General features: G+C 42.4%; 1 long non-coding RNA gene across 6 annotated transcripts; it reads right to left on the minus strand.

The window, feature by feature from the left end:
• Window positions 1–24220: 24220 nt before the first annotated feature.
• On the minus strand, window positions 24221–48087 carry LOC123640167. 6 transcript variants are annotated; one of them, XR_006735892.1, is made up of 5 exons: window positions 48002–48087; window positions 42176–42302; window positions 41139–41233; window positions 30235–30397; window positions 27242–27260 (listed from the first exon to the last, which is right to left on the minus strand). It is a non-coding gene; the product is annotated as an uncharacterized LOC123640167 (long non-coding RNA). The 6 variants fall into 6 exon arrangements; XR_006735890.1 differs by lacking the exons at window positions 27242–27260; window positions 30235–30397 and adding an exon at window positions 24221–24745; XR_006735887.1 differs by lacking the exon at window positions 30235–30397 and having other exon boundaries at window positions 27223–27260.
• Window positions 48088–72089: the final 24002 nt, after the last annotated feature.

The following is a 72089-nucleotide window of genomic DNA, read 5'->3' on the forward strand; positions in this document are numbered from 1 at the left end:
TTGAAATCACCTGGTTCTCTCTGAAGCACTGCACAGACAAAACAAGATCTTGAAAGAAACACACAGATCCATACTATATTTTTCCTTTAAAGTTCTGTGCTGCTTATTTAAAAGGAATTTTCATTCCTAATTAGAGGCCTAAGTAATATTCTCTGTAGAACTTTTGGAAATTAAAGAAGTACAAAGAAACCAAAGAAACACATTTTTCACATAATCCCTATAAGCAACACCCCATTCTTAATGTTTCGCATATTTCCTCCAAGTCCCTTTTTATGGACTTTAAAGTTTGAGCTCATACTGTATAACATTGGCTATAATTTTAAGTTATGAATATAATTGCTATTTTAATAGTATATCATCTCACATAAGCATTTCCTCATGTTTTTTTTAATCCTATTTTAAATAAATGCCTAAGTTTCCAATGAAGGGGCGTACATCATTTACTCAACTAATCCTCTATTATTGGACCATTCTCTTTTAAGAACAGAAATTGTAAAGAAGTGTTGCTCACAGAGATGTTGCTCCTTAGGAATATTGATTTACGGAAATGCTCCCTATAATATTAAAGACAGAAATGATTTCAGAAGTTTTGCAGGGCTTTGCCCTGAAGGAATATGTGCACGTGTTAGTTCGCGTATCAAAAGCTGCCTCCCCTCAGGAGGGCATCTCAAAGGTCAGTGGTAGCTGCTTTCCAAGGTGACCCTGCAGTCTCAAACCTGTGGCTTTCGCCTTCTTTGTACGACAAAGCAGGTTTGCAAGGAGCCACCATATGGGAGCTGATCAAAGAAGTGCCCGCCCAAGAGACAGACACCTGTGGCTAAAAGCAATTAGCCCAAGGGACAGCTTCTGCTGGACTCCTGAATACCTGTCTGAATTCACAATAACTAGATAAAGAAATATGGAGCTACTATGTCTCTGTTTAACTTTTCTGGTAAAGTGATGGTTTTATCTTAGAACTTAGAAGTTTGTCTTAGAAAGATTTTGTAACCGTTTGCTCAGGTAGATAGAGTTAAGGGATTGCTAGAAGCCTATTGTAATACTCTGAACCTAAAACAAACTACCTGTTGTTATGTAAATCTGTTACCCCTGGCAACCAATCACTGTACCCATAAATACTGATGTGAAACTTCACTCGTGGCCTCACAATTTACGGGGATATTGTGGGGTCTCCCGAGCTCCTCCCTTTTTAAATAAATCTATTCTTTATAAACTGTACCTTTGTCTCTGTGTATTCTTTTATTTCTGTATTCTATTATTTTCTATTTTCTCTTATTTCCTTATGCTTTGCGACGACCAAAGGGACCCAAGGGACCCGATTCTTTGCTGGGAGCATAGCTAACTCCCCGCAAAGAAGATTGAATTAGTTTTAGCTGGAAAAAGAAAAAATATATAAGTAACCAAGGGAAAAGATAAAAAACACAATAGAAATAGAAAATGGAATCATTTACAGTCACTGATATCTCTGTCCTGTCCCAGGAGGCCTTGCTGGCTTGGAACTTGTACATCAAATTGTGTCCTCCCTTCCTCCCTCCTTTCTTTCATAGATCACCTGGGTAGTCCACCTTCCATGTTCAGAGACGGGTGGGACGCCATAGACAGGAAAAATGCCTTTACCTCTTTTTCCTGCCCCTTAGTATCATCTATAATATTTACCTCCTCATTATTTACCTTGAAAATGCCTTTGAGTGGAACCTCATTTTTCTCCTTTGCTTACCTCAAGCCAGTGCCCACAACCCCATAGCCCGCAGATCAAAGAAAAACAGGAATCAACTTAAAAGGTAATATTTATTGAGAAGATTAATCCCTTCTGAAACTATGAGAAGGGAACCATAGTTAACACATTTTGCAGTTGAAAAAACTGAAGCTCAAAAATGTGGCCCAGATCTCTGAGACAGAAAGTGGTGAGATCCAGGATATAAATCTAGGCCCCATAATTCCAGAATCTTGAACAAACCTCTGTTTATACTGGCCTTGATAGTAACCAGAAAAAAATCTTGGATCCAATTTATCAGATACGTGTTTTGAAGCATAGCATGTATACCTAAATGCATGGGAATGGTAAGGACAGACTGAGCATCCCTAAACCAAATATTTGAAACTTGAAATGTTCCAAAAGCCAAAACTTTTCAGAGCCAACATGACACAAGTGGAAAGTTTCAAATCTGACCTAATGTGGTAGGTCACAGTCATAATACACTTGCACAAGACACAGCTTATTCCATGTCCCCAAGGGGAAAAAAGACCCTCTCAGTCCCCTTCAGCTGCAATAGCTCTTTTCTGTGCACACCCATATTTCCCCATGCAAGCAGGCCCACAAAGGGCAATGTTTAATAAAATGGCATTTGTGTGCAGGCCGGAGGCAGCAATGGCACATTCCCCATGGTGCCCCACATAGTTTCAAGACCTACATGTATTGCTTACTGTGTTTTTTGCTTATTCTCTTCTTTGTGGCATAAAGGTATGTTAAAATTGTCAAAAGCCTTGCAGATACTCCTGTGTATAACAATGATAAGAAAAGCAGAAAGCATTTACATTTATCTACAGCACAAAAAGTCAATCTACTGGAGAAACCAGACAGTAGCATAAGTGTAAAACATGTTACAAAACAGTTTAGTGTTAGAATTATCAACATATATGACCTGGAGGAATGGATAAAAAGTTAAAATTCTATGCTGAAAGTGGTGGACAGAAGTAATGAACACTACATATAGCTAAAAATGAAGATCTTGATTGTGTATTGCAAAAGTAAATTGAGAGTCACAGTGAACACATGCCACTTAATTGTATGTTGATCATAAAACAAGAAAGGATCACAATAAACTAAACATTGAAGAGAACTGTAAGTATTGCAAAGGCTGTTAGCAAGAATTTAAGAAAAGACACCACATTACATTTTTAAAGATCTATAGTGATAAAACACGCTAATCATGAAGCAGTGGAGAAATTTATTGATGCGTTTACCAAAATCACTGCTGGTAAAAATTTGATGCCAGAATGAGTCTACAATGCTGCTAAAACATCACTGTTTTTGATGTTATTGCCCCAGAAAGAAACTGACTACAGCTGACAAGACAGCCTCTGCAGGAATTAATGATGCCAAAGACAGAATACTGTGCTGGAATGTGTAATGTAGCAGGCAGGCATAAGTGTAAACTTGCTGTGATAGGCAAATGTGTGTTTCCTTGGTGTTTTCAAGGAGTGAACATTTTACCAGTCAAATGTTATGCTTTAAAAACGCATGGATTTCTAAGGATGTCTTTTCTGATTGGTTGGACATACATTTTGTAACAGCGGCTTATGCTCACTACAGGGAAACTGGACCAGAAAATAACTGCAAGATTTTTATTTCTTTTTTATTTCTCAAAATATGATTTTGATACAGATGATTTTTTTATTTCTTTACAACAATTTTGCTTGTCTTCCAGCTAAAATTTTCATTAAAAGTAATGTTTATGCCATGTACTTTCCCCCAACGTAACTTCATTAATTTAATCATGTAACCAGGATATTCCTATATCAATAAATAGTAAATATAAAAACACTTTCTTGAAGAGCATGCTAGCAGCAGTGAACAGAGTTGTGAGTGTGGAAAGTTTTATAAAGGAGTTTAGCATGAAGGATGCCATATATGCTGTTGCCAACACTTGGAACACAGTGACTAGAGATGCAATTATATGCCTTGAACAACAGCCTGAGACTGTTTTCAGTGGTAATGATGAACAAGTTGATGACATTGAACGTTAGGCATATCAAAAGGAAAAAAAAAGTCTGAGCTCCTTACACATGCAAAGCATTTACCTTGGGAGACCATCAGTAAACTGGACAAAGTGGGTATTAAAGAAGTTGATAACATTGATAATGAAGCTCCAGTTGTTTATTCATTGATATATGGTGAAGTAGCCAAAATGGTTCTGAATAAAAGTAATCACGATAATAGTGAAGATGAAGATGATGTTAACACTGCAAAAAAGTGCCTATAGATGACATAGTGAAATGTGTGACTGGCGTACTGAAGGACTCAGAGTATTTTGCATTCTTAACAAAACAAGAAATAATGATGGTTTATAAAATCAAAGAGAGACTACTGAGATGACAATCATTGTTAATGAAGCAAATGACTCTGGAGGAAACATGTTAGGTGTTCAGCAGAATGCCCTCTCATTTCTAGAGGACCCACTTACTAGTGGTCCCTCGATTGCTATGATGTTTCTTCTCAAATAAAAAAGAAAAGAAAATACAGTGTGCAGTAATCTTTTAATCAAATCACAGCTCATATGTAGAAACTGAAAGCCTGTCATTGTTGTTGCTATTGTTTAAAAGCTGAAACAGGTATTCTAGTGATGCTACTGTGCTGCTTAGCTACCCTGAATATATAATTTTTTTTTACTTCATTAATGGTATGTAATTTTCTTTAACTACAAATGTATAAGAAAATTACTGCTTATTAGTGGACAGTTAGGAATGATGGTGATTCCATACAACCACAGACTGTCCACATGGATGGTTGAGATACTGACATTTTTGCTTTCTTATGATTTAATGTACAAAAACTTTGCTTCATGAACAAAATTACTTAAACATATTCTATAAAATTATATTCAGGCCATGTGTATAAGGTATACATAAAAGATAAATAAATTTTATGTTTAGATTTGTGTCCCAACCCCAAGATATCTTATTATGTCTTTGCAAATATTCTAAAATTTAAAAAATCTAAAATGTGAAACACCTCTGGTCCCAAGCATTTTTGATAAGACATACTCAACCTGAATATACTAATGAAGTATCTGACAGGAGCATACCCAGTTACCAGTGGCCACAAGAAAAAAAATATTATAATCCCTCCATGAGACCCCTCATATTATAATCCCAAATCCATACTTTCTTCCTCAATGGTAAAAAAAATCAAATTTCTGAATTTGTTTTGCTTATTAGCCTTTAATCAAATAAAATAATACAGAATGTACTGTTTTATGCTAGTCTAACTTCATGATATTTGCAAGTTTCATACATCTTTTTAAAGTGGCTGTAAATAATTTTTATATATGCATGTCACTTTTGAAAAGATATAAAATCCATTTTATTAATTATTTCTCTTATTAAGGCAGATTTGGGTTGTTTTGTGCTTGGATAACTACCAAAGACCTGAAACTCTAAAAGCTACTACAAGAAAACACAGGGTGAAAGCTCCACAAACTGGTCTGAGTAATAATTTTTTGGATTTAACCTAAAATCCAGACAACAGAAATAAAAAATGAAATAGACAAATGATATTTCTTCAACTAAAAAGCTTCTGCACAGCACCAATTAAAATCAACAGAATGATAAAGCAACTTATGAATGGTGGAAAATATTTGCAAACTGTACAGCTAACAAGAGGTTAATATCCAAAATATATAAGAAACTCAAACAAGTATAAAAACAAAAACAAATAACTATTAAAATGGGCAAAAGACTTAAATATACATTTCTCTAAAAAAGACATACAATGTTCAACAGATATGTGAAATAAATAATGCTCAATATCAATTATCCATCAGGAAAGACAAATCAAAGCCATTATGAGATATCAATTCACTCTTGTTAGAATGACTATTATTAAAAAGACAAAAAGTAACAAGTGTTGGTAAAGACGTGGAAAAAGAAATACATGCACACTGTTGGTGTAAATGTAAATTAGTATAGTCATTATGGAAAACACTATGGTGATTTCTCAAAAAATTAAAAAATATAACTAACATACAACTCAGCAATAACACTAGTGGGTATATTTTAAAATTAAAGTCAGCATGCTAACAAAAAAGGGAACTTCCATGTTTATTGCAGCATTATTCAGAGTCACCAAGATATAAAATCAACCTAAGTGTTCATCATCAAGTTGATGGCTACAGAAAATGTGGTGTATATGAACAATGGAATACTATTCTCCATATAAAAAAATTCTGTCATTTCTGACCACATTGATAAACCTAGAGAATATTGTGTTAATTGAAATAAACCAGGCACAGGAATATACCTCATGATGTCACCCTAAAAAGAGAAATATAACCCATAGAACAATATTCTCCAAATTATTTGAAATTACAAGAAATGCTGAAAGGAACTCTTCAACATGAAATGATGGAATACTAACTAAAAATATGAAAACATACAAAAGTATAAATCTCACTAGAAACAATAAATACAAACAAACATTCGGCATACTTTTATACTGTAATGGTGGTGCATAAAAAAGCCACAAAATATTATAAAACTATTTAAAAAGAAGGTAACTAAAATAATTTGTTAATGGATAGACAATACAAAAAGGTATGAAGTGTAACAAATTGTATAAATATGTGGAGTGGAGAAAATATGTTGGGTTTTTTCTATGCATAGAAGTTAAATTGTTATCATCTTAAGCTAAACTGTTATACAATGTATGTAAGTCTTATAAACACTAGGAAAATAACTGTAATACATACAGAAAAGAGAGAAAATAATCAAGGTATGTGCTGACAACAAAAACAGATCAAAAAATTTCCAAAAAAACAAGAAAGACAGTATAAAGAAACAAACTAAAATGGACAGAAAAAACAAAATTACAATAGAAAGTCCTTATCTAGCCACAATTATTTTACATATAAAGAGACTAAATTATTCAATGAAAAGACACGGCTGGCCGGGCGCGGTGGCTCACGTCTGTAATCCTAGCACTCTGGGAGGCCAAGGCGGGTGGATCGCTCGAGGTCAGGAGTTCGAGACCAGCCTGAGCAAGAGTGAGACCCCGTCTCTACTAAAAATAGAAAGAAATTATCTGGACAGCTAAAAATCTGTATAGAAAAAATTAGCCGGGCTTGGTGGCGCATGCCTGTAGTCCCAGCTACTCGGGAGGCTGAGGCAGTAGGATTGCTTAAGCCCAGGAGTTTGAGGTTGCTGTGAGCTAGGCTGACACCACGGCACTCACTCTAGCCCGGGCAACAAAGGGACACACTGTCTCAAAAAAAAAAAAAAAAAAGACACGGCTATAGACTGATTGTTGCCTCTAAAATTTATAATAAAATTTAATTGTCATATAATGGAATTAAGAGGTGGTACCTTTAAGATGAGATGATGCCATGAGGGCAAAATGAGTGGATCAGGTTTTTTTTTTTTTTAATCATAGGAGTGCGTTAGTGACCATGAGCATAGATATGTTATAAAGCCTCTGACGCACACCCTCTCTCTCCCTCAGTTCTTATGCCTTCCTTGATGTTATGTTGCATCAGAAAGGCCTTTACAAAACAGGCTTCTAGGAAAAATCTGTCACAAAAGTAAATATTGTTCACTATATATTAAAAAAGAGGTTAATTTGTCAAGAGGGTATACAAGTGAACATACACAGACATCCAACACTGGAGCTCCTAAATATACAAAGTGAACATTAACAGCACCACAGGGAGAAGTAGACAGAAGTATAATAATAAAAGGTGATTTCACTGCCCTACTTAAAACAATGGATAGATCATTCAGAAGAAAACTAATGAGTGCACTTGTAAAACACTACAGACAAAACAGACCTAACAGATGTACATATAACATTCCATCCAACATTATGAGAATACATATTCTTCTCAAGAACACATAAAATATTCTCCAAATAGAGCATAACTTGAACCAAAAAAGTGTTTTCAAATTTAAGATTAAAACCATATTAAGTTTTTCTATCTGATCACAATGGTATAAAACTGGCAATCAATAGCATAAGGAAAATTGGGAAACACAAATAATCTGGGTAGTAAAAAACATGCCCCTAAATAACCAATGAGTCAAAGAAGGAATCCAAAGAGAACTCAAAAAGTATTTTGAGGCAAATTAAATTGAAAACACCACCAATGAATACTTCTGGGATGCAACAAAGGTATTACTAAGATAAGTTAATAATGATAACTTCTGACATTAAGAGAAAAAGAAAGTTGTTAAATAAACAACCTAATTTTAATCCCCAAGGAGTTTAAACAGGAAGAATGCAATAATCCTGATGTTAGCATAATGAAGGAAATAAGAAAGATTAGAGCAAGAAAATTAAATAAGGGCTAGAAAAAAATAGAAAAGATCAAAGTAACTAATAGTTGAGTTTTTTAAAGGAAACAGAATTGGAAAATTTTTGGCTAGATTAACCAAGGGAAAAATAATGAAAGGACTGAAGAAAATTATACTTAAAGAGAAGACATAAAAACTGATATCACAGAAATATAAAGTATAATAAGACAATATTGTGAACAATTGTATGACAACATATTGGATAAATTAGAAGAAATAAATAAATTCCTCAAAAGAAAAAAACCAAGATTTTTTTTTTTTTTTTTGAGACAGAGTCTCACTTTGTTGCCCAGGCTAGAGTGAGTGCCGTGGCATCAGCCTAGCTCACAGCAACCTCACACTCCTGGGCTTAAGCGATCCTACTGCCTCAGCCTCCCGAGTAGCTGGGACTACAGGCATGTGCCATCATGCCCGGCTAATTTTTTTTTGCTATATATATTTTTAGTTGGCCAGATAATTTCTTTCTATTTTTAGTAGAGACGGGGGTCTCACTCAGGCTGGTCTCGAACTCCTGACCTCGAGCGATCCACCCGCCTCGGCCTCCCAGAGTGCTAGGATTACAGGCGTGAGCCACCGCGCCCGGCCGAAAAAACCAAGATTAAATCATGAAGAAATAGAAATACCAAACAGACCAATACTAAGGAAGGACATTGAAGCAGTAATAAAAAATCTCCCAACAAAGCAAAGCCCAAGACTGAATGACTTTTTCACAGATGAATTCTATCAAGCATTTAAAGAAGAGTTAATGTCAATCCTTCCCAAACTCTTTCAAAAAACTAAAGGGAGGAGACACTTCCAAAGTCATGTTATGAGGCCAGCACTACTATCACACTGAAGTCAGATAAGGACACTACAAGGAAAAAAAATCAAACCATTATTTCTGCTGAAGATACAAGGAGAAATTCTTGACATAATACTAGAAACCAAATTATCAACACATTAAAAAGATCACACACCATGAACAAGTAGAATTTATACTTGGGATGCAAAAATGTTTCAACATCTACAAATCAATGAAAATGACATACTACAAAAACAGAAAAGATGCAAATCATACAATCATCTCAAAAGATTTATTGAAAGCATTTGACAAAATTCAATACACTTTCATAATAAAAACCTGAAACACTATACATACAAAGACATGTATCACAACACAATAAAGGTCATATACGACAAGCCCTCAGGTACCATTATCCTCAACAGTGAAATGCTAAAGATGTTTTCTCTAGTATCAGAAACAAGAGAAACATACTCAATCTTACCACTTTTAATCAACATGGTACTGGAAGATCAAGCTAGTATATTTTTCATTGGCTCCCTAATGAAGTAGAGTTTTTGTTATTGTTGTTCTGGCATACAAATTCTCTTTTTATAACCCTTATGTGTATTATATTTCTACTAATCCAATTAGTAATGCTATGTGTCTCTCATTGTTTTACTTCTCCCAATAAAAATAAAGTTATGGTATTCTGAAGACTGGAGATGATAAAACAAGTGACAGCAACTAAATACATCAATGACTTGACTGAATTCTCATTTTTGCAACTCTGTGATGTCATTCCAATTTGGTTAGGGCATTCATAAAATTGCTCACTGAGACATACCCTCTTTCCTCACCACCTGACATGAGGCAGAACTATCTAGAAATGAGCCCTCTCATTCAAACTATGTTTTTCCTCTGCTCTCATACCACAACAATCAACCCAGATGATTTCTGTGACCAAAGGTGAGAGGACTTTTCCCTATCAACAAGCAAGCAGTCAATTTTGCAGGAGACACCAGCTGGGTGTCCTCAGACTCAGTTATAACACTATCTACCTGGAGATGACGGATGAGGTCCAGAGCATTTGTGTCCCTGCCAGACTCACCACCTTCCAGGAATCTCCATGTGTTCAGCTATCTGGAAGCTCCCTAAACCCCATCCTTGGGCTTTTACGGCAGTTTCATTTCATTCACATAATTAAACCATAGGTCATTGGTAATCAAATTAACTTTAAGCTCCTCTCTTCTCCCCAGAGGTTGTAGGTGGGACTGAAAATTCCATTCCTCTGGGCCTGCGCTGGTTCCATAGTCAGCCAGCCTCCCATCCAGTGGTTTCTAAGGGCTTTCGGAAAATCCCTGTATTAACATAGCTCAAATGTTTTAAAGAGCTTGTTGTAAATAACAAAAGACTGTCTTTCACCTTTACTGGTCAAAAGTTAACTCGGAAACCAAGGACAAAAGAGCAAATAATCTAACAAAGGATATTTTTATTACTCTACTCACTTAGGAAAAAACAAAGCATACAGGAGCCAAGAGCCAGGAATCATTGGAAGAAAACCAAAATATATCTATCATAATATCACAGAAATTGTAAGGCACTAAAATGTCATTCCCAACAGGAAAATGAAAAGTATATATCCCTTTTAGACAACAAGTAGGCCATTTAATTATTATTTCCATGATAAAAAAATCATTTAGTAAACACATTTAGGAGTTGCCAAAATCCTGTCTCATAAGATTTACCATTAAACTCCAGCATCCAGACAAGATACAAAGCAGAGTTGTCCACTGTCACAAACTCCCCACCCTGAAAAAAAAAAAAAAAAAGAGGATGTTCTGGTGAATCTTTGTCATCACTAATTTTCCTACCCTACTATCGATAGGTGGAAATGTATTCATTTTTCTGCAACCAAAATGGAAGAGCGATTTTTCCTATTTCCTTTCTCAGGTAACATTGCCAAAGCTAAGCCCTGGGATTCCAAAATCACCTCCAAGTAAAGAACATACCTGAGAAACTTACCACACTCACTCTGGGAAGAAAAATGGTAAATAAGAATTTTTAACAGGCGGAATATATGACCAGATTTTTTTTCCTGAGATCTAAGTTTTTGATGCCTTTATGAAAATATTTTCTTATCCTTCAAGCTCTACTGCTAAAATTCATCTTACAGTTAAAAAAAAAAACCTGAAGCTGAAATAAGTGAACAAATATTTTCTAGGTGGCAACCCCAGGGAGGGGCAGTGCTGACAGAAACACAGACCTGTGTGACTGAGGTGTGAAGTCAGGCCACCCTATCACTTGGCACATTCACCCAGCCCATTCTGCTCGTTGAAGTGCTGGATGACTCTTCTCTCAGGAGACACTACTCTGTCTCCCCCTGTGTGCCTGAAGCACATTTTTGCTTTGCAGGTCTTTGCACCACCTCAGTGGGGTCTGTTTCCTTTACCCTTTGGGATAGTTTTCTCCTTTCACAAGTGAGAAAAATTCAGAAAGCAACAATCATTTGTATCTTTTTCCCTCAGTAATGGCATCCAATTGGCATGTCTCAAAAAAATGAAAAAAACTAGGGTTGGAGGAAGAAAATCTTAATGTCTCAAGAAGTTAGCTTTTTAGATGAAGGATATACCAGGAGATTCCTCTCAGCACCAAGGCATCCTGATGCTCTCCTGACAGGCTCCAGCCCCATTCCTCAGGCTGTCCTCTGGGAGAAGGCCCAGTGGCTGATACTTACTAGACATTCCACGAGACATGGACACTGTGGGCATTCTGGGCCATCCCCAGACAATTGTGAAATCCAGGATCAAGAATAGGAAGGTGGGTGAGGACACATCGCCCTATAAAGTATCTAAAGAGACACCTCAACCCAAAGACATTCCGGAAAAATGTCTGTGCTTAGGGAAAATAAAAGGAGGAGAGGCACAAAGAATTGTTCAAGCAGAGTGTCAAGTGAATGTTCTTTGATTTCCTCATGTGAAATGTTCAGAAACACAAATATTTTAAAAAGAGTCACCCACTGCTCTGTGAGAAATAATAAACAATTAAAATACTCTGTCTTTTTGAAAAGTGCAATAAAGGAAAAATAGTGGATGTTGTGAATTGGTGAATGGAAGTTGATATTTGAGAATGTGGGGGAAAAACTAGAAATTTAGGATTTTACTGCAAACCTTAGGAGAGTTAATCTGGGGGAAAAGGTAGTGGATTTGAGATTCTGCTTGCCACACATTTGGAAAATGCAAGGAGAAAGAAGTCCTCCTGTGGAGTGTTAAAATAACTAAATAGTTGGCAATTAGACTGCACTGACTCTTGTGCCCTGACAATACCTAAGGATACTGAAATCTAACTCAAATGCATTTTTGTAAATTCCTAACTTTGAGAGCAAAAAAAATTTATGCTTAACCAACTACAAATTACGAATTAACCTCTGACTACATAACCAGAAGATGGCCACAATCGTAGTCCAAAAAAGGCAATTACAAAACTATAACGAATCAATTATTGAAACTGGTTTGCTTCTTCATGCACTTTATATTAATAAAACCCTCTCCTTCAAGCCCCTCCCGTGGAACCGCAAACACAAAACATGGCTGGGGTCTCCCTGGGTCATATATCACTGTTTCCTCTAATAAACACTTTAATGTTTTAACGGTACCTTAGCTTAATTTTTAAATCTTCAGCCTAGCACTCTCCCAACTGAGCTATTTCGGCAGCCTTGCTTAGCTTAATTTTTAACAGGAGGGCAGACTGGAGACACCACCTATCCCGCCAATGAGCCGCGATTCTCCCCTGAAGACTCTCCTGTCGTTACTGCACAATCTGGGGGAGACCCAGGGCGGCAGCTGCAGAACTGCCCAGAAACAGCCATGCGAAGGCACGTGTGGATAGGACAGGAGGACTGGGTCCTGACGGTGGTTCTAGGCCCCACCATGTGGCCAGAGGGGTCCAAGGGCAGAGCTGCACCAGTGGGGACTCGGGTCTGCAGATTTGGGAGCTGACCTGGGAAGGCCTGGGACCCGCCAAAGCCAATTCCGGCTGGTTCCAACCCTTCAGGACAACCAGCCCCATACACTTCCCATTTGCCAGCTTCTGTACTGTCCCCTCCTTACAGATCTTTAAGTACCTGCAGGTCACAGGGTGACAGAGGCTGTGGCAGAGACACCTGGACCTTCCAAAGTGAAGGAGAAGAAGCAGTGAACACGGACTGAGCTAGGCGAGCTGAAGCAACAGACAAAGTCCACGCCAGATTGTTGAAGCCGCCTCTTCCGCTGTGAGCTTGATCGGACAGTTCTCACCCTAGAGCTCCTGACTGGATAGGGTGCAAGATTTCTCCCCTTAATACCCTGAGTGACAGGTGATGGGATCTCACAGATTCATAACTGCAACCAGAGTTTTCTCTCCTTACAGGAACCTGGTACTGCCTGGAGGACATTCGCATTTAACCTTGTATACAATGTTATATCCATTATGAACAATATATATAATATGCAAAATTGGAAATAATAATGATAAATGTTTTAAAATTTCAGATTTTGGGCCAGGCATGGTAGCTCATGCCTGAAATCCTAGCACTTAGGGAGGACAAGGCAAGAGGATCACTTGAGGCCAGGAGTTTGGCACCAGCCTGGATAACATAGCAAGGCTCCATCTCTACAAAAATTTCAGACTAGCCAGGTGTGGTCTTCTATGCCTGTAGTCTCAGCTATTCAGGAGGCTGAGGAAAAAGGATTGTGGGAGCCTAGGGTTTAGAGGCTGCAGTGAACTCAGACCAGTGCACTCCAGTCTGGGCCAGAAAGCAAGATCCTGTCTCAATGAACAATCAAATTTTATAACCTTCATGGCATCTGGTTTTTTGAGGAAGCAGCCTGAGTTTTGAAAAGGGAGGCAATCCTTCAGGAAGCAGTGCCTACTGGTAACTAAAGTAGGAGCCATATATGTCATTTTAAATTTTCTAGTAGCAACATAAAAAAAAAAAAGAAACGTGAAATTGGTTGTAATAATTCATTTAGCTCAATATATCCAAAATTATTGTTTTAATATGTCATCAATATATTATTAACACATTGGCTGCCACACTAGAAAAAAAATTCCCGTGGTGCCATGGTGTTTTATTAAAACAAAATAATCCTTTCTAATTTTTTATTGTTGTCTATACATGAGTTATATGCAACTCAATCCGTGTTTTTAGAACTAAATTGTCAATATAAATTGTAGCAACAAGCATATCAACAAGTAAGATTTTCATGAACCAACTTCTGGGTTTTGCTTCATGAGGTCCTGGGTTCAAATGAGCCAGAGTTAAATACAAATCACATGGCAGCCAATGTGTTAATGAAGTATTTTGGGTACTAAATCTTTCAAAACCACTCTGTTTTAATCTTCTAGAACATCGCAATTAAGAAAGCACATTTGGATGCACATGTCTGATTTTATCACTGTTATTTATATTAAGGTTGATCAATGGGTCCAGAGAATGTCTGCCTGTTCCTTTAACAAAATTGCTTATTATTTATTGATTAGTATTTGCCTAATTTGAATTATTTCACTAAGGGTTGCAAAATAGCAGTTTTCTAATTCTATTATATCGTCTTCATGTAGTAGTTCTTGCTCTTCTATTAAGAATTGCATTTTCTCATGAGCTCTTCAATACATTCAAAACTAACCTATCAAGAAAGAAACGATAAAAGCTTCTCACTGTCATAACAATGATGATGTGGCCCCAGCAAACAAAGAAAACATATAAATGATATTTTCCCTAACATTTTTTGTATATTTGACAGTATTCCATACATGACAGTCTATATTTTTCAGTTCACATTGTCCCATCTTAGGCCAGTGTGGAATCCCTCACATTGCCTCCTGTGTCCTTGTGCCATGAGACCATATGTTTTGAGAGCTTTCTTATTTTCTGGAACAAACACACATGCATGCTTCCCTTTCTCTGTTATATAATTTGCAGATAGCTATCCCATTAGGCCTATTTCTTTTTACTTGACTTATGCTGTTTCCCACCATGCACCATATCTTGGTTTTATACTGTGTACTCTATCAATCTTTTATTAACATTTCTTGATTTAAGTCACGGCCAGACTTAGCCTCACAGCTTGTAGAAATATTTACCATATTCTCTGTAATTTATTTGTATGTATTAATATTACTTTTATTGTAATGTTGTTAAATTGAGTTAAAAGCATTGATTTATGTGATATTTAAAATGACTGCATAATTCCCCTGTTAACTACTTTATCCTGGATCTATACTTGTGGGAGCCTCTTTTATAAACTTTTCTACTCTTATGAATATTATATTGTTTAGACTTTCTTTCTTTCTTTCTTTTTTTTTTTTTTTTTTGAGACAGAATCTCACTCTGTTGCTCAGGCTAGAGTGCCGTGGCATCAGCCTAGCTCACAGCAACCTCAAACTCTTGAGCTCAAGCGATCCTACTGCCTCAGCCTCCCGAGTAGCTGGGACTGCAGGCGTGCGCCACCATGCCTGGCTAATTTTTTCTCTATATTTTTAGTTGTCCGGTTAATTTCTTTCTATTTTTTAGTAGAGACGGGGGTCTCACTCTTGCTCAGGCTGGTCTCGAACTCCTGACCTTGAACGATCCACCCGCTTCGGCCTCCCAGAGTGCTAGGATTACAGGCGTGAGCCACCTCACCCGGCCTAGACTTCCTTTCCAAACAGAGGTCTATACTGGTAAAGAATAGTTTTCTAGAAAATTTCCATACCCTTTTGTTTTCCAAATCAATCTGCACTGAGTTCTGCCAATTATTCCTTAGTGATTTTACTATAAACTAATGTTCAATCTTCTACATTTAACCCATTGAAGAATCCTTTTCAGTTTCTTTATGTCACCTCGTTATTCTTCCCATAACTTAAATAAAGGGGCATCTCAGAAATCCATGAATTAACTAAATGTTAAATGTTGAGTAAAAGGCCTTCTCAGGGAAGCACATAGTCCAGTGCACAACACGGGCTTCACTGCCAGGCCCTCTTGTGTCGGACCTCAGCATTTCCTGCTCTCTTCCATATGACATCTTGTCTGCCTCCAAAGATCATGGAAAAGGAAGAGCCTCTTCGAAACCCTCCAGTGGTGTCCTTGGAGATGCTGATTGAGAACGTGCAATTATTTGGGGGATTCATTACAAAGTTTTTTCAGAAATAGTCTCAGCTGCACTAGTGTTCACTGTCATTGCCAGTATAGATGAAATGGTAATTGCAGTTTTGTGGGTAAGTGAGGTCACAGAATGGCAAAAGTCTATCTCAGGGTTTTCCTGGCTCTCTTCCACACAGACACTGACTGCCAAAACTGTCACACTGAGACCATAGTCCTAAAATCTGAAAGGAGTCAGGTGAGTATTTTAGGTTTCAGCCCGAGAAGCAGAGTCAGTAAGTGAAGGAGGCTTATCAGGAGTCGGGTAAATGCTCCTATCTACAAAGGGGATTATTCTGGATTTAAATCTGGTCCACTGCCAAATACACTCATGATAAATCATTTCTGAGGCAAGTGCTGCCCTCTTGGAAATAGGCTGGAGGCCTAGACCATACACTGAACCCTTTCTTCTCCTAGTGTAATGTTCCTAACTGTCTAATCCATAGTGATGGCAGTTAATGTTTTATCTTAGTAAATTTAAGCTGATACTTAAATCCTCTATGATTGTAATTCTGAAATTAATCTTCTCAACTTAACTCACAGATACCATTTTAAGGAAAATAAAAATGTTAGTATGAAATCTCCATGCAAGTGATGATAATTACATGGAACTAGAATACAATAATCAACTGCTATACAGAAACCATGTGTGTGACAGGCAGTGACTAGAATGTATCTTTTCTCTAATACTGGATATATTATGTGCTTCATAATGACAGTAAGTGTTTTTACAAAAAAAAAAATACCTCTGCTATTTGTTGATTATCCTGAGATTATTTTCCTGCTGACATAATAGAAGGCACATTTAAGGAAAAGGTTACATCATGATTTGGGTTTCAGATAGCAGAGAAGTCAAGGCCTTTGGCAGTTTTGGCTTTTGGTGTGTCTGGTCATTCTTCAGCCAAGAGCATACCAAGAACTGAGAACAGACTGCCACCTGACAGTCTCTTCCCCACTTCTCAGCCCCCATACAATCCCACAGCAACTCCTGTTGGCTCTGTCGGCAGCATGAATCCCGACTGCAGCCTCTTCTTTCTGTCTCCACTTTTACAACCAGTTTCAGCCATCTTCCTCTCCCACTGATCTTCTGCCAAAGACAGCCTCTTAGCCCTCTCCCTGCTTCCTCTCTTGCCCTCCTGCCATCTGTTCTCCACTCAGCATCCAGAGTAATCTCTTGAAAATTTGAAAAACATAATGTATGCTGTCCACTATCCCATTTAAACACTGCCACTGGCTTCTCATTGCAATAGAATAAAAGCTTAGACAGCCTGGTGCCTGCTTGCCTCTTTGGTTGTTCCTACTGTTGCTTGTTCAAACTATTGTGTGTTAGATTGATATTATACCATAAAATCTAGAGTATTAGGTATGTAAGAAAAAAAGTCTAAAACAAAATGAAGGGTCAGATATGGTTAAAGGAAAAAAATAAGGTTTTAATTGTTCCAAGAAAATAATGAAAACCTAACTGATCTGCATGTATAGAACACATGTCACTGCTAACTGGGCACTGAGGTGAGGATCCTATGACTATGATGGATTAGTGGTGTCTGCAAAGAGGCAGAGTGGGGAGTCACAGCAAATGACTGTCTCAGGTATGCTCATTGGAGCCCAAACCAAGGCAGACCCTCTGCCCATGTGGACTGTGGGATTTCTCTGCCGACATGGGGCCCCTCCCCATAGTGTCGCAGTGCAGACAGGAGCAGGGACTGACTGGCTTCCCGAGGAACTGCTGGGCTACTTTGGGGAACAAAGAAAGACACAACTACCATGCCTACCCATTTTGGTCACTATATTTATAGGTAACTTCGGCAGATCGGAACTCTGAAGATTTCTATCAGCCTTCAAACTTTCCGTTCTTGAAGCTTAAGATGGTCTCTCTGCAGATAGTGAGTTATCTCAATTGATTTTTCACAGTTATAGGTCAAACTCCTTGTTCTACTCTTTCCCTTTCTCACAACTGCACTTGACTATACTTTTTTTTTTTTTTTTTTTTGAGACAAAGTCTCACTCTGTTGCCCGGGCTAGAGTGCCTTGGTGTCAGCTTAGCTCACAGCAACCTCAAACTCCTGGGCTCAAGCGATCCTCCTGCCTCAGCCTCCCGAGTAGCTGGGACTGTAGGCATGCGCCACCATGCCTGGCTAATTTTTTCTATATATATTTTTTTAGCTGTCCATATTATTTCTTTCTATCTTTAGTAGAGACGGGGTCTCGCTCTTGCTCAGGCTGGTCTCGAACTCCTGAGCTCAAACAATCCACCCGCCTCGGCCTCTCAGAGTGCTAGGATTATAGGAGTGAGCCACTGCGCCCGGCCCACTTGACTATACTGTAAATAGATAAATAAGAAAAAATAATACCAGGATTATTGGAGTTAGTAGTTGAAAAATCAAAAACAAAATAGAGAAAATTGCAGAAGACTTTTGATAGTTACTTATGTTGGATTTTATTATATAACTGTCAGAATCATTGTTAATATTTTAATAATTTCTTTTCTTTTATTTTTTATTTCAGTTTATTATGGGGGTACAAAAGTTCAGTTTATATATATTGCCCATGTCTTGCCCATCCCCCTGAGTCAGAGTTTCAAGCGTGTCCATTCCCCAGACAGTGCGCCTGCTCACCATGTAGTCATACCTCCATCCCCTCCCCCCACCCCCCACCTCCCCGAGTCAGCACCTTCAAGCATGACCATTCCCCAGATGGTGTGCAATGCACTCATCATGTAGGCATACACCCATCTCCTCCCCCCACCCCCCGCCTCAGTCTGATATCCAGTTGGTATCATTCCCCAATGTGCATTTAGGTGATGATCAGGGAAACCAATTTTCTGGTGAGTGCATGTGATACTTGTTTTTCCATTCTTGGGATACTTCACTTAATATAATGGGTTCCAACTCTCTCCAGGAGAACCAAAGAGATGTCATATCATTGTTAATTCTTATAGCTGAGTAATACTCCATGGTATACATATACCACAATTTACTAATCCATTTGTAAATTGATGGGCATTTGGGTTGTTTCCACATCTTTGCAATTGTGAATTGTGCTGCTATAAACATTCGGGTACAGGTGTCTTTGTCATAGAATGACTTTTGTTCCTTTGGGTAGATGCCCAATAATGGGATTGCTGGATCGAATAGTAGGTCTACTTGAATCTGTTTAAGGTATCTCCATAATGCTTTCCACAGGGGTTGCACTAGTTTGCAGTCCCACCAGCAGTGTATGAGTGTTCCTGTCTGTCCGCATCCACGCCAACATGTGCTGTTTTGGGACTTTTTGATAAAGGCCATTCTCACTGGAGTTAAGTGATATCTCATTGTGGTTTTGATTTGCATTTCCCTGAGGATTAGGGATGTTGAGCATTTCTTCATATGTGTGTTAGCCATTCTTATATCTTCTTTTCAAAAATTTCTATTCATGTCTGTTGACTTTTTGATAGGGTTGTTTGATTTTTTCTTGCTGATTTTCCTGAGTTCTAAATAGATTCTTGTTATCAGTCCTTTATCTGATGTGTAGTATGTGAAAATTTTTTCCCATTCTGTAGGTTGTCTGTTTATTCTCATGACTGTTTCTGTTAATATTTTAATATTTTTCTGTTAATATTTCTGTTAACATTTTAAATTCTTGTAAGTCCTACATGAAGAATTTAATAATTTTTGTATAAACCTTCATGTACCGCACATTTGTCACATGAAATAATGGGAAAAAAGCAAATTTCTTCTCACATTGTAGTATGAATGTGGGGGTTTGTTATTGGATTTGGGTGTTATAATTTGCTGTGAGTTAGTGACAACCATACAGCTTTAGAATCAACAACAGACTACTCTAAAAGTCCCTGCTACTATGGAGAGAGTGCCATGAATAAACTTTATGACAGATTGATTTAGGAGTTATATTTCATAAGGGATATTCTTAATCCTATAATGACACATTTACATGTTCCTAACTATCTATATGTCAGAGTGGTCTTCTAAAGTGTGGCCTCTCCTGAGAGAGCTTTCCTGAGTCCTGTCATACAATCTTTGTCCTGTGTCCCAGAGCCTTCCCTACTTTTGGGGGGATTTGGTTATTTATATAGTATCATGGCCACAAGTTCCGTGACAGTGGGATTCCCATATCCGTGCCTGGCCCTAGGCAGTCAGTGAAAAGTTACTAGAGGGGTGAGAAAACAATCTGCAAAACAGATGTCATTATCAATCCATTTCAGGGGAAGTTCTTGAGATTTAACTCCTCCCTGGATCTCAACTTGTTTGAGCTCGTCTTGTGTTTTTAAAGACGCACATACCCCAGTGTGTGGGGGTTTGGACTGGACTGCAGCACCCACCTGGAGAGAACAGGGTTTGGGTAGATTGTGCACCCAGTTCTGCTGCTGATGACACATTATTTCTCCTTTAGAAATCTTTACCTTCTTCATCAAGGGCATCCTGTCATTCTTCAAGGTCACAAAATGCTCCTCCACAGCCCTTCCTTGTGGCCACCAGAAAGTAGGCCAGTTGAACCTGAATTCATGGAAGATGTGAGATGAGGTCACAGCTGCAGACTCCCCAGCACCCTGAGACCAAATGTGCTGATCTTGGAAGAACACGTGGAGACCGGCTACCAGGAAGGCACTTTGCAAGGAGACATCAAACCGGGGCACATCAGGGAGATGCCTGATGCCTCCCCTTCAACAGGCATTCAGCCACTTCCAGGAAGGCATCTTGTAAGAAATTCAAATGAGGACCAAGATGTTCATTTCAACATTTTTTTAATCACAAGGATTTGGGAAAACAGAACTGTCCAATAATAAGCGATTGGTTGAGTAAACAAGGTATTCCCCTTCGGTGGAACTTTAGGCACTTATTAAAAGTAGGATTTACAAAACTTTAGACATGGGGAAATGCTTATGAGAGATGATATACTATTAAAAGTATCAATTCAATGTATAACTTAATAATATAGTCAATATTATACAGTATGAGCTGAAAATGGAAAGTGCATAACCAATGACTGGAAAGAAATATGCCAAAGATTAAGAATAGGGTTTTACTTATGGGAGAAAGATTCTGAGAAATTTGGGTCTTTGTCCTTCTATAATTTCCAAAAATCCTACAGAGAGTGTTACTTAGGGCTCCAATTAGGAATGAAAATCCCTTTTAAATAACCAGTGCAGAACTTCAAAGAAATAATACAGTATCGGTCTGTGTGTTTCCTTCGAGGTCTTGCTTTATCTATGCAACGCTTCAGAAAAGGCCAGGTGATTTGAACAACCTACCTGATCATCAACAAGGCATTACTTTAATACATTGTGGGGGTCCTAGATCAACCATCAGACAGCCACTGCACATTAAGAAGTCCACAAATGGCACTGACCTGGGAGAGGGTCTGCGAAGTCTTGTGAAAAGAAAAAAGCAGCTTTCTAAACACTAGGACAGAGCCAAAAGCATTTAAAAAAAAATTTTTTTTTTGAGACAGAGTCTCACTCTGTTGCCCGGGCTAGAGTGCCGTGGCATCAGCCTAGCTCACAGCAACCTCAAACTCCTGGGCTCAAGCAATCCTCCTGCCTCAGCCTCCCGAGTAGCTGGGACTACAGGCATGTGCCACCATGCCCGGCTAATTTTTTTCTATATATATTTTTAGTTGGCCAGATAATTTATTTCCATTTTTAGTAGAGACGGGGTCTCGCTCAGGCTGGTCTCGAACTCCTGACCTCGAGCAATCCACCCGCCTCGGCCTCCCAGAGGGCTAGGATTACAGGCGTGAGCCACCGCACCCGGCCCCAAAAGCATTTTTTAAATAGAAAAATTATAAATGTTATTATGCATGAGAAAAAGACCCAGGCCACACAGTGGTTAATTCATGTACTTTCTGAGTAATTTAAACTTAAATTTTGAAAATTAATTTCAATTCTAATTATGAAATTCATTTGTTAATGTAAAAATTGTAAGTTTGTATCAGTACATTGTAAGAATTAATGAAAACATTTTTAAAATCAAAGCAATTTTTAAATATTTATTTCTTTAGACTCCCTGGGAAGGAAGTCCTGGGAGGAGTGGACATTTGGCAGAGCAGAAGGAGGTTAGAAGGGAGTACAGGAAAGTTGAGGGAGTAAAGTTAGGGGAGCAGCAGGGGCCTCAGGGCAGCCCTACTTCAGCCTCCACTGCTGGGGACTTCCCCATTCTGAGCATGGATCACCTTCCCCACTGACCACATCTTGCCTGCTGGCCAGATGGTCCTGTCAGAAAACCAATGTCTAAAAAGACTTGTGTACATATACAAAAATTAACTCAACATAAACATAGATTAAATGTAAATGCAAAACCTAAAACTATAAAATTTCTATAAGAAAACTTATGAAAAACTCTCTGGACAGTGCCCTGGGCAAAGCATTTATTACTAAGACCCCAAAGCAAACACAACAAAAACAAAAATACATAAATAGGACTCAATTAAACTAAAGAGTTTCTGCACAGAAAAACAAATCATCAACAAAGTAAATAGAAAACCTACATAATGTGAGAATACTTGCAAACTATGCATCCAAAAATGGACTAATATCAAAAATTTACAAAAAAACTAAAATCAGCAAGAAAAAAACAAGCCCATTAAAGACTGGGCAAAAGACGTAAACAGATATTTTTCAAAAGAAGATATACAGATGGCCAAGAATCATATGGAAACAAATGCTCAACATCACTAATCATCAGGGAAATGCAAATTAAAATGACAATGAGATATCACCTTACTCATGTCAAAATGGACATTTTTTTTTTGAGACAGAGTCTCACTCTGTTGCCCAGGCTAGAGTGCTGTGGTGTCAGCCTAGCTCACAGCAACCTCAAACTCCTGGGCTCAAGCAATCCTTCTGCCTCAGCCTCCCAAGTAGCTGGGACTACAGGCATGTGCCCGGGTAATTTTTTCTATATATATTTTTAGTTGTCCAGATAATTTCTTTCTATTTTTAGTAGAGACGGAGGTCTCACTCTTGCTCAGGCTGGTCTTGAACTCCTGACCTTGAGTGATCCTCTTGCCTTGGCCTCCCAGAGTGCTAGGATTACAGATGTGAGCCACCACGCCTGGCCAAAATGGCTATTTTTAAAATGTATAAAAAGCAATAAATGTTGGCAAACATGCAATGAAAAAAGAATACTTATTTGTTGTTGGTGGGAATGTAAATTAGTCCAACCTCTAGAGAAAACAGTATGGAGATTTCTCCAAGAACTAAAATTAGAACTGTACTCTCACTACTGGTTATAAGTCATTATATCAAAACGACATCGGTACTTGTATGTTTATCACAGCACAATATGCAATTGCAAAGATATGGAATCAACATAAGTGCCCATCAAATAACAAGTGGATAAACAAAATGTGGCGTACACACACACACACACATACACACAAATGTATGTACACATGTGCCATGGAATAGTAATCAGACATAAAAAAGAAAGACCTTTTACATCAACTTGGATAGAACTGGAGAACATAATCCTAAGTGAAGTATCTCAGGAATGAAAAAACAAATACCACATATTCTCATGTATAAGTGATAGTTAAATGGTGTGTATACATGGTCATACAGAGTGGTATAATTGACACTGGAGACTTAGAAGGGGGGATATAGGGAGAAGGGAGGGACAAAAAATTACCTGTTGGCTACAGTGTATACAATTTGGGTGACAGGTACACTGAGAACCCTGATTTCCCCACTATACAATTATTTATGTAAAAATAAAACACTTATATCCCCCCAAATCTTGAAATTTTAAAGAAAGCATTTTTACTTCTGGCTTTTATTGTAGGATTTATCTATAAGGCCACTTCAGCTACAGTGGAGGAGGAAACATGTTCTAATAATTTATACCAAATGCTGGCATACAAATGTATTTCTGTGTGGAAAGCATTTATTCACTGAAAGAAAGCAGCTTATAATATTCTTTGAGAAAGTATTCTTATAGTTTTCTTTTATAGCTGCATATGTAAATATGAATAATATGAACCAATTAACAGAGAAATAAATTTTAAAAAGTCTCAATATTAGCTTACAAATGTGATTCTTTGTCAAATTGTTCCATTCAGTGAAAGAAAACAGTTTTTGATGTATGTATGTTAAAGAAAGTATTTTTACACTTGGGATTTATGCAGGATTGCACTATTATGCATATTCAGGTAAAATGGAGGAAAAAATCTAATTCTAGTACCTTATGCTAAATATCAGCACACAGATGTCTTTCTCTGTCAAACTCTCCAAACACTGAAATACAACAGGTTATGTTTAAACCTTAAGAAAGCATGCTAACATTTGCCTCATACCTGCATCATATGAACCAATGGAAGGAGAAACATTAAAATAACATATTCTCAAAAAAAAAAAAAAAAGAAGGAAAATGAGTGTCCAAAAAACTTGTGTGAATGCTGTTTTTAATTCTGACCTAGAGCTTTGAAAACCTACTTGAGCCCACAGTGCCAGTCCTAGGGAGTTGGTGGGACCCTTTTCTTGGGAGTCTCCACTTCACCTGTTCTTTTATTATTATTATTTTAAATGAAACAAAGACAGGAGGGGCAACCAAGCAAAAGTAAACAAATCTGGGGCAAGGATTGAACTCTTGGGGAGTTTGGCTCTCTCTGCCACACAGGATACAAATTCAGGAGAGACTTTAGGGCTGACGAATAATAAAGTATTATTGTTTATGCTTCACTCTTCCAAGCTCTCCTTTATGAAGTTAACATGCACAAAGTGTCATCTGGGATTTGAACCACAGCTTTGAACCCAGTTCCAGGACTCTCAATACCTGCAAAATGACAAAGGGTGAAAGAAGTGAAGGGAGGAACAGCTTTACTATGGCCTTGATAATTGGGTGACTACTGTGGGCTGGGAAGGCCCACTTAGATCTTTCCAAGGTCCAGGTTCAACTGCAGCAGGACACCCATGGTCTCTAAGGTCATGCCCAGGGGAGACAGCCTTAAGAGGAGCACTCCACTTGAGGTATAGTAACATATTCAATCCTTTCCATCAATGTCAATTTGTTATCTGCACAAGAAAATAGTTTGGGGGTGTTTGGAGCATCCAGAACAACACACTAAATGTTCTAAAAACTAGTAGAAAATATGAGGTAAAACATTGTGCCATGGTGAGCAAGAAAATTTACCCTATTTTATTTGCTCTGGTTCAAACCAACTTGTGCTGGGAGATAGCACATGGTAGTGTTGCCTGCAAGTAAGCAGTTGAAAGCATCTCTGAAGGAGACCATCCCTCTCTAAGTTTAACAGAGGAGGAAGGTCTCAAGGCTTGAATGGAATTGTTACCAAAAGTCTGATTTATGTGACATACTGAGTTCTATTCACTCTAATCACAACTGTCCCATAATCCTCCTAAAATACTGCTTTTACCTACCCACCTTCTGGTTCAAAAGTGCCCCACTAACTCTGCAGCCCCCACCAGATCTACCACAGTCCCTAGATGATCACAGAGAACCCACTCTCTGCTTCCCACCTTGAGTCTCGTTGGTCCAACAAACTCACTGCTCATCCTGAATAAGCCCCCCATGTGCCTACCCTCCCTCATGCTGCTGCCTCTGCTGGGATACTTCTGTCCCCACATGTCCCAACCTCACCCAAACTTCCAGTGCATGACCAGGGGCAAATGTCTCATCCACTCATGTTGACACCTCATTTCACCTTCGTCCCCCAGAACACATTCCCACTCTTTGGACAAGCTTGCAGTTGGTTGTTGTCATTTGTCAATTCCAGGAGTTTAGAGCATCTGATTAGGCTAAGTTGCCTATTAATATCTATTTAACTTTGCCCTTAGCTTAGTGTCTGTCAAATAATTTAACACAAAAACTAATCAGAAAAAAGTTCTGGATCCAACCAATTACATTTGTGTGTTGAAGCCTAGCATGCGTACTTAAAAATATGGCAATGATAAGGACAGGTGGAGCTTCCTAAACCAAAACTTTGAAATGTTTGAAAAGCTAAAGTTTTTGAGTGCTGACATGACACCATGAGTGGAGTTTCACACAGGACTCAAGCAATCCTTCTGCCTCAGCCTCCCGAGTAGCTGGGACTACAGGCATGCGCGCCACCATGCCCGGCTAATTTTTTCTACATATTTTTAGTTGTCCAGATCATTTCTTTCTATTTTTAGTAGAGACGGGGGTCTCGCTCTTGCTCAGGCTGGTCTTGAACTCCTGACCTTGAGCGATCCTCCCGCCTCGGCCTCCCAGAGTGCTAGGATTACAGGCGTGAGCCACCGCGCTCAGCCTGCCATTATTTGTTGATGCTGTTGTTCAACATGTGATACGGGTATTCTGGTGATGCTATTGTGCTGATTAGTTACCTTGAACACATTATTTTTTCATTGTATTAATGGTATGTCCACTGTTTTACTGTTAACTACTTATGTGTGAATAAGCATAAGAAAATGATTGCTTATCAGTAGCATATAAATTCAGTTAGGCATGATGCCACAAAAGCACAGATTGTCTATATGGGTGGTAGAGATACTGACACCTTTGCTTTCTGATGGTTCAGTATATGTAAATGTTTCATGCAAATAAAAAATAAAAATTATTTACAAAATTATTTTCAGGTTATGTGTATAAAGTGTGTGTGTATATAAATTTTATATTTAGACATGGGTCCCATCTCCACAATATCTCATTTTATATACACATACATGTTCCAAAATTCAAAAAATCATGTCCCAATCATTTTGGATAAGACATACTCAACCTGTATATAATAATGAATTATTTGATAGGAATACACAGAGTAACCAATTCTTACTAGAAATAGAACGTTAGAAACCTTTCATGAGCCCCCTTATATTCTCATCCCAAATCACGGTCCTTTCTTCCCCAGTGGCAACAATATTCTAACTGCTAAATTCATTTTGCTTCTCTTAAACTGTTTTAGTGAAATTATACATAATACATTCTTTTATGTCAGTATAATTTAATTAGGTTTGCAAGTTTTTATACCATATAATTAATGTGGCTGTATTTAATTGTTATATAGGTATAACATCCTTTATGAAAAGATATATAGCCTATTTTATTTTTTATTTCTATTACTAATGTAGATTTGGGTTGTTTCCAGTTTGGAAAAGTACCCAAGACCTGAAACTCTGAAACTACTATAAGAAAACATAGGGTGAAAACTCCCTGGCATTGGGCTGGGCAATGATTTTTTTGGATTTAACCTAACATCCAAGGCAATAAAAGTAAAAATAGACAAACGTACTTACTTTAAAACTAAAAAACTTTTCCACAGCATGAGATAAAATCAACAAAATGGTGAAACAACCTATGAATGGTAGAAAATATTTGCAAATTATACATCCGACAAGGGCTTACTATCTAACATATATAAGAAACTCAAAAACTATACAAAAAACCATTAAAAACAGGCGAAATACCTAAATACAGATTTCTCAAAAAAGACAAATTGCCAAAAGATATCTAAAAAAAATTCAACATCAACTATTGTCAGGGAAAGGTAAGTCAAAACCACTATGATATCAATTCATTCCTGTTAGCATAAATATTGTTAAAAAGGCAAATGATAGCAAGAGCTGGAAAAGATGTGGAAAAAGAGAATGCTTGCACACTGTTGGTGTCAGCATAAATTACCACAGGCATTATGGAAGACACTATGGAAACTTCCCAAGACTAAAAAATATAACTAGCATATAATCCAGTAATCATACTGTTAGGGTGGAAAACCTAATAGGTGCTCACGACATAGGTGGAGAAAGATTCTCACACAGAGATTGAGGTATATAAAAGTAAAATTTATTTTATCCTTTAGAAGGACAGAGAGAATGAGAGAGAGAGAGAGAGAGAGAGAGAGAGAGAGAGAGAGAGAGAGAGAGAGAGAGACAGAGAGAGATAGAGAGAGACAGAGAGAAAGAGAAAGGGGGTTGGGGGTGGGAGCAGGGAGACAGCGTGGCATCCCAAAGAAAGAGAAGGGAGATGCTAGCAGCCAGGCCAAGTGGCTTTCTGCTTTTATGGGGACAAAGAGAAAAACAGTTAGTTGTTGTGAATTCTTCCATTTGCTCCTTCTCATCTTAACTGCAAGCAGATAACGGAATCTACTGTGTGTGAAACTCCTGCATCCCTTCCCTTTATTTTAAGGATAAAGTGACCTTGCCCTCAAGATATGATTTTGGGCTGGGTTTGGGTTTGGTGTCTGGAGATTGTCCCCCATGCTGTCATCCAGGAACTTCTCAGGTACTACTCCAGGCTACAGAAACAGATGCTAAATGACAGTTTCAGTCAATAGGTCTAGCAAGTGTAAAAACCTTTACAGTTCCTTTTTGTCTCCTGGACTCCTTTCAGATGTTTGTGATACAGAGTCCCTGTAGGTAGCCTGTCAGCAAGGTGGAGAGGGAGGGCGAGACCAGGGAGATAGTAGAGAGCCAGCAGAGAGCTGATTTATTTTGCTCACAAGACCCACTGTCCTTTCACACACTATTAGATGTATTTTTAAAATGAAATAAGTAAGGTGAAAAGACATCTGCACTTCCATTTTTGCTGCAGCACTATTCACAATAACCAAAGTATGGATTTAACCTAAGTGTCCATTATCAAAAGAATGGCTGAGGAGGCCGGGCGCAGTGGCTCACGCCTGTAATCCTAGCACTCTGGGAGGCCGAGGCGGGAGGATCACTCAAGGTCAGGAGTTCAAGACCAGCCTGAGCAAGAGCGAGACCCCGTCTCTACTAAAAAATAGAAAGAAATGATCTGGACAGCTAAAAATATATAGAAAAAATTAGCCAGGCACGGTGGCGCATGCCTGTAGTCCCAGCTACTCGAGAGGCTGAGGCAGAAGGATTGCTTGAGCCCAGGAGTTTGAGGTTGCTGTGAGTTAGGCTGATGCCATGGCAGTCTAGCCTGAGCAACAGAGCAAGACTCTATTTAAAAAAAAAAAAAAAAAAAAGAATGGCTGAGGAAAATGTGGCATATGTACACAATGGAAAACTATTTATTCAGCCATAAAACACAAGAAAATTTTCTGACTTTTGATCACATAGATGAACCTGGAGAACATTATGTTAATTGAAATAACCCAGGCACAGAAAGACAAATACTTCATAATCTCACTCTAAAAAGAAGAAAAACATAGCTGATAGGAAAAATATTCTCCAAATTATTTGAAGTTTAAAGCTACTGGGAAATAAAAATCACTAGCAATGTCATGTCACCATTTTATTCAATCTTATATTGTGACCATTTGTTACCTTTCACCTTAAGTAAGTTGAGATAGATTAACATTGCTGATAGGATAACATTTCATTCAATGCACAAAACTTTTCATACATTAAAAACTGTTTTATTTATTAAAACAAATTAAATTCACACATACTTTAAAACAAAGCATTGTAAAACCGACTCTATTTTATCACCTTCCTGTGCCATTGGTGAAATAATTTATTTCTAAAATTCAAAATGTTGCTTTCTTACTATAATACAGAAGAGATTATTACTCTGAATAGTTAGTTAACTCATGTACCACTTACAATACTGTTATAAGTCAACCAAGAAGAGCCTCTCCAATTAAATTTTCTTCAGGATTTTACATTTCAGTTTCTTTCCCTTCCATAAAAAGTATATAAATTATGCCCACAAAACAGAGAGGGACCTCTCATAGCACTGAGCAAAAAGTGATCATACTCCTTTACATAATGATGGAATGTGGATGCAATGATGGAATATCATCAAATAAGTTGAGAGTTAAATGAGATCAATATGGTATGAAACACTGATATGTAAAATAAACAATTAGGAATAAATTACACTATCATTCAGATAAAGGTTGACTAAAGGGAATAAAAAACTAATGATTTTGCATGCAGTAAACTTAAACATACAAACCAAACTGTTTAATAAATGTGGGGTACATACTAATTATTTAATTCACTTTTTATATAACATAAATATGTAAACATGTTATTTTAGACCTTGTGAAGATGAAAGTACAGACAAATTTGGCATATGACAAGAAGGTGAAAACACATAAGATACTATCCCAGTAAAGAAGTAGTAAACAAGACAATTGTAAAATAATGGTTATTAGGAAATAAGGTAAAAATTGGGAATTCACTATATGCTGGTCAATGTTCTAAGTTTCCCAGTGGTGTTAGTTTCATTGAGAATTCTATGTGACTACAGCATGTAAAGTGTTCTACAGTAGAGTTATTTGGCATATAGTTTAAATTTCTAATTTTTCCTACTAATAATACAATTAAAGTGATGCAGACAATGAAATTTTTGCATACTTAATGTTATGCTTTGTGCTCTGATGAAATTTCTCAGTCACATTTTCTGTAGGATCATCTTTGAAGCCCCCATAGGACTAGCAGTCATGAAGCAGGAAAACATCAACATCTGTCCCTGGTATTCCTGGAATTTCTAAACCAAATCTCAATGTCTCACACAGTTCTGAAATGAATGAGGCACAAACAGAGCTTGAAAATGGCTTAACATAAAGGTCCCCAAATGTGCACAGATTTCCCCAGACTGTCAAAAGCAATAGAAGAGCAGTCAGATCATGCAGACCCTCTTGCAGAATAAGAGAAAAACTTTTAATGTCACCTGGAACTTACTGAAAGATCATTTGAGAGACAAGAGAATCCTTAGAGGATTTAAGAGCCTAATAAATGCAGGTAAGGAAGTTCCCTCTGTAATAATAAGAGAAATAAACCTAGGCTTTTGAAATAGCAATTCCATTGGCACAGAGAGCTTCCCAAACCACAATTTAAACTCTGGCTTCCACCTTGATCTTCGGCCTCTCACATGTGTTATCTGCTCATTTAGTCCCTCCTATCAGGGTATATGACTCTTCTCTCATCTCTTTTCATGTTCCAAAGATCTTTTATTTGCTCAGACAGTAACCATGTCTGGCTTAGGAACTGTCCACAACAGCTCCTCATCTTCCTTCCCAGAACAGCAATAGGGCTCAGGAAAAATGCCTGCCTCCCATCATCTCCTTCAGGAGAGAACTAGGACAGCGGAATATATGTTAAAAGTTTTGGCTTTTGGGGGGGCTGCCTGATGACTACATTCTGTCTCCTCAAACATGGGCTGCTGGAGGAAATTAAGGAGTAATGTGAATGAGGGTTTGTGACTGATGAGGAAAAAAGTGAATGCTTGTAACAGCACTAGAGAAACTGCTTTACTGTGGATAGTCAACTGTGGAAGAAAAACATTACAGAATCTAAAAGAAAAGTAGACGGACATCTCTTTACACGGAAAATACACACCCATTATAAGACGAGATCTCCAAGAACATGTTTGTGAAGCGCCTAGAATGTTTAGCCTGCTGACTGCTGTCCATATGCCCCTGTCATAGGTTAGTCTGTAAACACTAGATTAGATAGGTCTTATATACTCCCAATCATGTCAAAAGATTACAGAACATACAGAGAGGGTAGGAAACATGCCCTAATTGAAGGAAAAAACAAATCTTCAGAAACTGAGCCTCAAGAAATGGAGATTTTTGTTATCTGGCAAAGAATTCAAAATAGTCATCTAAAACATGATCTGTGAGAAAAATAGAATAGAGATGGACAACAAAATAAGAATAATGATGCCTGAAGAAAATAATACCAACAAAGAAATAAAAATTATAAAAAATGAACTTAACAGAAATTGTGGAGCTGAAGAATACAATAACGAAGTTGAAAAATTCACTAGAAAGACACAACAGCAGACTTAATAAAACAGAAGAAATAATCAGAAAGTTGAAGACATATCATTTATAAATATTGAGGCATGGAAAAAAAACTTTAAAAAAAAGGAGAAAAGTGAAGATGGAGTATGGAACTTATTATACGTCATCAAGTAGACCAGCATATTTATGAAAGGAGTCTTAGAAGACTATAGGGAGAAAGTAGAAAAGAGATTATTGGAAGAAAAAAATGGCTGAGAAATTTCCAAATGATGAAATAAAAAAATACTACAAGCCAAGAATGCTTGATCTGGGAAAATTTTACTTCAAAAATAAGGGAAAAATAAAGACTTTGCAAGATAATCAAAATCTAAGGGTGTTCATCACCACTACAATAGCCTGACAAGAAATTCTAAAGGAAGTCTATTATGTTAAAAAACGAAGTGATGACGGACAGCATCATACAACCAGATGGAAACATAAAGCTCTGTGTTAAAAGTAAATATATACACACAATTAAAATTCTCTACTATCAAAATGATGGTGCCAAACCCTCCAAAATTCTGCTATAGAATCTAGAAAGAAAACATAAGTTTGCATAAATCTGTTAATAGATATACAATATAAAAATTTATTATTTGCGACATTAATAATAAAGTGGGAATGTAAAGAGGCAATTCTCATATTCCACTGAAGTTGATGTTATTAAAAGTTATATGATTAAAATATATTGTTATACTTTAAGGTGTTTTATATACTCTCCATTTCTCAAAGTGATTACAAAGATAATTCATATAGAAGCTATGCAAAAGGAAAGGTGAAAGGAATCAAGGCATGTCACTAGAAAGTCAATAAAACAAAAATGAAGGTATAAAGATGAAATGTGGAACACCACAAGAAACAGAAAAAAATAAACAGAATAGTAATAATAACTTTAGTTCATTCAGGAAGTATTTTAAATATAAATAGATTAAACTCTTTAATGAAAAGAAATAAAATAGCTCAATGGATTAAGAACAAACAAGATCTTGCAATATGCTGTCTATAACAAAGTCTCTTTAGCCCTAAGGATTAAAACAGGCTGAAAGTAACAAGATGAAAATCATATACCCCATGCAAACAATAACTACATTTAGGTAGGGTATACACTTTAAATAAAAACCTGTCACAAAAATTGATGTTATATAATGGTAACATGGGTCCATTTCCCAGAAATCTATAACACTTATAAATATACATAAATAAATATATGTATACATGCATAAGTATATATAACTATAACACCAGGGCTCCTAAGTATAGCAAGCAAATATCAACAGAAAAAAAGCAAGAAATATATAGCAACACAATAACTGTAGAATGTAACACTCCACTTTCATTAATAAATAAAAAAATCAGGTAGAAGATCGATAAGAAAACAGAAAACTTATACAATATTATATACTAGGTTGAATAGACATATACAGAACTCTTCAGTAAAAAGCAGCAGAAACATAATATTCTCAATTACACATGGTACATTCTGTTAAGACACATAACAAGTCTTATCAAATTTAAGACTAAAATCATACAATGTATCTTTTCTACCCAAATTGGAATGAAACTAGAAATCAAAAGCAGAAGGAAAATTAGGAAATGCAAAAGTATGTGAAAATTAAATACACTTTTGAACATATTCTTGCACAAGCATAAGGTGATTTAATATTGTTAAGATGTGAATACTATCCACAGTGAGGTATAATTTCAATGTAATCTCTGTCAAAATCCCAAGGGTGCCCTTTTTAGAAATATAAAAAAATTTAGGCTGGGCATGGTGGCTCACGCCTGTAATCCTAGCACTCTGAGAGGCCGAGGTGGGAGGATGGTTTGAGGGCAGGAGTTTGAGACCAATCTGGCCAAGACTCAGACCCTATCCCTACTAAAAATAGAAAATATTAGCTGGCCAACTAAAAATAAAAACAAAAATTATCCAGGCATGGTGGCATGCACCTGTAGTCCCAGCTACTTGGAAGGCTGGGGCAGGAGGATCACTTGAGCCCAGGAGTTTGAGGTTGCTGTGAGCTAGGCTGAAGCCTCGGCACTTTAGCCTGGGCAACAGAGCGAGATTCTGTCTCAAAAAAAAAAAAAAAAAAAAAAAAAATCTAAAATCTGTTTAGAAATTATGACCAGCCAAATACCCCTGGAAAGAGAATAACAAAGAGGCATTGCACTTTATGACTTCAGGACACATTATAAAGTTACAAAAATGAAAACAATGTCATACTGGCACAAATAGATAATGGAAAAGAATAGAAAGCCCAGGAATAAACCCTTGTATATATGATAAAATGATCTTTCACAAGGCTGTCATGACTACACAGTGAAAAAAAAGAGTCTCTTAAATAAATCATGTTAAAAAGTTAAATATCTATATAGACAAAATAAAGTTGGAGGCTTCCTCTGTATTATATACAATAAATTTTGTAAATGGATTAAATAATTAAACACAAGAAATATAACTAACAAAATTCAGAATAAATACACAAGAAAGATCATGGCATTGGTCTTAGCACTGCTATTTTGGATATGACATCAAATGTATAAGCAACATAAATGCCTGAAATGTTTGTGCCCAAATTATCCTGATTTGATTAATGCAAATTGTATGTCTGTATCAAAATATCACATGTACCCTATAAAGATATACAATGACTCTGTATCCATAATAACTGAAAATTAAAAAGTAGTGAAAAGATATATAAGTAACAAAGAAAAGAACAGAAAAATGGGACTACATACAATTTCAATTTTTCTGCATATCAAAGGAAACATTTAGTAGAGTGAAATGCCACCCTTAAAATGGGAGAAAATATTTCCATATTATATATTTGATAGTAGTATCAAAAATTCATAAATTCCTGAAACTCAACAACAAAAAGTAAGTTGATTAAAAATGGACAAAGGATTGAACTGACATTTCTCTAAAGATACATAGTCAACAAGCAATTGAAAAAATGCTCAAAATTAATTTTTAGATAAATGGAATTCTCCTATGATACAGCAATTCCACTTCTGGATATATATCTGAAGTATGCAAGGTAAGAACTAGAAGAGATATTCTTCACACATTCATATTTTTGCAGCATTAATCACAAAGTTAAAAGAAAAAGGGAATCCAGATGTCCATTTTTTTTTTTTTAGAGACAGAGTCTCATTCTGTTGCCCAGGCTAGAGTGCCGTGGCATGAGCCTAGCTCACAGCAACCTCAAACTCACGGGCTCAAGTGATCCTACTGCCTCAGCTTCCTGAGTAGCTGGGATTACAGGCGTGTGCCACCATGTCCAGCTAATTTTTTCTATATATATTTTTAGATGTCCATATAATTTCTTTCTATTTTTAGTAGAAATGGGGTCTGGCTCTTGCTCAGGCTGGTCTCAAACTCCTGAGCTCAAATGATCCACCCATCTCGGCCTCCCAGAGTGCTAGGATTATAGGCGTGAGCGACGATGCCCAGCCCGGATGTTCATTGAGTGAGGAACAGTTAAAGAAAATTTGGCATATACATACAATGAAATATGATTTTGCCTTAAAAAGGCAAATCTTGTCACATTGTATGATGAGGATAAGCCTCGAGAATGTTATGTTAACTGAAATAAGCTGGTAACAAAGTAATTGATAGTGTAGAATTCCACTTACATAAAATAGCTTAAGTAGTCAACTCACAGAAAAAGAAATTAGGTCTATGGCCACACCACCCTGAATGCACCTGATCTTGCCTGATCTTGGAAGCTAGGCAGGGTTAGGCCAAGTTACTACTTGGATGCAAGAAAAAGAAAGTAGAATGGTGTTTGTCCTGGGCTGGAGAAAGGGTAAAATGGGGAGTTTTTACTTAATGGGTACTGAGTTTTAGTATTGAATGATATAAAAGTTCTAGAGATCTTTTGTATAACAATAGTAGTGAATATACTTAACACTACTAAAATGTACACTTAAAAAGATTTAAGATAATAAATTTTATCTATTGTTTTAATAATAAAAATGTTTTAAAAAAGAATAACTAAAGGAGATACAGATTATAAACTTTCCAAAATTTACTTTCAAATTACAAGTGTTTCTCTCACACACACACAAAAATAGATTCATCATTAAACACATGGTGAAATTAAAACGATTTTCATGACTATTCAACTAGATAGGATAAAAAAACCATTGAAAACTAGCCAAGAAAAGAAATATACAAGATGAACCATAAATGAACTTTGGGTAATATTTATAGAGACAAAGACACATATATGATTTAACTGTGATATTCATATGCCTCATTAATATTTTGATTAAACCCCACATTGACTTCAAGTGTATATAGAATTGCAAATTGTAATCCAACATTATAATACATAGGTAAAACCAAACACACAATAAACTGATGTTAAGAAACCTAACCTAAAAAGAAACACAGTAATATAGAATTACAAAATGAGAATAGAAATACTTACCCATAAAATCCTGTATGCAACATTAAAGTAAAATTTAAAAAAAATTTTTTTTAGATAACTACAAGGTTCAACTATGACTATTTATCCATTTAGAGCAGGTATTTTGAATTATTGGCACGCGGTGTATGGCAATACAATTTCACATAAAATGCACTACACTCATTAATAAAAGGTTCTAATGAGAATATTTTAATGCATAAGCACTTAAATGGCACCAAAGATAACATTTTATTATGTTAATATATTGATACTATGACTACACAAAATGAAAAAGCTGTAATCGAGCCTTAAGAAGGAGAGAAAAACCTTACATTTCTGAATAAAGAAAAAATACAATTTTTTCAAAATATGAAGAGTCACTGACATGGAAAATAAACATTTAGGAATAAATTATATTATCATAGTAGGTTGAGGAAAATAAATGGAAATACTAATGATTCCTTTTTGCCTGCTATAAACATAAATTTACAAGTGAACATTATAATAAATATGGGGTACCTATTAATTAATTTATCCTTGTATGTTGTATAAATTCTAGCATATCGTTTTGAATGTTTGAATCTAAAATTACGAACAAATTTGAAACAGAACAAAATAGAAAGGGAACATGCATAGGGAGAATGACATCAGCAAGATGGTCGGAGTTCTGCTTATATATCCTTCCACAGAAATAATTAATTTGGTAGCCATCCATGAACAAAAGTGCCTTTATAAGACAGTCAGCCACCATAGCTCATGTCTGTAATCCCAGCTATTCAGGAAGCTTAGTCAGGAAGATCGCTTCAACCCAGAAGTTTGAGACCAGCCTGGGTGATAAAATGAGATGACCCTGTCTCAAAGGAAGTCCTTTATGAGAGCTTTGGGATTCAGGAAAGAGGTTACGAAACCCTACTAGACACAAGACCAAGAAGGATTATTTTGAGAAAACAAGCACTCATATAGGTGACAATCTTGAGGACCCTGGTCTTGCCTACAGCTGTGAATATAGCCCACCCAACTTGGTCTCATAGAGAATTATGAAGTGACACCGTAACTGTCTCCAACATATCCCAGCACATCCAGAGTGGTCCTGCAAATCCAGAGATCTGAAGGGAGATGCCCATTTAAGGGCATGGAGGCAGGCCTGCAGACCTTGGACTTTACTGTGGTCTCTGAAGCAGTTCTGTGACTCAGTTCCAGCCCTCTTAGCCACAGTTCATGGCCAGTTCTGCCCACCTAGAGGCCTACCAGTGACCTGGAGTAACTCTCCCAGGTACTCCATGGGAACCACACTCGCCAACACCCTTGATATCAGGCTCACTGTATGTGGACCCAAATGCAGAACCCTTCCCTAGTGTCTGCCCAACAGAGGAAAGTCCTGAAGGCAATTCAGTCTGCCCAGGAATAAGATAGGATTCACAACCACCGGAGACCCTGGTCATAGGCCTACTAAAGGCATACCCCTCAGCAAATCCAGTAGCAGCACTGTGACCCAAACACAATCCCTCCCCACAGCAAACCCAGCAGGGATCCCATTAGCCTTGGTCCCCCAAAAGACAAGATCTTTACCTGCTGAAACCAGTTTATATAAACTAGAAGAGGTGTCTGCTCCTTTAAATTTACAGATACCCATGCAAAGTTATTGTGCCTATTTTCAGCACTTCCATTTTCACATAACACTAAAAGGCCTAAAAAGAACAATGTGGCAAAAAAAAAAAAAAAAAAAGAAAGAAAGAAAGAAAAAAGAGAAAAAAACCATCTAAATTGAAAAGAAAGAAGTTCCTGTTCGTAGATGGAATGATCTTATATATAGAAATCCATAAACAGTATACCAAAACAGCTTAAACTAATAAATGTACTCAGTAATTTTGTAAAATATTAAATTAGCAAACAAATATCACTTGTGTTTCCATACACTCACATGAAACTAATAAAAAACAATCTCATTTACAATAGCATCAAAATAATATTAATAAATTGCTTAGCAATAAATTTAGCCAAGGAAATGAAAGATCTTTACAATGAAAAATATTAAGATACTGATGAAAAAATTGAAGATACAAGTAAATATAAAAATTTCCTGTGTTTTTGGATTGGAAGCATAAATATTGCTAAAGTTTCATATTATCCAAAGCAATCTGTAAATTAAACTGGATTCCTATCAAAATTCTAAGGGCATATTTTACAGTAACAGAAAATACAATTCTAAAATTTATATGAAACTGCAAGAGACTTTGAATAGCCCAAGGATTCTTGAGGAATAGAACAAAGCTGTGGTATCATACTTTCTGGTTTCAAATTATGTTTCTAAACTCTAGTAATAAAGACAGGATGCATAAAACTAACACAAAGACCACTGGAACAGAATAGAGAACCGAGAAATAAACCTATGCATATAAGGGCAACTAATCTTTGACTAGGGCACCAAGAATGCACAATGCAGAAAGTATAGTTTCTTCAATACTTGGAAAAACTGGATACCCACAAGCAAAATAATAAAATTAGACCATTTTTCTACACCATACTCAAAAATTAATTAAAAATAAAACAAAGGCTAAAATGGAAGACATGAATCCTTAAAAATTTTAAAAGAAAACATGTAAAACATTTCCTTGATATTGGTATTGGCAATGATTTTTTTGGATACAACAGCAAAAGTATGGCAACAAAGGCAAATATAGTTGGACTGCATCAAACTATAATAAAAAGCTCTGCATAGCAAATGAAACAAAATAAGAAAACCTACAGGATGAAGAAAATATTTGCAAACCATAGATCTGTTAAGAAGTTAATATTCAAAATATCTAAGAAATGCATACAAGTTAAAGGCAGAAAACAATAAAAATCCAACTGGAAAATAAGGAAAAGACTGAATAGATATTTTTTCCAATGAAGACATAGAAATGGTCAACAGGTATATGAAAAGGTGCAAAACATGATCAATCACCAGGCAACTACAAATCAAAACCATAATGAGATATCACTTCATACCTGTTAGTATAGTTAATACAAAAAAAAAAAAAACTTAAAAAAAAAGAGAGAGAGTGTTTTTAAGGGTGTGGAGAAAACTAAAATCTGTGCACTATTGCTGAGTTGTAAACTGTCAGAATCGTTAAAAAAAAACTGTGTGGTAGTTCCCCCCACCCCAAAAAAAAACCTAATGTACGTAATATCTGGCAATGCTACTTCTGTCTATAACCATAGGAAATAAGTATCTTGAAGAAATAGCTGCACCCCTGTGTTCACTGCAGTATTATTCACAATTGCCAAGATAGGAAAACAAACTAAACATTTGTAAATACTGAATGGATAAAAAAATATGGTATATATTAACAATACAGTATTATTCAAACATGAAATAATAAAATCCTGTCATTCAACGTCATAGATAAACCTGGAGGACATAATGCTAAATTAAATAAGCCAGGCACAGAAAGAAAAATACTGCATGATCTCACTTATCTTGTAAATCTAAAAACATTGAACTCATAGAAGTAGCAATACAAAAGTGGTTGCCAGGGCCTGGAGGCTGGGAAAGTGGGGTAATGTTCTTCAAAGGGTATAAACTTTCAGTTATAAGATGAAAAGTTTTGGGGATCTAATGTATATCTTGATGACTATAGTTAATAATGTTTTTGCATGTTTAAAATTTGCAAAGACAGTAGACTTTAAGATTCTAACTATTAAAAAAGGTTAACAATGTAAGGTGATAGGTATGTTCATTAATTTGATTGTATTAATCATTTCACAACGTGTACATATCAAATTATTATATTCTACACAACAAAGATGTAGTTATACAGGCCAGGCATGGTGGCTCATGCCTGTAATCCTAGCACTCTGAGAGGCTGAGGTGGGAAGGATCCCTTGAGGTCAGGAGTTTGAGACCAGCCTCAGCAAGAGCGAGACCCCATCTCTACTAAAAATAGAAAGAAATTAGCTGGGCAACTAAAAATAGAAAAAAAATTAGCCAGGCGTGGTGGCGCACACCTGTAGTCCCAGCTACTCGGGAGGCTGAGGCAGGAGGATGGCTTGAGCCTGGGAGTTTGAGATTGCTGTGAGCTAGGCTGATGCCATGGCACTCTAGCCTGGGCAGCAGAGCCAGACTGTCTCAAAAAAAATATATATACATATATATATTAATAGTTATACAATTTTTATTTTTAAAAAATTGATGATAGACACAGATACATATATATATTTACACACATGTCATAAATATAAGAATGGCACAGTCTCAGTAAACTTTATATTAAACAAAAGAAAATTATAAAATAGTAATAGCTATTAAAAATAAGGTAAGAAGTTTAATATATGCTCAAATATTCTAAGCTGCCCAATGACATTAAGAAAAGTAGGGAGTAGACACATTACACTATATTACAGTTGAGGAATTTGGGCATATAAAGTATAAATTACCAACTCAGTTAATATTAAAATCATTAAATTTTGAAATAAAATAACATTGGTTTTTTTTTTTTTTTTGGGGGGAGATGCTTAGTGTTCTGATAAAATTACCGAGAATGAGCCTCTGTAAAATCCCATTTGAACCCCCATAGGATTGGAAATCATAATACTCATAAAGCAGAAAGCATGCAACAGCTGCTTGTGCTGGTCTGGGGATTTTCAAACCAAATCACAACGTCGCCACTACTCTCACACATTTCGGACATAACACAAAAATTATTTTTAAATTCCACAAAAATGGAACTTTAAAAATGGTTTAATGTAGAATTTCTCAAAAATATGCACAGTATTCTCATGTCTCCCAAAGCAATAGAAGAGCACTCAGATCATACAGTCCTTTATAAACCATAAAGAGGACTTTGGCTCTCACTGGCAATGCAAAGGAAGATCACTGAAGAGGAAGTAGAGTCCTTAGAGAATGCTGGAGCATGACACAGAAGATGCCCCTATGTGGGAGCAAGAGAAAGAAACCCAGGCTTCTCAGAAACCATTTCCACTGCAGCAGAACTTGCTGAAAAATATTTTAAAGTCTGGCTTCCTCCTTTACTGCTGGGCCTAACATAAATCAATTGCTTCATTTACTTCCACCTACCTGGGGTTTGGCTACTTTCTCGTGTGTCTTCACATTCCAGGGCTCTTTCCTCTACTCCAGACAGATGATCAGGTCTGGGTTAGACACAGCAAGACCTGTTTTATTAGAAAAAAATTAACATGACTCTTAGTGCTGTTCTTCAATTACCACCAAGTACTGTACTCATTACAGAAGAGAGACCATTATAGAAAATTTGAAAAAAGCTAATTCTAAAATAATGTTTCCTGACAGAACCTTTCCAATGTTTTGGAAGTATTTTAAATTTGTGGGTCATTATCTCCACCACCCAGTACTGCTGAATCAAAAATGTGTGATAAAAGTTGGATATTAAGGGGTGGGCAACAACATATTATGCTACTAAATTTCTATTAATAGAATTACCACTATTTTAGAGTAAAGAATGCATAACCTATAGAAATGGGAAGGTTAAGGTCTATGTAAAACATCTTGAATATTTTCTTTCCTACACCAAAAAATCCCAAAGTTTTCCTTGAAAGGAAGCCTCAGAAACATGTCCATGCAGGCTGGGCATGGAGGCTCACGCCTGTAGTCCCAGCACTCTAGGAGGCTGAAGTGGGACGACTGCTCGAGCTCAGGAGTTTGAGACCAGCTTGAGCAAGACTGAGACCCCAACACTACCAAAAAGAAATTAAAAACAACATCAACAAGAACAAAAAAACAGCCATGAGTTGTGGTGCAGGCCTGTAGTCCCTGGTACACAGGAGGCTGAGGCAGAAGGATCGCTTAGAGCCCAGCAGTTGGAGTTTCCAGTAAGCTACAATGACACCACTGAGTGAGTCTCTGTCTCAAAAAAAAAAAACAAAAAAAAAAACAACCAGAAAGAAAACTGAGCACCCCTCCTCACAATCCCTATCACCCTTCATAAAAACAAACAAACAAACAAACAAAAAAACCACACAATAAAAAAACCCAGAAACTAGTTCATGCAAAGCAACAGTTTCCAGAGAACACTTTATAAAGGAAATAAATGAAACCCTTAGTGTGGAAGAGGAATTGTGCATTGAAGTTATATTCACCCAGAGAGATCAGGTTTCTGTAGTTTTCTAACATCACATCCCTATACAAAGTGCTCTGAGTAGAATCTAGGCATGTCCACTCCTCTGGAGAGAATTCTGAGGCCATATCCCTGAATGTCAGTGGTTCCTGAGGAAAAAAAAAACATATTTAAAAAGTGGCCATGGACAGAGTTCTTTGACTCAAGGTGAAAAGACAGAGTGAAGAGAACTGGTTCTGACTAAATGACTGACTGCAATTGCCCAGTAAGATCATTTTTAACACATTAATATTCTCTAGTGTATTCTCTGAAGAAATATAATAGCTCTGAAAAAAAAGCATGGCAAACCATCCACAAAACCAGTGTAACTATTAGACTTTCGTGTATAATAAATTATAAAATTAAGGGAACCAACACAAGCATGCACATTTTGACTGCTGTATTTACATTACACAGAATAAGTTATGTATATTTTGCAGGATTTTGAAAGGTATCTCTCAAAATTTGATGTGTATAATAATGAACTAGAGATTTTGTTGAAATGCAGATTCTGATCAGGAGATCTGGGGTGAAGCTTCAGTTTCTGAATTTCTTTTTTTCTTTTTTGGAGACAGAGTTTCACTCTGTCACCCTGGCTAGAGTGCAATGGTGTCATCATAACTCACTGCAAGCTTAAACTCCTGGGCCCAAGAAATCCTCCTGCCTCAGCCCCCACAGTAGCTGGGATTACAGGCATGTGCCACCAGGCTTGGCTAATTTTTTTCAATTTTTTACTAGAGATGGGGTCTCACTCTCACTCTTGCTCAAGCTGATCTTAAATGCCTGAGCTCAAGCGATCCTCCCACCTTGGCCTCCCAGAGTGCTAGGATTACAGGTTTAAGCCATCATGCCAAGCCAGTTTCTGAATTTCTAACAAGCTCAGCAGTGATGCCAGTGCTCTGGACCAAGAATATTTTGTCAAACATTGAGTAGGTGGAAAAGCCTGTGTTTATCCAAGTTCATCTGTCCAGTAAACAAAAATGAGAGCTACCATTTCCCAAAGCAAGCTATAAGAGAATCAAAAGAGAAAAAAGAGCTTCCAGATTAAATGTGATGGTTTATGTACATCAGTTGGTAAATCTCCCCAAGGTACTTATTAATAATGAAAAGAAAAGTAATTAACTCCAACATGGAAAAATCTGTCAGAAAATACTTTAAGTGAATCAAATTAACATCAACTGTAACGGAAAAATTGGTATAAGGCGATGATGCACAGGAGGACACAACATCACTGTTGTGAGATTATTTGCCACAAAAAGTAAATTATAACCTGAATTTAATCATGAAGAAACATCAATTTTATGCAAAATTCAAACTTTAGATACCTCTCAGGTTCTGTAATCTCTAATAGTGTATTTAAATAGTCTTTCTTTAGAATCCTAGGAAGTAAACCTCTTCTAATTATTCTTTTTCAGAACTTTCTGAGCTATTCTGGGAAATTAAAGTCATCCTCTTTAAATGTGCATTTTCTTAATTCTGTTCTGCAAAAGCAAATGGAGTATTCAGATGGAACCTAAACAGTCCATGTTTCCCTTCCTCACTGATACATAAGGACCCAACCCCATCCCCCATAAGAATCTTGCATATCCCATAAATTTATATTCCCATGCTCATCTGTCACAAATAGAACATTTTTAATATTGCAGCTCATACACTCAGTGAGACTTGATCATAGCATGCAAGAAGCCTGGATGAAGAGAATGGAGACAAGGCTCCGGTAGATAGGGGAGAAGGGATTTCTGGAGCCTCTTGACTACATTAAGATTTAAAAAGTAGTTGAGACCAGGCTTGGTGGCTCATGCCTGTAATCCTAGCACTCTGGAAGGCTGAGAGGGGAGGATCCCTTCAGGTCAAGAGTTCAAGACTAGCCTGAGCAAGAGTGAGACCGTGTCTTTACTAAAAACAGAAAAAAATAGCCAAATGTGGTGGTGTGCACCTGTAGTCCCAGCTACTAGGCAGGCTGAGGCAGGAGAATCACTTGAATCCAGAAGTTGGAGGTTGCTGTGAGCTAGGCTGAGGCCATGGCACTCTAGCCTGGCTGGCAGAGTGAGACTCTGTCTCAAAAAAAGAAAAAAAAAAAAGGAAAAATTAGTTGAAATAAACATGTTAGGCAGGAACATCAGAAGTTGAGATGAAAATGTTTCCAAGTTCTAAACATGTGACATTTCAGGAGGAAAAGTGGACACAGACCTTGAACTGGGACACATTCACCTAAGAACAGCCATTTCTTCCTCATTCTCTTCCTTCCATGGGATTTTTTTCGAGATTGTCTGGACAAATCACACCTGTATCCTGAGAATATGCCTTTAAAGGTCTCAGCAAAACCCCTTCACCTGCTACCACCACACTCATAAGCAGAGGAAGGGCTTTGAAGTGCAGAAAATTGTCACAGGAGAAATTCAGGAACAATGAGTTCCTAGAAGACCAAAATGTGAGTGTTTCCTTTCCCACCCTTCAGTGATTTCCCCTTCCCCGGACACCAGCAATTTGTGCTGCAGCAAGCAGTGTATGTGACATACTGATGCAGCCCTATGAGACCCAAGCAGAGCAGGTCCTGTGACCTCACTTTGGAACAAAGTCTGAACTCAACTCTCATGAATGTACCTGGGACCCCTCATGCTTGACTCTGGGTTTCTTTATGATAATGTGGGACACTTAATTAAAACCACATGGATACTCCCACCCAGAATAGAGTCTGTGGGGAGGGCAGATGATGGCGTCTCTTCAAACTGGCTCTGTGATTCTAATGGGAAGACTGGACTGAGAACCACTTACCTACACATTGTCTCTCAGGCTTGAACGAGCATATAAATCATTCAGTATTCTGGACGTAATCTAAGTAGTGTGATTCTGTAAGTTTGGAAGGGGTTCATTAATTGGCTTCTATAAGAAATTCTCAGTTAATGCTGATGTTGCTCCCCCAGACCTGTTATCAGTAGCACTCAGCTAAAGACAACAGGCACAGCACAGAGTTCCTTACGCCCCAAAACCTACCAAAACACAAATACTTTTGGTCCAAAGTGAAAATTACCAATCACCATCCTGAAGCATGACATTCTTTGCTGGTCCTTTAAAGTTTATAGAGGCTGGAGACAGTAGCAATGTCCGAGTAAAGCTTCATTTGGAAAATGTCATGTATGTATGCATTAATGCAACATTTATTGAGCATGTACTATGTGCTCACAAGTATGCTATGGTGCTCTTTTTGGGAATCTTACAGTGTGTTAGTTATTCCTCACAGCAGCCTGGAAATTGGGTACCAAGATTGGCATGATTCCCAGGATTTGGATAAAGGGCCCAGAATTTCCATTTCTTTTTTTCTGTTTTTCTACCATTAATTTTAAAATGAAAAACTCTGGAATAAAAACTAAATATAGGTTGGGTCCTGTGGCTCACACCTGTAATTCTAGCACTTTGGGAGACCACGATGGGAAAATTGCTTCAGGCCAAGAGTTTGCGAACCGCCAGGGCAATGTGGTGTGACCTCATTTCTACCAAAAATTAAAAAATTAGCTAGTTGTGGTGGTTGGTACTTGTTATACCAGCTACTCAGAAGGCTGATGCAGGAGGATCTCTTGAGCTCAAGAGTTTAGGGCTGCAATAAGCTATGATGGTCCTACTGAACTCCAGCTTGGGTGAAAAAGTGAGACCCTGCATAAAAAAAAAAAAAAAGCTATCCTGGCATTCAAAGACAAATGAAAAAAGAAAAAAAGAATATCTAAATATAGACAGATGGGAGGGACATAAAGAAAGTTTAGTTCAGAGGGATTTTTTTCATTGTTCTATTTATAATTACTTTCTTCTGACTTGTGGAGCAGCTACTGCATCTGCAGGAATGGAAAGCAGGCTGCTTAGTGGGATGTCTCTAGAAGCACTTGTTTTAATAAAGAAGAAATTAAGTCCCCCAAATACATAGTTTTCTTTTTGTTCCCATTTTCTGCATTTTCCTTTCAGGAAATTGTGAGCACAAGTTCTAGAGAGGTAGCAGCAGCAGCCAACCAAAACTGTGATCTCCTTTAATCAATTTCATGGGTGCAGGGGAGATTCCAAGGTAGGGCCAGACCTAGATATGGCCTCAGAAGAAGCTGGATAAGGGCAGGGCTGGGGCAGAAAGCAAGCCCTGGGCCTCTCATCTCTATGTCAATGGGGTATTTCCAGGTCTGTCTTTCCTGAGCTTTCCCAGAGTTTGTAGAATTGTACAAAATTGTAGAGTTTGTAGAATTGTCCAAAACTGGACTCCCAGAGTTTGTAGAATTGTAATCTATTGTAGTCACTTCCTTGTTCATTTTATAACATACAAAAATAAGCAATTTAACTAAAATCCTTAGGGTTTCTAGGACAATTATATTAGAAGCTAAATATTTATTCTTAGCAAGGTAAAAGCAAAAAATGATAACTTTTTTCCATAAATAGCCCTTCATGTAGTGACATCAGAATTCACACAACATGAGGGAAGTGGCCTAGATGAAGCCAGAGTGTCCTGTACATTTCCCCTCTTTGTACTGACCATACGATGTAGCCATTTATCCATTTGCTCTAGTTAAAAGTTCATGGATGGTAGGGACCGTGACTACTTCACTTGTTCTCCTCATAGCCATATGAAATGGAAACAATTGGTTTATCTATCAGTTTGTATCTTCAGACCTCCTCCTTGTTCTTCATCCAAGTACCAGGAAACTGGAACAATTCCCATCTGGGTACCAACCACAGATTCTATGAGGAATAAAACAATACCTGGATGACACATACATTCCTCTTTCTCTGAGACAAAAGGGCAAGTAGACCCTGTCTGAAAGGACATCCTAAATGTCTCAAAGTCACCCAGGTGCTGGTGAGAGGGCTCTCAGTGAGCCTATGCTAAGATCCCCGTAGTAATCCAGTCAGAAGAGACTCAGGCTGACTCTTTGGGGTCAGGAGGGAGAAATGGGGTGGAGAATTTGAGAGCCTGCTTGCCATAACTTTGGAAAATGCAGGGAAAACCAGTCCTCCTGTGAGTATTAAAATAATTAAATAAAAGGCAATTAGACTGAAGTGACTCTAGTGCCCTGGGTTCCTATGTAATAAAAAATACAAAACCAAAATTGCATTTCTTGTAAATTATTAGCTTAAACGGAAACAAAATTTAGTCCTAAACTTCTGATTACAATAACCAGGAAATTTCCACCTGGATAGGCCAAATAAGGCGACAATATAACTGTACCCAATCAATTATTTTATTTGGTTTGCTTCCTCATGCACCTTATGAAAGCCTTGCCTTCAGGCACCTACGGTGAACCCCCAAACCACAAACCATGGCTGGGAGCTTCCCCATTCATGATTCGCTGTTTACTTACGTTTTAGCGTTCCTCAGTTTAATTTTTAACAGGAGAAAGGAGGGACAGAGAACCGCATAGTTCACAGCTGCTCCCATGCAGGAACCCCGTACACCTAGTGGGGATTCTTCCCTGAGGACCCTCCCGTCATCCCTGCACAACCTGGGGGAGACGCGGGGCTGTGCGCGCACAGCTGCCCAGGCAAGGCTCCCCGCGAGCTTAGTCACCGCATAGGCACGGAAAAAGCCGTGTTACTGTCTCGTCCGGCTCCCGCCTACCCCACCCCTGTGGCCGGAGGAGACTTAAGGCCGAGCTGCGCCAGCACCGACCTGTGTCCACAGACTCCGGAGCTGACCGCGGGGAGGCCCAGGTCCCCACATCCAGTTCTGGCCGATTCCATCCAGCACCCTCCCAAACTGGGGACACCCGGCCCCGCACTACCACTATTTCTCGGCTTCCGCAGTGTCCTAGCGTCCTCCTTGTGGACCTGCGAGTACCTGCAGGGTGACAGAGGCTGTGGCAATCACTGAGCCTCCCGGAGCAGAGGAGAAAGAACAGTGGAGACAGAGCCGAGCTTGGCGGACACGCGGGAACAAGAGATAAAGGCCCCGCCGGGTCATGGAAGGCCGCACCCTCCGCCTCTCTGCGGCGCCTGATTGGATAGTCACCACATCAGCGCCTCTGATTGGATAAGGCCCCAGGTCCCACCCCTTAGAGTGCTGATGAGATCCCACATACTCAGGGCTGCGTCAGGACTTCCCTCTGTGCGCCAAGATTTGGTGCCGCTTGGGGGACATTTGCATTTAGCCTTGTATATAAGGTTATATCCTCCTGTGAATAATATATGCAATATTCAAAATCGGAAACAATGGAATGACAATTATTTTTAAATTTCACATTTCATAACCTTCATGGCCTGTGGTCTCTAACGGGTCAGCCTGAGGTGTTTTTTTTGTTTTGTTTTGTTTTTGAGACAGAGTCTGGCTGTTGCCTGGGTTAGAGTGCCATAAGGTCAGCCTAGCTCACAGCAACCTCCAGCTCCTGGGCTCAAGCGATCCTCCTGCCTCAGCCTCGGAGTAGTTGGGATTATAGGTGTGTGCCACCACACAGCTAATTTTTCTATTTTTAGTAGAGACCAGTCTCGCCCTTGCTCAGGCTGGTCTCGAACTGCTGACCTCAATCCATCCTCCCACCGCGGCCTCCCAGAGTGCTAGGATTACAGGTGTGAACCACAGCTCCGCCACAACCTGAGTTTTGAAAAGAGACAATCCTCTGAGGCAGCGATTTCTAAATATGAGCCACATGTGTCACTTTAAATTTTCTCATATGAACATAGAAGAAAATAATGCGTGAATTTATTGTCATAATTTATTGAACCCAATATATCCAAAATACTATTAATGAAAACTTTTTTTGGTACTAAATCTTTCAAAGTCACTCTGTATTTTATGCTTCCAGAACATTCCAGTTCAGACAGCACAACTGGATGCCCATGTCTGGTTTTCACACTTTTGTTTATATTAAGGTTGATCAGTCATCCAGAGAATGTCTGCCTGTTATTTTCATATAACTGTTTAGTATTTATTAGTTAGTATTTTCTAATTTCATTTATTTCAGTAGGGCTGCAAAATAGCTGTTTTCTAATTGTATTATATCCTCTGCATATATTAGTTCTTATACTTTTTTTTTTTTTTTTTTTTGAGACAGAGTCTCACTTTGTTGCCTGGGCTAGAGTGAGTGCCGTGGCGTCAGCCTAGCTCACAGCAACCTCAAACTCCTGGGCTTCAGCGATCCTCCTGCCTCAGCCTCCCGAGTAGCTGGGACTACAGACATGCGCCACCATGCCTGGCTAATTTTTTCTATACATATTTTTAGTTGTCCAGATAATTTATTTCTATTTTTAGTAGAGACGGGGTCTTGCTCAAGCTGGTCTCGAACTCCTGACCTCGAGCGATCCACCCGCCTCGGCCTCCCAGAGGGCTAGGATTACAGATGTGAGCCACTGCGCCCGGCCTTACCAATTTTTTCTACTACTTATATGTTTTCAATACTTCACCATTCACATTTCTCATTTATTTGTTCTTTATCTTACCATAGCATATAAAAATAAATCAATTTTTACCCTTTTTATAGGAATATCCAGTTCCAAAATACCAAGAATTAATAAAGACTCTTCCTCTGTAATTTTTGTAGCATGATTGATCTTATGCACTTTGTTAGATTTCTGAATTTTGTACTATCCCTGTCTGTTGCCTATTTTTGTATCAATACCACACTGCTTTAATTATAGAATATTTTATGTGTTCTAATTTCTTATAGAACTCGAAACCCTCACTGTATCTCTTTCTCAGGGATTTTGGCTATTCTTATATATTTCTTTTTCCATGTGCACTTTGCAAAATCATTGCTAGCTTTAAAAAAAAGTGACAGTATATATTATGAGATCAAATACAATGATGAAGTTAGCTTAAGTAGAAATGACTTCTTTATATTATTTAGTTTTTTCTATTCAAGAACATAATGTGACTTTTCATTTGAGTCTTCATTCATATATTTCAAAAATGCTTTATTATTTTGCTTATATAGACTTTGCACATTTTTAATTAGATTTGTTCTTAGGTAATTTTGTTTTAATTTTTAAAATTTACGTTACATTTTTTCTTTGTATCCTTCTGAACTGTACCCATAAATAATTGAGAATTATTAATAGAGAGGTAGGGTTTTTGTGCATCTGTGTTACGTTATATTAGTTTATTGAACTATTTTTTGTATTAGGTCTTTTTTTTTTTTACCAGGTCCTTTGTGTTTCGAGGTATATAATCATATTATCTGCAAATTGAGTTTTACATATTTTTAGTGATATCTTATGCTACCTTCAGTTGCCTTGGATAAAGCTCAATGCAAATTTAACGAATACTGAGGCAATGTTGTGCTTTTTAGTATTGTTTCTGAAAACAGTTGATCTTCCTCACTTTTTTATGAATATGAAAAAGACTGTATTGTCAAGTTTAAAAAGATCTATCAATTTATAATTTTGATGGTTTCAGATTAACAGTAATGCATGCTAAATTCTGCTAAATAGGCATTTGTTCATCTATGAACACAAATATGTGACTGTTTGGTTTATCTCTATGAAAATAATGAAATCTATGAGTGATTTACTAATACTGAATCACTCTAGAATTACAGGGATAAACTGCATTTTTTATTATACATTGTTTTTACTTATCAATTAGAATTTGCTTGCTAGTATTTTATTTTACATATTTCCGTGTGTAGGCAGAAATGAGATATTTCTGTAATAGTCTATTTTGTACATTTGGAAGTTTTGAGTATCAATGTTCCATTTAATTTCCATAATTTATATGAAAGCAGTACTTCTGCGGGGAGTTAGCTACACTCCCAGCAAAAAATCGGGTCCCTTAGGCAGGGGTCATCGCAAAGGATAAGAAAAATAATAGAATATAGAAATAAAAGAATACACAGAGACGAAAGTACAGTTTTATAAAGAATAGACTTTATAGGTGGAGCTTCGGGAGACCCCACAGCATTCCCGTGAACTGTGAGGCCACGAGTGAAGTTGCACATCAGTATTTATGGGTACAATGATCGGTTGCGAGGGATAGCAGATTTACATAATAACAGGCAGTTCATTTTAGATTAAAAGTCTCCCAAAAGTCTTCTATAGATCCCTTAATTAACTCTATCTACGTGAGCAAACGGTTACAAAATCTTCCTAAGACAAACCTTTAAGTTCTAAGATAAAGCTATCATCTAATAGAAGGGTTAAACAGAGATATAGTGGCTCCATATTTCTTTATCTAGTTATTGTGGGCGGAGACAGGTAGTCAGGAGTCAAGCAGGAGCTGTCCCTTGGGCTAACTGTTTTTAGCCACAGGTGTCTGTGTGCCAGGCGGGCACTTCTTTGATCAGCTCTCATCCTGTGGCTCCATGCAAACCTGCTTTGTCATACAAAGAAGGTGAAAGCCACAGGTTTGAGACTGCAGGGTCACCTTGGAAAGCAGCTACCACTGACCTTTGAGATGTCCTCCTGAGGGGAGGCAGCTTTTGATACGCGAACTAACACGTCCACATATTCCTTCAGGGCAAAGCCCTGCAAAACTCCTGAGATCGTTCCTGTCTCTAATATAGCAATATTAATCTATGGAGCAATATTTCTATGGGGCAACATCTATATAGCAATATTAATCTATGGAGCAACATATCTATGGGGCAATATACTTCTATTGTACTGTTCTTGAACTGAGTTAGAAGCATTGAATTATGCGCTATTTAAAATGACCATAGAATCCCCCTGATAAACTACTTGATCCTGGAACTTTATTTGTGAGAACCTCTTTTATCTACTCACATGGATATTACTCTGTTTAGATTTCAAATCTAAACAGGGGTCTATATTTTTAAAGAATATTTTTCTAGAAAATTTTCACATCTTGTTTTCCAAATCAATGTGCATTGAGTTGTGCTGATTATTCATCAATGATTTTAATCTAAAGTTATTATATCATGTTCAATCTTCTACATCTAACCTACTAATGCATCCTTGTTAGTTTATTCACATCACCTCATTTTTCTTCCCATAACTTAAATAAGGGGCATCTCTATAACCCAAGAATTTAAAAAGTATTAGACTTTAGGTAAAAGACCTTCTCTGGGAGACACAAAATCCAACACATGCTTCACTGCCAGTCCCTCCTATGTCAGACCTCAACATTTCCTGCTGTTTTCTGCATGACACAAAGTCTGCCTCCAAGGACAATGTAAAAGAAAGAGCCTCTCCAAACACACCAATAGTCTCCTTGGAGATGCTGATTAGGAACTTGCAATTATTTAGGAGATTCATGACTAAGATAGAGTTTGCCAGAAATAGTCTTATCTGCAGTAGTATGCTTTGTCATTGTCACTATAGATGAAATGATAATCGCAGTCCTGTGGGAAGATGAGGTCACACGATTGTAAGAGTTTATCTCAGGGTTTTCCTGCCTCCCTTCGACACACACACTGACTACCAAAACCGTCACACTGAGACTACCTTCCTGGCATCAGGAAGGAGCCAGCTGAATATTTTAGATTTTAGTTTGAGAGGCTTAGTCTGTAAGTAAGGGAGGTTTATCAGGAGTCTGGGTAAGTGCTAATGTCTGAAAAAGGGATTCATCTGGATTTAAAACTGGTCTAGGCTGGGCGCGGTGGCTCACGCCTGTAATCTTAGCACTCTGGGAGGCCGAGGCGGGCGGATCATTTGAGCTCAGGAGTTCGAGACCAGCCTGAGCAAGAACGAGACCCCGTCTCTACTAAAAAATAGAAAGAAATTATCTGGACAACTAAAAATATGTAGAAAAAATTAGCCAGGCATGGTGGTGCATGCCTGTAGTCCCAGCTACTTGGGAGTCTGAGGCAGGAGGATTGCTTGAGCCCGGGAGTTTGAGATTGCTGTGAGCTAGGCTGACACCACAGCACTCTAGCCAGGGTGACAGAGCGGGACTCTGCCTCAAAAAATAAAAAAATAAATAATAAATAAATAAAACTGGTCTATAGACGTGCCAAATATACTCAGAATGGAAAAATAATTCCTGAGGCAAGGGCTGAACTCTTGGAAATAGGCTGAGGTCCTAGGCTGTATGCTGATATCTATGTTCTCCTAGTATTATTTAATACATAGTAAAGAAAGTTAATGTTTTCCTTAGTAAATTTAAGTGGATACTTAAATTGTCTATGATTGTAATTCTGAAATTAATCTCCTTTACTTGCATCCCAAACATCATTTCCAGGAAAATAAAAATAATGGTTTAAACTATCCATGCATGTGATGACAATTAAATGGAACTATAATATACTGATCCACTGCTGTACAGAAACCATGTGTCTAAGTGACAATGACTAGAATGTAAGTATCTTTTCTCTGATGCTGAGTGTCTTCTTTAAAAAAATTTTATTGTATTTTATTTTATATTATATATATATAGTTTTTGAGACAGAGTCTCACTCTGTTGCCCTGGCTAGAGTACCATGGCATCAGCTTAGCTCACAGCAACTTCAAACGCTTGGGCTCAAGCAGTCCCTCTGCCTCAGCCTCCCAAGTAGCTAGGACTACAGGCATGCGCCACCATGCCCAGCTAATTTTTTATATTTTTAGTTGCCCAGCTAATTTATTTCTATTTTTAGTAGAGACAGGGGTCTCACTCTTGCCCAGGCTGGTCTCAAACTTCTGACCTCAAGTGATCCTTCCGCCTTGGCCTCCCAGAGTGCTAGAGTTCCAGGCATGAGCCACCACACCTGGCTGATGCTGAGTGTCTAATGTTCTAAATGGTGATAATACCTGTTTTGACAGAAAAACTATGCTGTCTGTTGATTATGTGGAGACTGTTTTTTTCTGTTGAAATAATAAAATGTGTATTTAAGAAAAGAAGTTACATTTTGATTTGGGGTTTAAGATAGCCAAAGAAAATCAAGAACTTCAACAGTTTTTGCTTAAAAAAATTGCAATAGCATCTCTCATCTCTCCAATAATTATTCAATGCACTTATTTTCATTACTTTTGGATGCATCTTTATGTATTTATCTTATATTGGAGTGTAAATAATAATGATTACATTGTCATAAAATATTATTGTTCCATTTATTATTAAACAAATTACAATATAATCATAATCAATGTAGTCTGTACATTGCAGCGCTTTATCTTATATTCATGTGTCGGATTCTGTACCTAAGCTCACAGTAGTATTCTGCAATGATATTGGTGGTTGGCACCATTGTAATCTAATTTCTGGATCCAGGGGACATATACAAACTTATTAATGTAGTATTCTGAGTAAGAATGTTTTCTTGACAGCCAAACAACCTGGGTTTAAACTTTAATTCAGGTAACATACTGGGATGGGAGTTATGTGAATATTTTACTTTGTCTTTGCCTAAGGTTCCTTGTCAGTCATGAGAATAATAATATCAACACTTTCGCAGAGTTGAATATTCAGTCTGCAATTGTATGTAATCCTAACCCTAACTCTATAATAATAATGACTCTGACTCTAAGTGTTGTGTAAATGATAATAAATATGCAAACATAATCAATCACTTCTTAAAGCAAATAATAAGTGTTTCTGAATAAATTCTAAGTTGAGAATATTGGACTTCAGGGGCCTTGAAATAACACTGTCATGCAGTATACTCTGGCTCCACAGAGGATATTAACATCAGCACGATAATACGGCAGAATGGTCTCCAGGGATTTGGCAATAGGGCTTATCTTCTGACTGCAGGGTATAGTTGGAATACTGGTGAATTTGTTTTTTTATTTATCATTACACTACCTTGTTAAGGTCCACAGATCTGTCAAGCACCTGAAATTAGCTAACTCCTTGGCCATTTTCTCTAAGGGAGTCTCCCAGAAAATGGCAGTGTTAGAGATGAAACATTTCTTCAATGATTTTGGATGTAAACTTAGGTCATATCTTTACAGAATAACCAGAGGTTTGTCCTTTGGCTCTTCCTGCATTTGGGGTATCTTCCAGGCCGTTGCAATCTGTCCCTGGAACTCCAGGTGAACAGAGCTTAAAATGAAAGCTCACAAGTACATTGAGCTCACAAGTATAATTTAGCATTCTCTGCTGGATCTTGCAAATTATTTTAATATATTTTTCTATATATATTTCTGGAAAATATAACAGTAAGGAAACCACAAAACAAAAGGATTGGGATTTTTTTTCCCTTTTTGAGACAGTGTCTCATTCTGTTACCCTGAGTAAAGTGCCCTGGCATCAGCCTAGCTCACAGCAACCTCAAACTCCTGGGCTCAAGCAATCCTCCTGCCTCAGCTTCCTGAATAGTTGGTACTACAGGTGCCAGCTACCATGCCAGGGTAATTTTTTGTTTCTATTTTTAGTTGACTGGCTAATTTTTTCTATTTTTAGTAGAGACGGGTCTCGCTCTTGCTGAGGCTGATCTTGAACTCCTGACCTCAAGTGATCGTCCCACCTCAGCCTCCTAGAGTGTTAGGATTACAGGCATGAGCCACTGTGCCTCACCTAGGATTCAGATATTGTTCTTGTGTACTTTATGACAAAGTGATGTCCTCATTACTTCTAAGTTTTCAGACTTCCCTAGTATTTTGGTTCTTTGACTTAGGATCTGAGCTAGTGATTCTGTGGTTTTTATCTTGTACAGACACAGGAAATGAGTCTAACACATTTATAGGACCAACATTTCTCCCAGATTCTCTCCTAAGGCCAGAGCTACCCAAAGAATACTTATGCAGTTGAGAATCTTTGTAATTTTCCTCACCCTCTCCTCCTTACATTTATGTGTTTTTTTTTTTCAGTGAACCGAGGTGATGGCTGGTGAACATCACTGCACTAATATATTTGTGCTTCCCAACTGTCCTCCCCTTTGTTCTCATGGAGAAAGACTACCATGTATTCAGACTCTGTTCTGCCTGCTACAAACTGAAGGCCCAATTCCCTAATCTGGTAATAGAACAGTAGAAGTTATTAATATTTTTCTTTCTACAATGTGCAGTTATTTTTAATTTATTTTTTCTAGTAGCTTGAGATATCATTTACATATTATATAACTATACTTTTTGGATTATACCATTCATTTCTTTTTTAGTGTATTTACAGAACTGTGAAAATATTCTGACCATTTAGTTTTAGAACATTTTTGTTCTAAAAGAGAGCCTTCACACCCTGTTCCAGTCACTCCTTATCTGCTCCCCTCCCCAGTTGTAAACAACCACTAATCTACTTTCTGTGTCTGTAGATTTGCCTATTCTGATATTCCATAGCAATACAATCAAACAGTACGTGCTCTTGTGTGACTGGCTTCTTTCACTTAGCATAATCTTTCCAAGATTCATTTGTTGTTATAGCATGTATCCGTACTTCATTCTTTTTCCATGTGGAATAATATTCAATTTCACAGACATACTTTTTTTTTTTTTTTTTTTTTTGAGACAGAGTGTCACTTTGTTGCCCTGGCTAGAGTGAATGCCGTGGCATCAGCCTAGCTCACAGCAACCTCAAACTCCTGGGCTTAAGCAATCCTACTGCCTCAGCCTCCCGAGTAGCTGGGACTACAGGCATGCGCCACCATGCCTGGCTAATTTTTTCTATATATATTTTAGTTGGCCAGATCATTTCTTTCTATTTTTAGTAGAGACGGGGTCTCACTCTTGCTCAGGCTGGTCCTGAACTCCTGACCTTGAGCGATCCACCCGCCTCGGCCTCCCAGAGTGCTAGGATTACAGGCGTGAGCCACCATGCCCGGCCACATTTTTAAAATCTGTTTATGAGCAGGGAGTCCTTTCTTCTTTTTGTCTGTTGGGAATAATGTTTCCGTGAACTTTCATGTACAAATTTTTCGCTCATCTGAGCTCTGAGTCAACTTAAACATCCCCAATACCCAAGCGATAAAGTTTTTCCAGGTAGCTGTTGGTTTGGACCAAATGTTGACTGTTCTCCAGTGATATTATGTTTGTCCAGCAGCTTTACTGAGATATCATTGACATATAAAAACTGTATATATTTAGTGTGTACTTGATGTTTTGATATGTACATTTTTAAATGTTCACCACCATTCAGCAATGTAACATATATATCACCACCACAGTTACCATTTGTATGAGTCAAGAAAATTTAAGATCTATCCTCTTAGCAAATTTCAAGTACAGAACTCACCTTGCATAATTAAAATAAAATAAAATAAATAAATGACATTTGATGGCAGACATGGGTGAGGCGGTGGCGGCCATCAGGCTACCATGTGACCTGCCTAGCCCGCCCTCCGACGTGATCTGCTCTCCTGTAGCTGTGAGTCGCAGCTGCGTCAAGCCCGAGGTCGCCCAGGGCGAGGAGCGACAGCAGCTCCCCTGAGGCTTCTCCCCGCCTGCCCCTGCTGCAGCTCCAAGCCCAAGACATCCTCCCGCAGCAGCTGCAGCGGCTCAGCCAGGGGGGACCCAGGCGACCCCGCGGGCTGCAGGCCATGGAGCACCGCCCCGGCGTGAGCCACGGCTGAGCGGCGACCACGCCCTCAGCTCTACTTGGGCAGGAGCTTAGGGCTAAAGCCTTGGGCCAGTGCCCGCCAACCTGGGGACCACAGCGTCTGGGAGCTGGGGGAGCAGCCCACGACCAACCACAAGAACCCGAGACGCAGCCACGCCTGGCCGCCCTCCTTGGTTCGGATCGTTGAAGTCTCAGTCGCGCCGCCACTACACACACTGCCACGCCTGTCCCCAGTGTTTCAGCCAGCAGAGATTCCAGGAGGAGGGATCGGATTGTTCGTCTCTCGCCCTGAGGCTGGCCCTGAACTGAGAAGTGGGAACCCTACCAAACCTCTGCTCAAACGGGTCCTGAGAAGAGGACAGGGAGCTGTGCCCCTCGATCATGGACCTGGTCCGGATTCCAGTCCCCAGCGGTATCCTTCCACCCTCCGAGATATCTAAGCCGGTGCATTCTCACCCGCCATCTCCACTGCCCAATCCCTGGCATGTCCTAGACCACCCTTATCCCCAGACCACGCGGCTAAAAGTTAGAGGTTCCAAACCCGCCCCCTGACGGCTTTGCCCTGCGCGCAGGCCGACATTGCAACTACGCATGCGCCAACCCCTGTCAGCGACCTTTGCCTAGATGCGCCTTGCTTTCCGAGGACCATCTGCCGCGAGGCCAGGCGCGTTCGGGTCTGGCTCTGTCCTGCCGTCTCCACTACGATGCCAGCCAGGGGATCGTCTGCGGTTCTTAGGAGCTGAGGAGGAGGGCCCAGTAGGCTGAAGAAGCCGCCATCGCAGCGTCCAGGAAGCAGCGTGGGATCCATGGACAGGTCAGCCCTCGCCGCCTCATGCCCACCTGCTGGCTGTGTACGTGAGTGTCCCCGAGAGTCCAAAGTCGTCGTGCCATGATCCGGAAGTGTGGACTGCCCGTGTGCCCGTTTGCCCCTCTGTACTTAGGGGTCCTTCCTCCACGGCCGCCGAGCCCCACAGTCTGAGGACCTTCACGGGTGCTAGTGGCTTGTTAGGGAAAGCGACACAGACAGAGAGTGCGTGTGGGCGTATGTGTGTTGCCTGGTGGGAAGAACTCGTCTGCCCCGTAGGCATCGGGGCCGCTTGAAGTCCCCTTTCCTGGTTGTGAGCCCCTCGGCACAGCTCCGCTTGGACAGTGGGGCCGAATTGCCCTCCGTTTGCTGCGGGATTCCTGCTTCCAGGTGGCATGGTCTGGTTTCCTCGTGGGGGAGGGCGCCACCTGAGACAACCAAGTGTAGGAACCACCTCGCCGACAGGAGGTCAGCCACCCTTCCCATCCAAAGAGGACGACATCAAAGGCGACGACAACCACCACCTCACCGGGAACTCCGCGTGGGAGGGAGAGTTGTGCAGAGAAGGCCAGGAAACAGATTCTACTACCCTTCGGCCTCCTGCCCTACCTACCGTCAGGCCTGCCTTCTCTGACTGAGGCCGGATGGCGGAGAAGCAGGGACTACCGTGAGTTACCCTCTGTCCCTCCACAGGGGCATTTCTGGCTAGCTCAGCCATCCTAGGTAGCATCCCCTTGGCGGTTGGCAGCGCTTTCTCCTGCCTGGGTGCCAGCTTGTAGCCCGACACCTTTCCCCCGCCTGTCTTCTCCTCCTCCATGGTTTCCGAGGGCCTTGACCTTTCTTCTTCTCGATGAACCTTATGCGCCAGAAAACTTTCCCTCTCGGTCAGGACAGCATTGTGGTGCATCCACTTCATGAAGCTTTCCTCGTCCACAGTGGCTTCTTACTGACTCGGTACGCCTGATGTCCGAGCCCATCCGCCCAGCCCTTTCTTCTGCCAGTAAGGGAAGCAAACCTTGGAGTCAGTGCCGGGTCGGTAGCACACCTTGCCTGGCCTTTGCCTTGTAAGGAGGACGCTGTTTCACTTTGCGTCCACTTTCCTTGTTTTTTTGTTTGTTTGTTTTTGTTTTTGTTTTTTTCCTTCTTAGGGCAGAAGGGATACAAGCTTGGCAGGTGCCTGGGGATGTGTGGGACTCGGGCGGGGATCGCAGGAGCCATTGCCTGCCACTGTTTGCAGAGAGGGGGTCGGGGAGGGGGAGGAGGGACTGGGGTTCGTGTGGGTGCAGGCTGGGTGGTGGCAGTGTTTTGCTTGGCTGAGGTTGGTTGGGGTCCAGTGCCCTCGCTGGGATAACCCTGTTCACTTCTTCCAAGAATACGCAGTGTCGCCAAGGCCTGCAGAAGGGGGCCTGGGCATGTGGTCCTAGGTAGGCTCTGCTTTACCCCAAACCTCTTGGGGGTCTCAGGGCCCCTGGAATGGACGCCTTCTTCTCCTGTTTGGACTTGCAGGGGCCGATGCCATTCGCGAAAAAGCCGTCTCCCTCCCAGCGCCCTGCTGGCATGTCAGGTCTTAGCCAGGCACCTCTCTGGTCACATTTGCTGTCCCTGGGACTTCCGTGGCTCCTCCTTTCGGCCTACCCGGGAGAACAGTGGGGACAGAGGTAGCCTCTGGCGATTAAGACCGGAGCAGTACCTGGAGGGCCCGGGTCCGATGGAGGCACGGGACACCTAAGTCGGTGACCTGTTACCTGGCACCTTCCCACGGGGCCTTGGGTAACTCCCTGTGCCCCGTCGGCCCCATGCCCGCTCACCAGGCTGCATCCCGGGTGCCCTGGCAGCCTAGCCTGTCCCCAGTGTTTCATGACAGCTCAGATCCCAGGAGGAGGGACCGGTATGTTCGCCTCTGTTCCGCAGGCTGGCTCTCCACTGGGAGCTGGGAACCGACCCAGACCTCGACCCAAAGGGTTCCCGAGAGGAGGACAGGGAGGCTGTGCCCCTCGGTTCCGGTCCCGGTCCCGGTCCCGGTCTGGGTCCCGGTCTGGGACCCGTTCCCACGCAGCCTGCTTCAGCCCTCCCAGACACCCCAGCCACTGCATTCTCGCTCTCCATCTCCGTGGCCGCCACTCTGCCATGTCCCCGACCGCCCGGATCTCCAGATCTGGCCGCCTAAGTCGCCATAGCCTGCAAGACCGCCCCCTGACAGCTTTGCCGGGCGCGCAGCCCGACATTACAACTACGCATGCGCCAACCCCTGTCAGCGACGGTTGCCTAGATGCGCGTTGCTTGGCTGGAACCCTCTGCCGCCGGGGCAGGCGCGTCCCTGTCTGGCTCTGGCCCGCTGTCTCCACGACGATGCCAGCCAGGGGATCGTCCGCGGTTCCTAGGAGCGGAGGAGGAGGGCCCAGCGGGCTGAAGAAGCCGCCATCGCAGCGTCCAGGAAGCAGCCCGGGATCCATGGACGGGTCAGCCCTCGCCGCCTCATGCCCGCCTGCTGGCTGTGTACGTGAGTGTCCCCGAGAGTCCAAAGTCGTAGTGCCCTGATCCAGAAGCGTGGACTGCCCGTGTACCCGTTTGCCCCTCTGTACTTAGGGGTCCTTCCTCCACGGCCACCGAGCCCCACAGTCTGAGGACCTGCTCGGGTGCCTGTGGCTTGTTAGGGAAAGAGACACAGACAGAGAGTGCGAGTGGGTGTATGTGTGTTGGCTGCTGGGAAGAACTCGTCTGCCCCGTGGGCCTCGGGGCCTCTTCAAGTCCCCTTTCCTGGTGGTGAGCCCCTCGGCGCAGTTCCGCTCGGACAGTGGGGCCGAAGTGCCCTTCGTTTGCTGCCGGATTTCTTCTTGGGGGTGGCATGGTCTGGTTCCGTCGTGGGGGAGGGCGCCACCTGAGACCTCCAAGTGTAGGAACCACCTCACGGACAGGAGGTCAGCCACCCTTGCCATCCAAAGAGGACGACATCCAAGCCGACGACCACCGCCACCTCACCGGGAACTCTGCCTGCGAGGGAGAGGAGTGCAGAGAAGACCAGGAAACAGATTCTACCACCCTTCGGCCTCCTGCCCTACCTACCGTCTCGCCTACCTTCTCTGACTGAGGCCGGATGGCAGAGAAGCAGGGACTACCGTGGGTTACCCTCTGTCCCTCCACAGGGGCATTTCTGGCTAGCTCAGCCATCCTAGGTAGCATCCCCTTGGCGGTTGGCAGCGCTTTCTCCTGCCTGGGGGCCAGCTTGTACCCCGACACCTTTCCCCCGCCTGTCTTCTCCTCCTCCATGGTTTCCTAGGGCCTGGACCTTTCTTCTTCTCGATGAACCTTATGCGCCAGAAAACTTTCCCTCTTCGTCAGGACAGCATTGTGGGGCATCCACTTCGTGAGGCTTTCCTTCTCCACAGTGGCTTCTTACTGACTCGGTAGGCCTCGCGTCCGTGCCCATCCGACCAGCCATTTCTTTTGCCAGTAAGGGAAACAAACCTTGGTGTCAGTGCCGGGTCGATAGCACACCTTGCCGGGCCTGTGCCCTCTAAGGCAGACGCTTTTTCACTTTGCTTCCACTTCCCCTGTTTCTTTCTTTTTTTTTTTCTTTTGTTTTCTTTTGTTTTCTTAGTGTAGGGGGGATACAAGCTTGGCAGGTTCCTGGGGATGTGAGGGACTGGGGCAGGGATGGCAGGAGCCATTGCTTGCCACTTTTTGCAGTGAGGGGGTCGTGGAGGAGGAGGAGGGACTGCGGTTCGTGTGGGTGCAGGCTGGGTGGTGGCAGTGTTTTGCTTGGCTGAGGTTGGTTGGGGTCCAGTGCCCTTGCTGAGATAACCCTGTTCTCTTCTTGCAAGAATGCCTAGTGTCGCCAAGGCCTGCAGAAGGGGGCCTGGGCATGTGGTCCTAGGTAGGCTCTGCTTTACCCCAAACCTCTTGGGGCTCTCAGGGCCCCTGGAATGGACGCCTTCTTCTCCCGTTTGGACTTGCAGGGGCCGAAAAAGCCGTCTCCCTCCCAGCGCCCTGCTGGCATGTCAGGTCTTAGCCAGGCACCTCTCTGGTCACATTTGCTGTCCCTGGGACTTCCGTGGCTCGGCCTTTCCGCCTGCCCCGAAGAACAGTGGGGACAGGAGCAGCCTCTGGCGATTAAGACCAGAGCAGTACCTGGGGGGGCCCGGTCCGATGGAGGCACGGGACACCTAAGTCGGTGACCTGTTACCTGGCACCTTCCCACGGGGCCTTGGGTAACTCCCTGTGCCCCGTAGGCCCCATGCCCGCTCACCAGGCTGCATCGCGGGCGCCGTGGCAGCCTAGCGTGTCCCCAGTGTTTCATGGCAGCTCAGATTCCAGGAGGGGGGACCAGTATATTCGCCTCTGTTGAGCAAGCTCGCTCTCCACTGGGAGCTGGGAACCGACCCGGACCTCGGTCCAAAGGGTTCCCGAGAAGAGGCCGGGGAGGCTGGGCCCCTCGGTTCCAGTCCCAGTCCCAGTCCCAGTCTGGGTCCCGGTCTGGGACCCGGTGCAGCGCAGCCTGCTTCCGCTCTCCCAGACACTCCAGCCACTGCATTCTCGCTCTCCATCTCCGTGGCCGCCACTCTGGCATGTCCCCGACCGCCCGGATCTCCAGATCTGGCCGCCAAAGTCGCCATAGCCTGCAAGGCCGCCGCCTGACAGCTTTGCCGGGCGCGGGAGCCGACATTACAACTGCGCATGCGCCAATCTCTGTCAGCGTCCGTTTCCTAGAGGCGGGTCCCTTAGGCGGGAACCCTCTGCCGCCAGGCCAGGCGCGTCCGTCTCTGGCTCTGGCCCGCTGTCTCCACCCCGATGCCAGCCAGGGCATCGTCCGAGATTGCTAGGAGCAGAGGAGGAGGGCCCAGAGGGCTGAAGAAGCGTTAATCGTAGCGTCCAAGAAGCAGCTCTGGATCCTTGGACAGGTCAGCCCTCGCCGCTTCACGCCCGCCTGCTGGCGGTGTACGTGAGGGTCCCCGAGAGTCCAAAGTCGTCGTGCCATGATCCGGAAGTGTGGACTGCCCGTGTGCCCGTTTGCCCCTCTGTACTTAAGGGAGCTTCCTCCCCAGCCGCCGAGCCCCACAGTCTGAGGACCTGCTCGGGTGCCTGTGGCTTGTTAGGGAAAGAGACACAGACAGAGAGTGCGTGTGTGTGTGTGTGTGTGTGTGTGTGTGTGTGTGTGTGTGTGTGTGTGTGTGTGTGTGTTGGCTGGTGGGAAGAACTCGTCTGCCCCGTGGGCCTGGGGCCGCTTGAAGTCCGCTTTCCTGGTGGTGAGCCCTTTGGAGCAGTTCCGCTCGGGCAGTGGGGCCGAAGTGCCCTTCGTTTGCCCCGTGGTTCCCGCTTGGGTGTGGCACGGTCTGGTTCGGTCGTGGGGGAGGGCACCACCTGAGACCTCCAAGTGTAGGAACCACCTCGCCGACAGGCGGTCAGCCACCCTTGCCATCCGAATAGGAAGACATCCAAGCTGAAGACCATCACCACCTCACTAGGAACTCGGCTTGCGAGGGAGAGGAGTGCAGAGAAGACCAGGAAACAGATTCTATCACCCTTCAGCCTCCTGCCCTACCCACCGTCACGCCTACCCTCTCTGACTGAGGCCGGATGGCGGAGAAGCAGGGACTACCGTGGGTTACACTCTGCTGTCGCTCCACAGGGGCATTTCTGGCTAGCTCAGCCATCCTAGGTAGCATCCCCTTGGCGGTTGGCAGCGCTTTCTCCTGCCTGGGTGCCAGCTTGTACCCCGACATCTTTCCCCCGCCTGTCTTCTCCTCCTCCATGGTTTCCTAGGGCCTGGACCTTTCTTCTTCTTGATGAACCTCATGCGCCAGAAAACTTTCTCTCTCCGTCAGGACAGCATTGTGGGGCATCCATTTCGTGAGGCTTTCCTTCTCCACAGTGGCTTCTTCCTGACTGGATTGGCCTCGTGTCCGTGCCCATCCGACCAGCCATTTCTTTTCCAGTAAGGAAAGCAAACCTTGGTGTCAGTGCCGGGTCGGTAGCACACCTTGCTTGGCCTTTGCCTTCAAAGGAAGACGCTTTTTCACTTTGCTTCCACTTCCCCTGTTTTTTCTTTTTTTTCTTTTGTTTTTTTTAGTGTAGGGGGGGTACAAGCTTGGCAGGTTCCTGGGGATGTGTGGGACTGGGGCGGGGATGGCAGGACCCATTGCCTGCCACTGTTTGCAGTGAGGGGTTCGGGGAGGAGGAGGAGGGACTGCGGTTCGTGTGAGTGCAGGCGGGGTGGTGGCATTGTTTTGCTTGGCTAAGGTTGGTGGGGGTCGAGTGCCCTTCCTGGGATAACCCTGTTCTCTTCTGGCAAGAATGCCCAGTGTCGCCCAGGCCTACAGAACGGGGCCTGTGCATGTGGTCCTAGGTAGGCTCCGCTTTCCCCGAAAACCCCTGGGGCTCTCAGGGCCCCTGGAAAGGACGCCTTCTGCTCGGGTTTGGTCTTGCAGTGGGCCGATCCCCTTCGCGAAAAAGCTCTCTCCCTCCCAGCGCCCTGCTGGCATGTCAGGTCTTAGCCAGGCACCTCTCTGGTCACATTTGCTGTCCCTGGGACTTGCGTTACTCCTCCTTCGGCCTACCCCCTAGAACAGTGGGGACAGGAGCAGCCTCTGGCGATTAAGACCGGAGCAGTATCTGAGTGGCCCGGGTCCGATGGAGGCACGGGACACCTAAGTCGGTGACCTCTTACCTGGTACCTTCCCACGGGGCCTTAGGTAACTCCCTGTGCCCCGTAGGCCCCATGCCCGCTCACCAGGCTGCATCCCGGGTGCCCTGGCAGCCTAGCCTGTCCCCAGTGTTTCATGACAGCTCAGATCCCAGGAGGAGGGACCGGTATGTTCGCCTCTGTTGCGTAGGCTGGCTCCCCAAGGGGAGCTGGGAACCGACCCAGACGTCTGCCCAAAGGGTTTCCGAGAAGAGGACAGGGAGGCTGTGCCTCTCGGTTCCGGTCCCGGTCCCGGTCCCGGTCGGGGTCTGGGTCCCGGTCTGGGACCCGTTCCCACGCAGCCTCCTTCCGCCCTCCCAGACACCCCAGCCACTGCATTCTCGCTCTCCATCTCCCTGGCCGCCGCTCTGGCATGTCCCCGGCCGCCCGGATCTCCAGATCTGGCCGCCAAAGTCGCCATAGCCTGCAAGACCGCCCCCTGACAGCTTTGCCGGGCGCGCAGCCCGACATTACAACTATGCATGCGCCAGTCCCTGTCAGCGACGGTTGCCTAGATGCGCGTTGCTTGGCTGGAACCCTCTGCCGCCGGGGCAGGCGCGTCCCTGTCTGGCTCTGGCCTGCCGACTCCACTACGATGCCAGCCAGGGGATCGTCCGCGGTTCCTAGGAGCGGAGGAGGAGGGCCCAGCGGGCTGAAGAAGCCGCCATCGCAGCGTCCAGGAAGCAGCCCGGGATCCATGGACGGGTCAGCCCTCGCCGCCTCATGCCCGCCTGCTGGCTGTGTACGTGAGTGTCCCCGAGAGTCCAAAGTCGTAGTGCCCTGATCCAGAAGCGTGGACTGCCCGTGTACCCGTTTGCCCCTCTGTACTTAGGGGTCCTTCCTCCACGGCCACCGAGCCCCACAGTCTGAGGACCTGCTCGGGTGCCTGTGGCTTGTTAGGGAAAGAGACACAGACAGAGAGTGCGAGTGGGTGTATGTGTGTTGGCTGCTGGGAAGAACTCGTCTGCCCCGTGGGCCTCGGGGCCTCTTCAAGTCCCCTTTCCTGGTGGTGAGCCCCTCGGCGCAGTTCCGCTCGGACAGTGGGGCCGAAGTGCCCTTCGTTTGCTGCCGGATTTCTTCTTGGGGGTGGCATGGTCTGGTTCCGTCGTGGGGGAGGGCGCCACCTGAGACCTCCAAGTGTAGGAACCACCTCACGGACAGGAGGTCAGCCACCCTTGCCATCCAAAGAGGACGACATCCAAGCCGACGACCACCGCCACCTCACCGGGAACTCTGCCTGCGAGGGAGAGGAGTGCAGAGAAGACCAGGAAACAGACTCTACCACCCTTCGGCCTCCTGCCCTACCTACCGTCTCGCCTACCTTCTCTGACTGAGGCCGGATGGCAGAGAAGCAGGGACTACCGTGGGTTACCCTCTGTCCCTCCACAGGGGCATTTCTGGCTAGCTCAGCCATCCTAGGTAGCATCCCCTTGGCGGTTGGCAGCGCTTTCTCCTGCCTGGGGGCCAGCTTGTACCCCGACACCTTTCCCCCGCCTGTCTTCTCCTCCTCCATGGTTTCCTAGGGCCTGGACCTTTCTTCTTCTCGATGAACCTTATGCGCCAGAAAACTTTCCCTCTTCGTCAGGACAGCATTGTGGGGCATCCACTTCGTGAGGCTTTCCTTCTCCACAGTGGCTTCTTACTGACTCGGTAGGCCTCGCGTCCGTGCCCATCCGACCAGCCATTTCTTTTGCCAGTAAGGGAAACAAACCTTGGTGTCAGTGCCGGGTCGATAGCACACCTTGCCGGGCCTGTGCCCTCTAAGGCAGACGCTTTTTCACTTTGCTTCCACTTCCCCTGTTTCTTTCTTTTTTTTTTTCTTTTGTTTTCTTTTGTTTTCTTAGTGTAGGGGGGATACAAGCTTGGCAGGTTCCTGGGGATGTGAGGGACTGGGGCGGGGATGGCAGGAGCCATTGCTTGCCACTTTTTGCAGTGAGGGGGTCGTGGAGGAGGAGGAGGGACTGCGGTTCGTGTGGGTGCAGGCTGGGTGGTGGCAGTGTTTTGCTTGGCTGAGGTTGGTTGGGGTCCAGTGCCCTTGCTGAGATAACCCTGTTCTCTTCTTGCAAGAATGCCTAGTGTCGCCAAGGCCTGCAGAAGGGGGCCTGGGCATGTGGTCCTAGGTAGGCTCTGCTTTACCCCAAACCTCTTGGGGCTCTCAGGGCCCCTGGAATGGACGCCTTCTTCTCCCGTTTGGACTTGCAGGGGCCGAAAAAGCCGTCTCCCTCCCAGCGCCCTGCTGGCATGTCAGGTCTTAGCCAGGCACCTCTCTGGTCACATTTGCTGTCCCTGGGACTTCCGTGGCTCGGCCTTTCCGCCTGCCCCGAAGAACAGTGGGGACAGGAGCAGCCTCTGGCGATTAAGACCAGAGCAGTACCTGGGGGGGCCCGGTCCGATGGAGGCACGGGACACCTAAGTCGGTGACCTGTTACCTGGCACCTTCCCACGGGGCCTTGGGTAACTCCCTGTGCCCCGTAGGCCCCATGCCCGCTCACCAGGCTGCATCGCGGGCGCCGTGGCAGCCTAGCGTGTCCCCAGTGTTTCATGGCAGCTCAGATTCCAGGAGGGGGGACCAGTATATTCGCCTCTGTTGAGCAAGCTCGCTCTCCACTGGGAGCTGGGAACCGACCCGGACCTCGGTCCAAAGGGTTCCCGAGAAGAGGCCGGGGAGGCTGGGCCCCTCGGTTCCAGTCCCAGTCCCAGTCCCAGTCTGGGTCCCGGTCTGGGACCCGGTGCAGCGCAGCCTGCTTCCGCTCTCCCAGACACTCCAGCCACTGCATTCTCGCTCTCCATCTCCGTGGCCGCCACTCTGGCATGTCCCCGACCGCCCGGATCTCCAGATCTGGCCGCCAAAGTCGCCATAGCCTGCAAGGCCGCCGCCTGACAGCTTTGCCGGGCGCGGGAGCCGACATTACAACTGCGCATGCGCCAATCTCTGTCAGCGTCCGTTTCCTAGAGGCGGGTCCCTTAGGCGGGAACCCTCTGCCGCCAGGCCAGGCGCGTCCGTCTCTGGCTCTGGCCCGCTGTCTCCACCCCGATGCCAGCCAGGGCATCGTCCGAGATTGCTAGGAGCAGAGGAGGAGGGCCCAGAGGGCTGAAGAAGCGTTAATCGTAGCGTCCAAGAAGCAGCTCTGGATCCTTGGACAGGTCAGCCCTCGCCGCTTCACGCCCGCCTGCTGGCGGTGTACGTGAGGGTCCCCGAGAGTCCAAAGTCGTCGTGCCATGATCCGGAAGTGTGGACTGCCCGTGTGCCCGTTTGCCCCTCTGTACTTAAGGGAGCTTCCTCCCCAGCCGCCGAGCCCCACAGTCTGAGGACCTGCTCGGGTGCCTGTGGCTTGTTAGGGAAAGAGACACAGACAGAGAGTGCGTGTGTGTGTGTGTGTGTGTGTGTGTGTGTGTGTGTGTGTGTGTGTGTGTGTGTGTTGGCTGGTGGGAAGAACTCGTCTGCCCCGTGGGCCTGGGGCCGCTTGAAGTCCGCTTTCCTGGTGGTGAGCCCTTTGGAGCAGTTCCGCTCGGGCAGTGGGGCCGAAGTGCCCTTCGTTTGCCCCGTGGTTCCCGCTTGGGTGTGGCACGGTCTGGTTCGGTCGTGGGGGAGGGCACCACCTGAGACCTCCAAGTGTAGGAACCACCTCGCCGACAGGCGGTCAGCCACCCTTGCCATCCGAATAGGAAGACATCCAAGCTGAAGACCATCACCACCTCACTAGGAACTCGGCTTGCGAGGGAGAGGAGTGCAGAGAAGACCAGGAAACAGATTCTATCACCCTTCGGCCTCCTGCCCTACCCACCGTCACGCCTACCCTCTCTGACTGAGGCCGGATGGCGGAGAAGCAGGGACTACCGTGGGTTACACTCTGCTGTCGCTCCACAGGGGCATTTCTGGCTAGCTCAGCCATCCTAGGTAGCATCCCCTTGGCGGTTGGCAGCGCTTTCTCCTGCCTGGGTGCCAGCTTGTACCCCGACATCTTTCCCCCGCCTGTCTTCTCCTCCTCCATGGTTTCCTAGGGCCTGGACCTTTCTTCTTCTTGATGAACCTCATGCGCCAGAAAACTTTCTCTCTCCGTCAGGACAGCATTGTGGGGCATCCATTTCGTGAGGCTTTCCTTCTCCACAGTGGCTTCTTCCTGACTGGATTGGCCTCGTGTCCGTGCCCATCCGACCAGCCATTTCTTTTCCAGTAAGGAAAGCAAACCTTGGTGTCAGTGCCGGGTCGGTAGCACACCTTGCTTGGCCTTTGCCTTCAAAGGAAGACGCTTTTTCACTTTGCTTCCACTTCCCCTGTTTTTTCTTTTTTTTCTTTTGTTTTTTTAGTGTAGGGGGGGTACAAGCTTGGCAGGTTCCTGGGGATGTGTGGGACTGGGGCGGGGATGGCAGGACCCATTGCCTGCCACTGTTTGCAGTGAGGGGGTCGGGGAGGAGGAGGAGGGACTGCGGTTCGTGTGAGTGCAGGCGGGGTGGTGGCATTGTTTTGCTTGGCTAAGGTTGGTGGGGGTCGAGTGCCCTTCCTGGGATAACCCTGTTCTCTTCTGGCAAGAATGCCCAGTGTCGCCCAGGCCTACAGAACGGGGCCTGTGCATGTGGTCCTAGGTAGGCTCCGCTTTCCCCGAAAACCCCTGGGGCTCTCAGGGCCCCTGGAAAGGACGCCTTCTGCTCGGGTTTGGTCTTGCAGTGGGCCGATCCCCTTCGCGAAAAAGCTCTCTCCCTCCCAGCGCCCTGCTGGCATGTCAGGTCTTAGCCAGGCACCTCTCTGGTCACATTTGCTGTCCCTGGGACTTGCGTTACTCCTCCTTCGGCCTACCCCCTAGAACAGTGGGGACAGGAGCAGCCTCTGGCGATTAAGACCGGAGCAGTATCTGAGTGGCCCGGGTCGGATGGAGGCACGGGACACCTAAGTCGGTGACCTCTTACCTGGTACCTTCCCACGGGGCCTTAGGTAACTCCCTGTGCCCCGTAGGCCCCATGCCCGCTCACCAGGCTGCATCCCGGGTGCCCTGGCAGCCTAGCCTGTCCCCAGTGTTTCATGACAGCTCAGATCCCAGGAGGAGGGACCGGTATGTTCGCCTCTGTTGCGTAGGCTGGCTCCCCAAGGGGAGCTGGGAACCGACCCAGACGTCTGCCCAAAGGGTTTCCGAGAAGAGGACAGGGAGGCTGTGCCTCTCGGTTCCGGTCCCGGTCCCGGTCCCGGTCGGGGTCTGGGTCCCGGTCTGGGACCCGTTCCCACGCAGCCTCCTTCCGCCCTCCCAGACACCCCAGCCACTGCATTCTCGCTCTCCATCTCCCTGGCCGCCGCTCTGGCATGTCCCCGGCCGCCCGGATCTCCAGATCTGGCCGCCAAAGTCGCCATAGCCTGCAAGACCGCCCCCTGACAGCTTTGCCGGGCGCGCAGCCCGACATTACAACTATGCATGCGCCAGTCCCTGTCAGCGACGGTTGCCTAGATGCGCGTTGCTTGGCTGGAACCCTCTGCCGCCGGGGCAGGCGCGTCCCTGTCTGGCTCTGGCCTGCCGACTCCACTACGATGCCAGCCAGGGGATCGTCCGCGGTTCCTAGGAGCGGAGGAGGAGGGCCCAGCGGGCTGAAGAAGCCGCCATCGCAGCGTCCAGGAAGCAGCCCGGGATCCATGGACGGGTCAGCCCTCGCCGCCTCATGCCCGCCTGCTGGCTGTGTACGTGAGTGTCCCCGAGAGTCCAAAGTCGTCGTGCCTGTGACCCGGAAGTGTGGACTGCCCGTGTACCCGTTTGCCCCTCTGTACTTAGGGGTCCTTCCTCCCCAGCCCCCGAACCCCACAGTCTGATGACCTGCTCGGGTGCTTGTGGCTTGTTAGGGAAAGAGACACAGAGAGAGAGTGCGTGTGTGTATATGTGTGCGTGTGTGTGTGTCTGTGTGTGTATGTGTGTTGTCTGGTGGGAAGAACTCGTCTGCCCCGTGGGCCTTGGGGCCGCTTGAAGTCACCTTTCCTGGTGGTGAGCCCCTCGGCGCACTTCCGCTCCGGCAGTCGGGCCGAAGTGCCCTTCCTTTGCCGTGGGATTCTTGCTTGGGGGTGGCATGGTCTGGTTCCGTCATGGGGGAGGGTGCCAGCTGAGACCACCAAGTGTAGGAACCACCTCGCCGACACGAGGTCAGCCACCCTTGCCATCCGAAGTAGACGGCATCCAAGCCAACGACGACCACCACCTCACCAGGAACTCCCCATCGGAGGGAGCGGTGTGCAGAGAAGACCAGGAAACTGATTCTACCAATCTTCGGCCTCCTGTCCTACCTATCGTCTCGCCTACCTTCTCTGACTGAGGCTGGATGGCGGAGAAGCAGGGACTACTGTGAGTTACCCTCTGTCCCTCCACAGGGCCATTTCTGGCTAGCTCAGCCATCGTAGGTAGCATCCCCTTGGCGGTTGGCAGCGCTTTCTCCTGCCTGGGTGCCAGCTGGTAGACTGACACCTTTCCCCCGCCTGTCTTCTCCTCCTCCATGGTTTCCGAGGGCCTGGACCTTTCTTTTTCTCGATGAACCTTATGCGCCAGAAAACTTTCCCTCTCAGTCAGGACAACATTGTCGGGCATCTACTTCATGAGGCTTTCCTTGTCCACAGTGGCTTCTTACCGACTCGGTACGCCTGATGTCCGAACCCATCTGCCCAGCTCTTTCTTCTGCCAGTAAGGGAAGCAAACCTTGGTGTCAGTGCCGGGTCGGTAGCACACCTTGCCTGGCCTTTCCTTCTAAGCAAGACGCTGTTTCACTTTGCGTCCACTTTCCTGTTTGTTGTTGTTGTTGTTGTTTGTTTGTTTGTTTGTTTTTGTATATTTCTTTTCTTAGGGTAGGGGGCTAGAAGGTTGGCAGGTTCCTGGAGATGTTTCGGACTGGGGCAGGGATGGCCGGAGCCATTTCTTGCCACTGTTTGTAGTGAGGGGGTCGGGGAGGAGGAGGAGGGACTGCGGTTCGTGTGGGTGCAGGCTGGGTGGTGGCAGTGTTTTGCTTGGCTGAGGTTTGTTGGGGTTGAGTGCCCTTGCTGGGATAACCCTGTTCTCTTCTGGCAAGAATGCCCAGTGTCGCCCAGGCCTGCAGACGAGGGCCTGGGCATGTGGTCCTAG

Source organism: Lemur catta, chromosome 6 (assembly GCF_020740605.2).
Source record: "Lemur catta isolate mLemCat1 chromosome 6, mLemCat1.pri, whole genome shotgun sequence".
NCBI lineage: Eukaryota > Metazoa > Chordata > Mammalia > Primates > Lemuridae > Lemur > Lemur catta.